Source organism: Halichoerus grypus, chromosome 13 (genome assembly GCF_964656455.1).
Source record: "Halichoerus grypus chromosome 13, mHalGry1.hap1.1, whole genome shotgun sequence".
Classification (NCBI taxonomy): domain Eukaryota; kingdom Metazoa; phylum Chordata; class Mammalia; order Carnivora; family Phocidae; genus Halichoerus; species Halichoerus grypus.
In genome coordinates, this window is record NC_135724.1 from 10,813,795 (window position 1) to 10,885,883 (window position 72,089).

At 34.7% G+C, this 72,089-nt stretch overlaps 1 non-coding gene across 1 annotated transcript; it reads left to right on the forward strand.

The window, feature by feature from the left end:
* Positions 1-29,027: 29,027 nt before the first annotated feature.
* LOC118528868 (U6 spliceosomal RNA) lies at positions 29,028-29,134 on the forward strand. Its single transcript, XR_004913833.1, has one exon. It is a non-coding gene; the product is annotated as a U6 spliceosomal RNA (small nuclear RNA).
* Positions 29,135-72,089: the final 42,955 nt, after the last annotated feature.

Here is a 72,089-nt window from a genome sequence, read left to right on the forward strand (position 1 = left end):
TGTAGGAATGCCGAGAAAGATACCTCTAAGCACAGAAGTTTCCTAAGACTGAGGGAACAGAAGACTGGACAAGAAAAAACAGATGAATTCTACACACCCCCATAACAGGTGTAGCACAATCTATTGTTAGAGAGAGCAAGTGCATGAAGAGATTCCTCCATGGCACAGACATTCAGGGATGGCTGACACAGAATGGAGCACTAACTCAGAAAAACTTTCCAGCACTCCAGCTGCTACTTTAAACACTTAACCCACCACTAGGGGTATTTGAACCTGTGACACTGGAAAGTAACCATAGCAATAAGAACCATAAATCATCACAGCAACTATAACAAGCCAGCACTATTCTAGACTATATTGGCTCAACCGCCCACTCTAATGGCCTGACGAAAGACCTGTGCACTTGCCAAGCTTCAACACTATTTACTGCAATAACTAGCATTCAGTGAAAATTTGTGAAGATACAACAGAGTGAAAAACTAAATCCCATTTCAGGAGATAAAGCAATCAACAAAACCAGGCTCAGAAATAATCAAGATGTTGCAACTATCAGACAAGTTTTTTTTAAATGACCCTCATTAAAATCTTAAAGAGTCTAGTGAAAAAGAGGTCAATATACATGCACAGATGGAGAATTTCATCAGAGAGGAGGAATATTGATCAAAATTAAAATCCTGGGAATTAAAAAAGTGTATCAGAGAAGCACAATTCCATTGACTGGTTCATCAGTAGACTTGAAGCAGCTGTGGGAAGAATCAATAAACTTGAAGATAAGTTAATGACATTAGTTGAAATTACCCAAACAAAATGCAAAGGGGAAAGAAAGAGTTACAGATGAAGAAAACACGAAAGACATGGAACATTATCATAATGGTCTAGCATATGGGTAGATAAAATGCCAGAATGAGGAGGGAGAAGCAATAATGTGGAGAAGAAAAATAATCTGAAGTAATACTGGCTAATGATTTCTCCCGAAACAATATGGAAAATACCTTGGGTACAAAATCAGAAACACAATTTAAAAAAAAAAAAAAAAAAAGGGAAAATAGTGATAAATTTTTCTTTATCAAGATTTTTAAAATGTGTCCTTTTTAAAACACTATTATGAAAATGAAAACCAAGCAAAGACTGGAGAAAACATTTGAAAATCACATATTTGATAAAGAACTTATGTCCGGAAAATACAAAGAATATTAATAACACAATAATAAGAAAAAAATGAGGAAAAGGTTTGAATAGACACTCCACCAAAGATGATATTCAGATGACAAATGAGCATGTAAAAACATACTCAACACGATTCATCATTAATGACATACAAATTTAACAACAAGAACTGGCTTCATATTTTGGGGGATAGGGCACTATGCAAAATGAAAATTCATGGCCATTTGTTTAAAAAAATTAGTAAAAATGTCAAGATTGCCACAGTTGAGCATTACACCAAATACAAAATCCTTCTAAGCATCCTGTCCTGTGTGATTGCCCAGGGAAGATGCACATGAACATTTCCCTGATTACTGTCGCATAGTTGTTAGGATATCCACAATTGAAAAGACCAAAGATTGGTTAGGAGGGGGAACAATTTGAATTCTCATACATTAATGTTGGTAATTTAAAATAGCAAACATTTTGGAAAACTTTTTGGCGTGTTTAACATGCATGTAACTATATCTTAAAAATTGTGGTTTTTTTTCCTGCATCTGCATGTGAAAGCCAATATGTTCGTATTTACACTGTTTGACACTCTAATATGTGTAGAAATAACTTTTAGTGGAAAACAACAACAAAAGACTCAACAGAGCAGCAGTTATCTCTGAGCACAGAGAAAGGGTAGATTGAGAAGTGGTACCAAAAGAACCTTCTAGGTTGATTGCAATATTCTCTACCTTAATACTGGTGTAGTTAAGATGTGAATTTAATCTGTCATAATTTCTCAGTTGAGATTTGTGCATTTTAATGTGTCCAAATTTTACCTTTCCTCAGTCTCTCAAAACATACAAGCAGAAGGAAACCAGCAAGAAAACAAAAAACTGCTATAAGCCAGGGACAAAGTTTTAAGCATGGTTGCTGAGAGCCAAGTTCTATTCATTGAAACTACTCTGAGAGGAAATGGCTTTGAGTTGTAAAATCATCTCAAATTCTGTCCCATACCCTCAGAGACAAAAAACAAACAACAAAAACACTTTAATTTTCAGACTGCAATCTTTTAGGTACATTTTGGTAACCATTGAGCTTGGCCAATATGATAACTGAATTTATGAAATAGATGTTGTGGCAAATAGTCATAGTCACACTGATGATATGATATTGCCCTAGGAATTACACACCGTGAAAATGTGAATGTCCCAATCGCTGAGCAATAAAAACCAAAATATTTGCCTGAGATACTGTTGCTAAATATGCTGAATTAATTGTACTTTGCACTTAGGAATTTAATAAAGGTATTGTAGCAGCCAACACAGGGTTGAAGCTTGGGACCAAATAATGTATGGCTTACCCCCCAAATCCCCTCCCTTAATTTTCAGTGACAGTGGGAAGAGAGAGCTTCGTAAGAACACTGTAATGTCGCCAACTCACACATCTGTCATGTTTTCAACAGCGGCGTTGGTTGTGCTGGTGCAGTTTCTCATGAATGCTAAAATTACATTTTTTCTGGCAGTACATCACTAACATCTCCCACACCTATTTTATTTCATTTTTTTCCCACACCTATTTTAAATCACAGATCATTAGCATAAACCCAATTATTTGAAAAACTCAGAGAAGAACTTGAATTAAGAGTACAGACGTAGAATTTAGAAACATTCCTAATTATTTTAGAAGCCTATGAATAGCACTCACTGAAAAAAATTAGGTGCATTTCCCCCAGAATTGCTGCAATAAGTTAGACTAAACTGTCCTAAGTCAGAGTTGTGTGTGCGTGTGTGCGTGTGTGTGTGTGTGTGTGTGTGTGTGTGTATTTACAAAAAGAGAGTATTGTGGTGGATACTAGAATAACACATTAAAGTAGCCATCATAACATCTATCAGATAGTTACAAAAAGTCATCGAAACATAGATCTTGTTGGGGAGGAAAAATAATTTTCCCTCTACCTTTCTGAGTTCTTGGATGAGACGACTGTAATAAAAGATTAACAAGAGAAAAATAAATATCATTAACATGTCTACTTCATGTATGCATGGGATACACCCAGGGGAAAATGAGTAACTCCCCAAGGTGGCTTAGAATTAGGGATTAAATATTATCTTAATAGGGGAAGAGAAGGGAGTATGTACACCTCTTGGGAAAGATCAATGGGCTGTTAGAAGAAGAGATCAGACGTGTGATAGTGTTAAAAGATAAACTGATGCATATTAAAAATTTTAAGAGTTTATGGGAGCCAAATTCAATCCCAACCAGCAGCCCAAACCTGACAAGGTGAGGAGCACTCCATAGACAAAAAAAGGGAAAGACTTACATAAAGAAAGTGCAGAAGCAAGGGAAACTTTTGACTGGCTACAGCTTCAAGCCTAGTTGGCTGTTTGTGATTGGTTTTCCTTAGCATTTTGATTTCATAACCTTGAGGCATTTCTAGGCTTCAGATGTAGGTTTGTTATGCAGGCCTCTTGCAGCATTAGATCCAAGTTCCATCTAAACGGCTCCCCTGTTTAATTAACTTAAATGTTTGTGACAAAGTTTGTCTGGGTGTGAAGTCAACTTCTACTCCCCTTTCCTGTGATAAGAGTCAATCTTCCCTGGTTGAGGAAGCTTTCTGGGGAGGAGATTTATGACAATTCAGTTCTTTTTGGTGGATCTGTCTTTAGGCAGATAAGGAGAAATCAGAGAAAGGCTCTCCCTGCTTTTACTTTTTTTCAAGTGTTTTCAGCTCAAAATAATCAATATGCCAAAGCAGCATATTTTGAGGTGGCACATTCTGTTACCCTACAGCCATTAGGAAAAGGTAATTTTTTTTTTCCTTGTGCAGTAGGGGATAATTTTATCACGTTTATGTTAATGTCTGATACTGCTTATCCATCTGACAATTTTCTATATGAAACATAGAGTTGGACTTAATTATAAATGGATAAATATTCACTAAGAGTATTTGATGCTCATTCTTAATTATGCCAAAAAACTTATTTTCTGTCAAAAATGAAACAAATTAGGTTTTTCACCCATATCCAACTCAGAGAAGATATATAGAGAACAGTGGGCTTTCATTCATTTAGTCATGCAATTAAGAACTTTGTGCCCTTGTTGTGTGCCTATTGGGCTAAAGACACATGAAGAAGGAAGAAAGGGGAAAGCTCCTGCCAGCCTGGAACTTAGAGTCTAGAAGGGGAAATAAATGATAAGCAAAGCAGAAAAAAAGTAATGCATAATTATATTTATGAAAAATGCTATGGATAAAAAATAGATGGTGCCATGAGACAATATAATGACGGGATGCAACCTCATTTTGGTGACAGGTAAGCGATGACATTCAGACTGAAATTTGACAGATGAGTTAGTGTGAGGTGTGCATCCAGGTGGGGGGTGAAGAGGAAGGGGCAGGCACACGGAAGTCCTAACAGAGGAGGTGGAGATTACTCTGGAGAAGAGAAAGAATGGAAAGGTTTGAGGAAATGAGAACGTTAGGTATACATTTTTATATGTTGAATAAATAAGTAGATTGTTAGGCAAGTTGGATATGGTGGTATATCAGAGATGAAACCATCAGAAAGCTGAGACACACTGCATTTCCACAATTTCCTTTGACCAAGAAAACAATGCATGAACTTAACAAAACTATGGCACGATGTCATTAAAAGCCAGTTTATTGGCCCTGGATGTCACAGAAGGACTGATTCTTTTGCCCTTTCAAATTCCCCTAAGGAAATTGCAGCACTGAAAATGGTAATGAAAGCATATTAACTTTCAATGCTAAAATAGTCTTGAATTAATTCATTAGTATGTTGACATTCAAAACAAACGGACTTACTTTGCTTTTCCAGTATATTCAATCTTCCAGTGGATTTAGCTAGCAGTTGTCATGCTCATTAAGCACACATTTGTATTGTTTTTGCAAATGCCATCTAAATATTTAGAATTATAGAGGAACTGACAGTGGAAAAAGCAAATGATTTTCCCCTGAAAGAGGAATCTACTGCTGCCAGGAATTTATCATTTTGACATTAGAATTGATGGATTGGATATAATTTCTGTCCAAAGCAATAGGCTGAGGTCAAGTATATTTTCCTAAGCCAAGGTACCACAGTGTCATAGTGAAATCCCTTGTGTTCTGGGCAAACAAGGTAATGATTTTCTAACTAAAACCTCATCCTTGGGAGATGCATTTTGATTCTTTATTTCCTTTAATTAGTTCAATTTCACTTAGGAGTGATGATATAAAATAGAAAAAAACAGAATATAGAATAAACATGGTTATAAGATATGCATGATGAAAATGTGTGTTTTATTGACATTCAGGAAAATATCAGAAATGATAAACCTCAACTTATACATGTAAAAGCATTGTATTTATGATGCCAAAATGAGGAAGAGACCCTATATTTTCTTACACTTTCTGTTCTTCATTGTTATTTCTCTTGTGTCTCCATCAATAAGTATTATGTACCACTTGCTGTTCAGTCAACATTACTTTGGGTACTTTTAAGAGGTGAAATGATCCCTGCATTCAAGACATTTATACTTTAGTTAGGTGAATTAGACTCAGGTAATAATAACGTAGAGTAGGAAGCAATTTGAAAATAACATAAGAATATATAATTTAACACTAGACAATTTACTATATTATCAAATACTAAGCGGTATAAAGGAAGATTTTTCTGAAGCATTACAGAAAAGAGTATGGTGCACAGAAAATTATCCTAAGTTACAATAAAACAATTAGTCAAGTGTAATATGTACTCACAAACACATGTGTGTGTGGCCTCTGAATTTTAGAAATGCATCTAATAGCTGTTTGGAATGGTAAACAGCTCAGGACTGGGTGTCAGGGGAAACATGTTAAAAGTCCTAGCTCTGCAGGGAGGGCTTGATGGGTGTGGAAATGTTAGGGAAAAGAGTGACAGTATGTTATAGCTTGATAGATATGAGGGATACTTGCAGATTCTGTGAATTAAAAAGACTTCAAAATTAGTTCTACAATGATCACTAAAGGTTTGGTACAGAAGGCAAATAACATGTGTTCACTACAAGATGGCAAGTGTTCAAGATTCCAAAAATCTAAGGCAAGGTGCAGAAGCCAATTAGCAGAAATTTAGAATCCAGGCTAGGAGAATGGTGTTAGGGCAATCGGTAGAAGTTCTGCATAGCAAATCATCAGAAGGCCAAATTCTGTAACTGTGGAGGTTGCACACTCTACTTGGCCTCCTCATGGAGGCAAATCTGTCTACTTACTCTCTAACATGGCCATTATAAAGGAAGTATGCATGCTGCACTATGATAAATGAGAATATGCTTCACAAGCTGACAAACCTGTGTGTAACTCAGCATCACCTATTACTAGCTTTGTAGTTGGGACACACCCCCTTAATATCTATAGATATGAGCCTGTTTGCTATAGGGCTATGATTATATCTACCTTATAAGTTTGCTTGTAAGATTAAGTAAGAAAATGGGGGCGCCTGGGGTGGTGCAGTTGGCTAGGCATCTGACTCGTGGTTTCAGCTCAGGTCATGATCTCAGGGTCATGATCTCGGGGTTGTGAGATCGGGTCAGGCTCTGTGCTCAGCAGGGAGTTTGCTCATGATTCTCTCCCTTTCCCTCATTCCCCCTGCCCCTGCTCTCAATCTCTCTCTCAAACAAATAAATAAAAAATATATTAAGTAAGAAAATGCAGTGTTAGGTAGTTGGGAATTAATAAATCTTTCCAGCTTCCCCCCTCTTTCATTGTTTTTTTGCCCAAGTCAAAAGATGTTCACATCTGTCCACTTCTAGGGTTTACCACCTTTTCCAATTTGCCGTCATCTCTGGCCTGGAAAACTGCGAAAACATTACATCTGGATTCTCTTGCATCTAGAATTTGACCCCTAAAATCCATTTACACAACAGCTAGAGAGCAACTATCAAAAAAGAAACCTCATCGCCTAACCTACCTGAAAGCTCCCCAATGACTCCACTTTGCTCAAAAAATAAAATCCAAGCTTCCCACAGTGGCTGAAAAGGCCCTTAAAAAACAAAAACTTTCCTTTGCCTTTGAGTTCATCTTTGGCCCCTCTGACCTTACTATTAACATGCCAAGTTCTGGTGTGAAGTAGGGACTTCATACTCATTCTTTCTTCTCATTGGAACCCTTTCTCCCCAAATCCTGCTTTCCTAACTTTTTTCTTCTTCCCCTTTTTCCTGTCCTCCCTTCCCTTCTTCCCTCCCCTCCCCCACTTTTTCTTCTCTTCCACCTCCTTCTCCTCCACCTTCTTCTCCATGTTCTTCTATTTTTTCTCCTAATCAGATGTAATTTCAAACATCATCTCACTCAGGTTCCTGACTACTCCAACCTATTGAACTGACATTATCCAGACATTCCCTATAACAATATCATTTAATTTTCTCCATTTTTATTTCCTTTTTTAAATTTGTTTATTTATTTGAGAGTGAAAGAATAAAAGAGAGAGAGCATGAGAGGGGGGAGGTCAGAGGGAGAAGCAGGCGCCAGGATCATGACCTGAGCTGAAGGAAGTCCTTTAACCAAGTGAGCCACCCAGGCGCCCTGATCTTTTTCCTTTCTCTTTCTTTCCTTCCTCCCTCCCTCTCTTCCTTCCTTCCTTCCTTCCTTCCTTCCTTCCTTCCTTCCTTCCTCTCTCTCTGCCCACCAGTAGAGTGTATTCCATAAGAGCGCAAAGAGAAAATATCCTGTAAATCTTGTTCACAACATTATCTCTAACACCAAGAAAAGTGTCAGAATCATAACAAGCATTCAATATCTGATGAATGAATGAAATTAAAAGAGTACACCACTAATATGTTGATTTTGCTTATAATTTGCACATACTTTGTCTAATGTTATATCCAGATGGTACCTTAGAGATCACGGACTCCCTCATTCTAAAAATGACAACATTGAAACTTACAAATAAAGAACCTAACCTAAGATACCCCAGAGTGAAGTGAAATTAGAATCTCAATCTACTGAGTCCCAATTCAATGCTATTTTCTATGTATTATAATATTGTTTTAGTCTTCTTTTCATTTGCTTATACCTATCAAAGAATTTGAGCTATGAAGCAAGTTTTTATTTAATTAATATAAGAAATAAAGATACAGGCAAATTATGTGGATTATATAGGTAAAGGATAATGAAAATCAGTATTGGACATATGGTGAAGACTCAATTAGGGGGAGGCCTGGGGTCAGTTAAGCGTTTGTCTTCAGCTCAGGTCATGCTCCCAGGGTCCTGAGATCGAGCCCCACATTGGGCTCCCTGCTCAGTGGGGAGCCTGCTTCTCCCTCTCCCTCTGCCTGCCACTCCCGCTGCTTGTTTGCGTTCTCTGTCAAATAAATAAATAAAATCTTAAAAAAAAAGACTCAATTAGATTTCTAGTTATTTCCATCAGGATGTCAGAAAGAGACTAAAAGAGAAAAGGAACAACCACAACTAAAGAGGAGAATGAAATCCTGAGAGAAGTTCTGTTTCTAGCCATTTATTGCAAACAAACATACAAAACCCTCAAAGCATTTCTAAGGAGGTTGACATGCCAAAACATCAAACATCCAACTCGTATTTGTCACTTTTATGGAAATATTTTTTTGTCTAGGGGCTCCTGTGTGGCTCATTGGGTTAAGTATCCAATTCTTGATTTAGGCTCAGGTCATGATCTCAGGGTCGTGAGATAGAGCCCTACAAGGGGCTTTGAGCTCAGTGGGGAGTCTGTTTGAGATTCTCGCCTTCCCCCTCCCCTTTTGTGCCCCCCCAAATAAATAAATCTTCTAAAAAAAGAAATACTTTTGTCTATAATTGACATTTTTTATTCATGTTTTCCTCTGTTTACATTTCCATTTTATCTTTGCTTTTAATTGCCTTAGGATTTCCAGCAAGGAAAATACCTTGTTTACATGTACAGTGATACATTCCAAAAAAAATATATATGTATATATTAATTTAATAAATAGGACAAACAGGTAATTAAATGGTTGTTTTTGATATTTCATGCCAAAAATAAGAAAATATTTTTTTCAACCGATTGACTTATTAGTTAGTACTCTCTCTTCTGCATTAGAAGTATAGCCTGCCTCTTTGTCTTCATTTGCATATGTATGCATCCTTTGTCTATTTTTATCTAGGAGGCTACCACTTTACAGATGTGCTTTGTTTCATTGCTATATAAGGGCCTTCTGCCTCCAGTGGAAAGCTCACAACATTTTAAAACCCTCCACAATCTGACCTGGTGTATCTTGACTTTTTTCTCATCCCAGTTTTCCTACTTGATGTATCATCCCCCAACTACACTCATTCTCACGAGGGTCACAACCCCTGACACTGATTTTCCTGCTATTTTTCTCCTTATCTGGTAAGTCTTATTTTATTTTCTGTGACAATAAAAATTTATACATCAAAAAATTTGAACACCAATGTTTCATCTTGCTTCTTTTTCCTTCCTTCCTTTCTCCTTTTTTCCTTTTCTCTCACTTTCCATTCAATACTTTAACAAGTATTGATGACCTACTATTTGCCGCCCAGTGATTTAGATGTTTGAAATATATCAATGAACAAAACTGATAAAGATCTCTGCTTTCATAGACATTTCTCTAAAGCTCTATTGAAGTTAAAATATTTAGTATGTTAGGGGCGCCTGGGTGGCTCAGTCATTAAGCGTCTGCCTTTGGCTTGTGTCATGATCCCAGGATCCTGGGATCGTGCCCCACATCGGTCTCTCTGCTCAGTGGGAGGCCTGCTTCTCCTTCTCCCACTCCCCCAGCTTGTGTTCCCTCTCTCGCTGTCTCTCTCTCTGTCAAATAAATAAATAAATAAATCTTAAAAAAACTATTAAAAAATATTTAGTATGTTAAAATATAATAAGCAGTAGTGAAAGAAAAAAAAATTAAAAACAGAAACAGCTCGAAGATCCCACAATGGAAAAGCAAAAGTAGTTGGGGATTTGAAGGGAGCCTAGCATGGTGAACCACAGGAAGAGTACAAGAATTAATAGGTGTCCAGGTTGGAAGAACTGTGTGAGCCATTGTAAGGATTTTTGCTTTAACCTTGAGAGCATAACAGTTGCAAGGTTTTAAATAAATGATGGACATGATCTAATTTAGTTTGAAAGAAGCATCTGAGATGTGATATTCAGAATAGACTGTTGGGTGTTAAATGTAAAATCAAAATGACCAGCGAGGAGACTTCTGGGGAATTTCAAGCAAAAAACTACTGGGACCGAGTCTGCCAGAGTAATTAATATAATAAATTGATATGATTATATAAGATATAGAGAACGTATCATATCTTTTCTACATAAACAGTCTATTTCTGTTTGTGTTTATTTTTATTTAATGTGTTGAAATTATCTTCTCACAACTTTTGCATTTGAAATACTATTTATTTACAAATATAGTTAGCATAAATTACCTTCTAAATAGACTTTGTATGTGGAAGCAATGTTCTCCACCTGCCCATTTTCTGCATAAATTACTAGCCATAAACTCATTTCCAATTATCAAGGACAAATTGTGGATCTTGTTTAAAACGAGAAAAAAAGGCACAATTTCCCTCTCAAAGATTAGTTTACCAAAATAATATTTACCTAAAAAACACAGAACTTGAATGGAATGAATAACCTGATCCTCATATTTTAAATAATATTGAATAAATTCCCCCTGTGTTTATGATATTTTTATTTTTAAGAGAAAAATCAGACTATTTGATATTTTTTAAGACTGTAGATTTATAAAAATGGACAAAGAATATATGCACAAACCTGACCAATGAATCTGACAGCTTCAATATAGCATTACATTCATGATCATTTGGGTATTACTGTTGCTTGTTTATTAGAAATGTCTTTTATAGTAAATGTGCCAGTCATCAGAATTTTGTTAAAATAATTGTTGAATTAGCATATAATGATCACAAGAGATGGATCACATAAAATGTCATGAACTATCTGAAAAGAATAAACAAAGGACCAGTACCATACCTCATCATTTGTAGTGTGACTGAAAAAATTTTATCACAAACAACAGCAAAGTGGTTTGCATAAATTCTTAAGTCATATGCATACACAAGGATTCATAATTAAATAAGAAATTTTATAGTTTTTTTGTAATTAATTTACTAAAGAAAGAAAAGTCCATTTATAATTCAGTTTTATTGTGATTTTATCACAATGTTGAGCTACTATTTATAATGCTTTCACACTTGGCAAGAAGGAGTTGATTGTGGGATTGTGTTGTTGCAAGTATATACCAGATTTGAATAATAAATTTACATATCTAAGGCACATAATATATTTAATATAAAATAATTTGGAATGGCTATAGTAGGCATAGATTTACTGCAAAGCATTTTTAATTAAAGAATTTAAATTTTTGCCAAGATGACTTCAGTGTTTGCAACCCAAGTATGTTTAATGTTTCCTCTATTAATGCTATTTAGAATATGCATTTTCCTTTGTTTCAGTGAGTTTTGTTTTTGTAAACAACTCAGCCTTATGGTACATAATTCAGCTTTTGAGGCAGTTGCCGTTTAGAATATTTCAGGTTTCCCATTGAGAAAATATACTAACAAAATCATATTTTTATTTACAGTGTATCCTGATAAATTATGAGTTATTTAAATGTATTTTAATTTTATAACAATATATATTTTTTATATTCTGGTGTGAAAATGGCTTTTTTCATATACTGCAATTATGAAAATGTTAATACATGAAATATAAACATATACATGCTATGTTATGTATCTTAACTACCTAGACTTGGTTCATTCTAGAAATATTAGCAAATAATGCAGACATTATTACTATGCCTTTGAAAATGTGTATAATTTGCATTCATTTCCTTTTTGGCCAAATATATGTGAAAAATCAATTCCTTTCTAACTCTGTCATATATTTTAAGTTAGCCTATCTACTTCAAAATTGTATTTAGAAGTACTTATCATAAAATCATATGTGTAGGGACCCCTGGGTGGCCAAGCAGTCAGACTCTTGATTTTGGCTCAGAACATGATCTCAGGGTTTTGAGATCAAGCCCCACATTGGACTCCAGGCTCAGTGGTGAGTCTGCTTCTCTCCCTCTCTCTCTCTCCCTCTGCCCCTCCCTCTGCACTCTCTAAGATAAAAAAAATCAACCTTTAAAACAAAATCATATGTCTATATTTATATATATCATGCTAGTTAGAGAATAAAAGGGAAAAAAAGACTTACATATATAGGAGAGGGAGAACAGTAAAATCTGTTTTCGAAAAATCTGAGCATTGTAATTACATAGAAGTTCGTAGTTAAGGGATAATGAGTATGTACTCTTAAAAGAATAAAGTATGTATAAAATTGTTTTTATAATAAATAAATAGGGCACATATATATGTGTGAATATATATTTCAATGATAGTTTTTTTTTAATATTTTATTTAGATAGAGAGAAAGAGTGTGTGTCCATGCAAACGGGGTAAGGGCAGAGGGAGAGGGAGAGAGAATCTCAAGCAGACCACGCCTAGCATGCCCAGCAGGACATGGGCTCAATCTCAAAACCCTAAGACCATGATCTGAGCCAGAATCAAGCGTTGGATGCTCAACTGACTGAGCCACCCAGGTGCCCCTTCAGTGATAGGTTTTAATGCATTTCACATAGGCATATGGTATCTTAGAATCTATCTTCTGTGCAGTAAGGCTAAACTTGTACTCAAATGTTGATAAATGTAATATAAACATACAACGAGCATTTGAGTGATAGACGACAAAGAAAATAATAAGGGATCAGATATGTTGGGGTAGAGGTAGAAACAGGAATATTGTTTTCACTGTTAGCAGCTATTTTCTTACTAAATGGCAAAACCATTCTTTCCTTTGTTCCTATATTTGACATAGAGAAGTGTCTTTCTATGAGACATTGCACATGTGCTTAAGGATGGAGCAGTGAACAAGCTGATGGGAGACTAGCTCTCACAAACCCTACAGTCTAACATGACATCAAATATAAATATAGGGGAAAAAGGAAATAGTGTAATGAGGATAGAAATAGGGGTTATTCCCCAAGGATACAAACGGGATATGGGGAACACTCTGGTTATTTTTAGCTCCTCAAATAATGAAATTCCAATTATATAACAATTATTTGAACATGCTAACTTAGTAAATGATTCAGAAGTAACAGATGAATCTAATGACCTACTTTGTCTGCTCCGTTAAATCTCAGTTCACACTTTCTAGCTTAAAGTGTCTTCTTTCTATATGTGCCTTTTCACACAAGCTTACATCAAATAGATATTTCCCAAAAGAAAAACATAATACTGTGTCATTTAACATAAATGATGTACTACATAATATCTGTAGATCTCGCACATCAACAGTTTTTAAGATTCAGGATAAATATAAATATATGTTATATATATATAAAGATTCAGAATATAGATACATACGCATAATATGTATATACAGTATACATAATATATACATAATATATAATGTAAATATGTAATGCATATATGTGCACATATATATTTATTTTCCTAAACCTTAAAAATTGCTATATAATATTAAGACTATTCTAATTGCACTGGATAATTGTTTTTCTAATTGTACTGTTTATATATGAAGGCAGAATAGCTTATTTCAATAAGAACATGTGTATATCTCATAGAGTGATGGTCAAGCAGAACTTTGTTTATTAAATGTTTTAATAATGTTTTAATGTTTTTGTTTTTTTAATAAAAAAAAGGAAATGCTTTCATCCAAGAATCTTATCTTTATAGTATTAAAAAATGATCTTAAAGGGCCAAAGGGTATTTTGCTTCATTTGGAAATGAATTTCAGTTAAGAAATAACATCATATTTATCACTATGACTAATGCTTTTCCTAATATTTTAGCTATCATAGAGGCATAGATTACAAGTCACTGGGCATATTGTATTCTTTCTAAAATATTTAATGTAAAGCCTTCTTTATTTATACATATATATTGAGGAATATTTAAATGCTTTATTATTGGCATTTATTTTTTATTTTTTTCATTAGTTTTTTTTTTTTTTATTGTTATGTTAATCCCCATACATTACATCATTAGTTTTAGATATAGTGTTCCATGATTCATTGTTTGTGCATAACACCCAGTGCTCCATGCAGAACGTGTCCTCCTCAATACCCATCACCAGGCTAACCCATCCTCCCAACCCCCTCCCCTCTAGAACCCTCAGTTTATTATTGGCATTTAAAAGTATAACATATCAGGAGCAAAAATTTTAAAAGGGAAATATGTGAATTACATACTATATTCCCATAAGTTCCATACAGTGTCCACTAGAGAGGACTCGCCAACGTACCAAACTTATTCTTGATAGTTTGTGTTCAAGATAGAGACTGTTCCAGGGCATAATTATATTTGTAGGTTTTTGTTGTTGTTGTGTATCTGTTTGTTTTGTTAAGGTATTTAGGAAATCGTAAAGTCCTCCTGACTAGGTAAAGCAAAACAATATTGACGTTAAATAAACAGACTTTTTTTTAACCTATTGAGTTAGACCCTTCACATCAATCTGTATTCATGCTCAGACTCTGTTGCCTTCTACACAGAGATGTAGATATTATGATGAAGTAGTAAGATCCATGCATTTCTTTACATTTACATTTTAAGATGTAAACCACAATGTCCTCATTTTATGTGCATCTACATTCACTACAAACCTTACTTGTAATATGTCAAAAGACTCCTGAGGAGTGTCCTTGAACTTCTCTAAACAGGGCCCAGTGGCATCCAGAATGGTATTGCCCACATTAAAATGTAAATGAGCCCGCAGTAACTGCAACCAAGATCATTTTATACAGGTGTTTAAATATAACAAGACCTTAAAATCGATCCTTCAGGGATATTGCATGTACCAAAGTTGCTGAATTGCATCTAGGCATAATGCTTCCTATATACGTGGTTTTATTGCTCTTGTGTGATACTCACTGAACTCTTCAAAAAATATTCTGCTAAATTAAACAAAAAGGCATCTTACCAAGGCCCAAATGAGTATCTATCTCAGCCCCCTTCAAAATGAGCAAACATAATTTTTAGTAATACTGATTTACTTGACATTTGATAATATTTATTGAACAATTATATTAGTCACAAAAAGAAACATGTTTTCTGCCTCAGAACAATTCATATTTATGAAAGAAAAGATTATATATTTGGCATATATTTTTTTCTGTGGCATATATTTTTTTCTGGCTAAGGGGAGAATTTTATCTTTTTTGTTATCTTACTGTTATTTTATTTATTTCTGAATCATATAATATGTGGTCAAATTGTATGAGCCTCATTGTCATATGTCACTACCAAGGTGAATTAAATTATCTCTTGGCAGTGTTATTTCTAGTGCATATTCATAATGCATGATGCATAAAGCATTTCCTAATCTTTTAAATCAGATCCTCTACAGGCACAATAAATGTAAATGCAGTCAACCTCAAATAAGATCTCATTTCCAATGAATATAAGAAAAATAACTTTTCCAAACTGGGTTACTTTATTATCAGTGAGAATGAATGAACCTTATTTTCCTTCTAAATAAAGCCTGGAAAAGGCAAATGAGGACAGAGGATGCCAAGTTAAAATAAAAGAGATTTATTCTCTATTATTTGATATATCACATTTAAAATGCTCATGCATTTCTGGGTCTTGTTACCTTATAAATGTCAAAGAAAGAAAAATAGAAACTGCCTTTGAGTTAGCAGCACCTCTATTAACTAGAGGTAAAAAATGAAAGCAAACAAACAAAACGCTCATTTTATTAAGCCAGTCATAATGTATATTTACAGACTTAATTAGCTTTTTGTTAATATATTTTTAAAGTTTCATTCAAAAATTGATGTTTTTAATTAAATATATACCTCTAAGAAACAATCTGAGGCTTATAAAAGATAGAAAATATTTATCAATAAATTCTTACCCTACCTTATCTATCATCTACCTGCCATCTACTTCTATTATTTATCTACCCATGTCTATCCAATTAACTATCTATCCATCCATTTATTTCCTTTGTTTCTGTAGTTTTCAGGAATTATTCTTTAAGAAGGGCTAGTTAAACTTATTGTTTCCTGATCCCTGGAATAATGAGATGCGTTCAGGAATAATACCACATTGACAGGAATATTTAAATACATTTTTTTAACTTATTCATCAGTATCATACTACTAGTCAATCCCTCCTTTTATTAAACCTCAGGCCAATTTCTTATCTTTTTTTTATCACAAATAGCCAAAGAGGCTTTTCAAATAAGGCAACCATTTAAGCTATAACCAACCAAATAATTTCCTCACCTTTCTTCTGTGTCTTCTCTATAAAAGTCTTACCCCTACCTCCTGTCTGTGGAGCACTCCTAACCACTTCTAGTTTGGTGCTGCCTGATTAGAACAGACATTTGTTCAAATAAACTCCTAACAAGATTAAAAAAAAAAAAAAAGAGTTCAAGGTCCTAAATCTAAACCTGAGCCAGTAGGCTTGAGGTATATCTGGGACAAATGGTACTTGCACAGACTCCTCTTTCATTCTCTACTTTATATTTGCTGGAATCTAGATGTTCAGAAATATTGTAGAAGGGTGTGCTCATCGGGAATAGAAATAAAGAAAAAAAAAAACTCTTAGTACAACTTGCCTGAACATATAATCATATAGTTTATTTTCCAAACATTTGACAGTAACAGCAACCCTATTAATAATTAAACCAGGACTCTTCTGAGTTAACCAGGGCCATGACTCCCTAAACATAACAAAGACTAAAAGATATATTGGTGAGTTCTCTGCTTTGAATCTGCTGGATGCTCAGCTTCCAATGTTTTTCCTGCGTCTATTCAACCTGGCTTCTGTCTCTTTCCCCTCCTCTCACTTCAGTTCTTTTTAGAGACTATCATTTTTACTAAATCCAAGTTCATTGTGCTTGGACCCTGACACTGTGCCTACTCATTCCTAATTCTCTCTTTTAGAACAGTGGATCCGATCCTATTTATCTCAAATCCACTCATTGGTTATTGCCTTCTGGCTACCGCCAGTTTGGGAGCTCAGTGAAGGAAGACACAGATTCTGCATTTTGTGTTTGTTATTGTATCCTTAGTGCATTTTACAGTGCTTGCTAAGTAGTATCTATTAAGGAAATGAATGATTGAATGCATGCATAAATATTAGTGCCTGGTAATTTTGTCACTTGCCATCCTAAATCTGTGCCTCCTCTGTTAGATCAAATCTCCTTGAACACCAGTATTTATATGAATCAATCAATTTATTTTCACTTTAAATATCTAAGATTTGCCCTCAGCTACCACTCTGTGATTATTCAATATATGACCTTATAATTCTCTACTCCATTTGATGTTTAGGACATTGTTCAACCTGACATAGAGGAAAATATTTTATGTCTGAGATCAGAGAAAATCTATGAGCTCCCATACAAATGGTGATAAGGATAACATTGTAACTCACCATGTAGACATTTTGTTTTTATTTGAATATCACTTGGTAGAACAATTTTCAGCATCTTGATATAACCTTTTCATATAGACTTTCTATTTTAATTCCATATGTTGTTACTCTGCCATTTTATCATTCTGTTCATGCATTTATTTTATGGCTTGTTTGCTTTTAAACAACTTTAAATTATCTGTGGAATATAGCAGGGCATATAAAATGGAAAGTGTCTCGTAATTTAAAAAAAAAGCATATAGTAAGTACACAATACATGCTAACTTCATTCCTTCCTTTCCCTTCCTATTCCTTTCACTAAAAATCTGTCCTCGGAAAATATTTCCAGCTTATTGCCTGCACCTCTCCATATGAACGTCACCTGAAATGCCTCATTTCTGTCCATATATTGGCCATATCCTTCCCTTGACTTTTTAGTTTGGTGAATTAAAAAGGTTCTAAGGAATTAGGATGAACTAAGGTAACTATATGAGCTTTCTTTGTACATGAATATAATTATAACAAAAGTTAATTAATGGTAGAAAATCAATGATAAAAATGCTTTCTTTTAAATTACCAGGCCAGAGCCGTAATGACTTGGAAGTTCGGGAAAATATTGGTTTGCTTTGTTGTGCATGCCCACTGGTGATGCTCTGGCTTCTGTTGATGAAGTCCATGGCCAGTAAAAATTAGGTCTGTTCTCTCAAACTGCTTGAAAGTCTATGTATGACGGATGCCTCGGTGGCTCAGTTGGTTAAGCATCTGACTCTTGATTTAGGCTCAGGTCATGATCTTGAAGTTGTGGGATCATTCTGCACTGGGTGGGAGTCTGCTTGAGATTCTTTCCCTCTCCCCCGGCTCATGTGCTCTCTCTCTCTCTCTCAAATGAATAAACAAATCTTAAAAAAAAAGTCTATGTATGGTACTTCAGTTGCTACAATGGCTGTCCTTCACCTCTCAGTGGTTTTAGTAATGTCCTCCTTCTCCCAGTCCCACTCAGAGCATCATATCATGTCACACCAAGGCAGCTCTATGGAAAACCTACAGGTTAGCAATCCAGAAAAAAATGTTCTGGATGATCCAGTGTGAGCTCACAGAAACCCCTGCATGCTTTTCCGGTTACATGGAATCTCATTAGAGACTGTAAGGATTGCTTTCTCTCTTTGACTAGAGAGCCTTACCTCAATTCTTTCTGGATGCACTGTTGCATGCAAGCATTTTCTGAGATGGACTGAAGTTTTACTAGGTGGAAACTAGAGAAATACAGAGCATGCATGCATACCTCAGCTTTTCTCACCAAATTATCTGTTCTTTTTTCACTACGTTCTTCATTATCTTCCCAGAAATATCTGCAGCAAGGAGAAGCCTGTACATATATGTCTAAATCTTGCCTTTTTTTTTTTTTTTACTTTTTATCATTCTGCAGGATAAAGTAAGTCCTAATTCTTTGTTTTAAATAAGTGCACTTATTTTATATATAATTTTAACTTTTATTATTCATCTATTATATAAAACTCTCAGTTTTTAGTACACCAGATTTCAAGATTTGTTTTATAAGACTTGAGGAAGACACAAAGAAATGGAAAAATGTTCCATGCTCATGGATTGGAAGAACAAATATTGTGAAGTAGTCAATCCTACCTAGAGCAATCTACACATTCAATGCAATCCCTATCAAAATACCATCAACTTTTTTCAAAGAAATGGAACAAATAATCCTAAAACTTGTATGGAACCAGAAAAGACCCTGAATAGCCAGAGGAATGTTGAAAAAGAAAAGCAAAGCTGGTGGCATCACAATTCCGGACTTCAAGCTCTATTACAAAGCTGTCATCATCAAGACAGTATGGTACTGGCACAAAAACAGACACATAGATCAATGGAACACAATAGAGAGCCCATAAATGGACCCTTAACTCTATGATCAACTAATCTTTGACAAAGCAGGAAAGAATGTCCAATGGAAAAAAGACAGTCTCTTCAACAAATGGTGTTGGGAAAATTGGACAGCCACATGCAGAAGAATGAAACTGGACCATTTCCTTACACCACACACAAAAATAGACTCCAAATGGTTGAAAGACCTCAGTGTGAGACAGGAGTCCATCAAAATCCTAAAGGAGAACACAGGCAGCAACTGCTTTGACCTCAGCAGCAGCAACTTCTTCCGAGAAACATCGCCAAAGGCAAGGGAAGCAAGGGCAAAAATGAACTATTGGGACTTCATCAACATAAAAAGCTTTTGCACAGCAAAAGAAACAGTCAACAAAACCAAAAGACAACTGACAGAATGGGAGAAGATATTTGCAAATGACATATCAGATAAAAGGTTAGCATCCAAAATCTATAAAGAACTTATTAAACTCAACACCCAAAGAACAAATGATCCAATCAAGAAATGGGCAGAAGACATGAACAGACATTTTTCCAAAGAAGACATCCAAATAGCCAACAGACACACGAAAAAGTGCTCAACATCGCTCAGCATCAGGGAAATCCAAATCAAAACCTCAATGAGATATCACTTCACACCAGTCAGAATGGCTAAAATTAACAAGTCAGGAAAGGACAGATGTTGGCGGGGATGCGGAGAAAGGGGAACCCTCCTACACTGTTGGTGGGAATGTGACCTGGTGCAGCCACTCTGGAAAACAGTATGGAGGTTCCTCAAAAAGTTGAAAAAAGAGCTACCATACAATCCAGCAATTGCACTACTGGGTATTTACCCTAAAGATACAAATGTAGGGTACCGAAGGGGTACATGCACCCCGATGTTTATAGCAGCAATGTCCACAATAGCCAAACTATGGAAAGAGCCAAGATGTCCATCGACAGATGAATGGATAAAGAAGATGTGGTATATAAACACAATGGAATATTATGCAGCCATCAAAAGGAATGAAATCCTGCCATTTGCAACGACGTGGATGGAACTGGAGGGTGTTATGCTGAGCAAAGTAAGTCAATCAGAGAAAGACATGTATCATATGACCTCACTGATATGAGGAATTCTTAATCTCAGGAAACAAACTGAGGGTTGCTGGAGTGGTGGGGGGGGGAGGGATGGGGTGGCTGGGTGATAGACATTGGGAAGGGTATGTGCTATGGCGAGCACTGTGAACTGTGTAAGACTGATGAATCACAGACATGTACCTCTGAAACAAATAATACATTATATGTTAAAAAAAAGAAGAAGAAGAAGAAGAAGATAGTAGGAAGGGAAGAATGAAGGGGGGAAAATCGGAGGGGGAGACGAACCATGAGAGACTACAGACTCTGAGAAACAAACTGAGGGTTCTAGAGGGGAGGGACTGGGGGATGGGTTAGCCTGGTGATGGGTATTAAAGAGGGCACTTACTGCATGGAGCACTGGGTGTTATACGCAAACAATGAATCATGGAACACTACATCAAAAACTAATGATGTCATATATGGTGATTAACATAATACAAAAATTAATTATTTTTTTACAAAAAAGATGAGGCACAGGGGAACATATCTGAAGTCACAGTATGCAAGGACTCAGCTGTTTACTAAGGCAGAAAACTATATATCTCACTCACATCTGACATTTTAATTTTATTGCCTGTTCAGGCTTATTTGAAGTAGCTTCTTGGGGAGGTCAGCATCATTTGGACCACAGCCTAAGAAATTATGCAAAGTTTAAAAATCATGGCATTTGTGAATCACGTGGGACTTGAAATTTAATTAACAGTATATATTACACTTTGGGAAAATAAAGATCAAAAGTTAGCAACTCAGCTGCCAAATTTGGGGCAGAACACTCTGTAAATCAAATGGTGCAATGACCAATTGGCTCAGGGCAAAATGACCACAACACTTGATGTTTCCTCCCAGACCATCCAGGCTGTGACTCTGTCTTGCCCATCCCTCCTACCCTACTCACCAGTCAAAGCCGTGTCTGGCAAGTCTGGCTCCCTCATGGATATTGGGCTTTAATGCACTTTTGGTTTTGGTTTTGCATCCACTGAGATTGCTGGGTGCTTTTTCATTCCCGCGGCAGGCAACGTCTTTCCCTTGGTCCTTGATCATCTCTCATACCATCCCACTTCCACCTCTCAAACTCACCTTTGCCCTTATTGTCTGTGTGAATATTTAGGAAGTCTCCCTAGCTCTCTGAAGGCTGCTCAAAGGAACCAGGATGGAAAAGCAAAGTGCCAACATGCTCTAGGTCTGGGCAACCTCATATCACCACCTCTCTTGAGAATTATCTTCTGTGTAATTAAAATTAAAATTTATATTTTAATTTCCTAAAAAAAAAAAGACAAAGTTTAACATGGAGTGAGATATACAGATATCAAGCGTACAGTATGGAGAACATTAATTTTTCTATCACCATAGAAAGCTCTAAATGCCATTTTCTACTAAAACCCCCATGGTGTTCCATGTATGGGTAATTGGTCCCTTGTCATTGCTGAATAGAATTCCATTACATGGGTATGCTGTAATTTGTTTCTTTGTTTTCCAGCTGATGGACATTTGATTGGCTTCCCGTTTGAACTTATTGTCAGCAAAGTTACTGTAACAATCCCATTACATGGTTTTGTGTGGACATGTGTTTTTCTTGCCTTGAATAGATACCTAGAATGAAGAATTACTGGGTCATACGGTATGCATATGTTTAAATTTGTAAAAAACAACACCACCAACAAAAAACCCAAAATCCTCCTAAATATGTTTTCTTTCCCCAAAGTCACTTTAGAGTTTTATAGAGCAGGTAGCAATGTGAGAGAATTCTAGGTGCTCAACGTTCTTTCCAAAACATCATAGTTGCAGTCCATTTAATCTTAGCCATTGGAGAGACATACACTGGTATTTCTTTGTGTTGCTGATAATGATTTCAAGCAACATTTGTGTGGGAGAGAAGGGTTTACTGATCATTTACCTCTCTTCTTTCGTAAAGTGTACAGGAATGTACCTATTTTTCATTGGATAGGACTTCTGTGTGTATTCTGGGTGTGAGAACTTTATGATATTCCAATTTTTCTCTCCCGTTTATGACTTACAAAGCATTTTTAATAATACTTTAGATGAGCAGATTTTTAATTTTGATGAAATCCAGTTTATCAGTATTTTTTCTTGCAATTAGTTTTGTTTGGGTTCCCTCTTAAGAACCTTTATCTCCCATTATTGCAAGACTTCTCATGTGTATTTTCTCCAGCAGTTTTAGGTTTCAGATTTTACATATAAGTCTATGAGTCATCCTGATTTAATTATGACAAGAATTAAGGTCGAGGTTTATTTATTTCCATTCATATATCCAGTTGTGCCAAGATAGTTTTTGAAGTCTTGTATTTCTTAATGAATTGCAATAGTTTATTAATTATAAATTAATCAATCTATATTATATATAATTTATTTCCAAATATATGTATTTATATATTATATATTTCTATATATGTATATACAATCTATTTCTTGAGACTATATTTTGTTCCTTTGATCTGTTTACTAATCCCTTCAAAAATATCACACCAAATTACTACTGACTCAGTTACTATAGATCAATAGTTAATCTTGAAATCCATATTTTAAGTTTTACAAGCTTATTCATCAAGATTTTTCTTGACTATCCTAGGTCCTTTGACTTTGGATTTCCATATAAATTTTACAATCAATTTATATACACACAGAAAAAGCTGCTGGGATTTTGACTGAGATAACTTTGAATTTGTAGAGTCTTTTGGGGAAAATTGGATATCTTAATACCAAGTCTTCCTGCTAAACACTTTGTATATCCATTTATTTCATTGGATATTTAAAAAAAAATTTATCTTAGCAATGATTTTTTTATTTTGCATAGAGTGATATTAAATTTTTAAATTAATTTTATTCCTAGACATTTGATATATAGTAATGCTTGTATTCAATTAATATTGCAGCATAACCAATGACCACAAATTTAGCAGCTTAAGAAAACTCCATTATTATCTCCCTGTTCTATAAACCAGAAATGCAGTACAGTGTGACTATATCTTTTTCCCCTTTGGTGGCTTTTCAGCTTTCTCTTTATATCTGGTTTTGTGAAATCTGAATATGACCTACCTAGGTGTGGTCTTCTTTGTGTTCATCCAGGAATTCTCTGAGCCTCAGTGGACGGAAGAGGAAAAGCCAGGAAAGTGTCATCTCACTCAGAATGTTTACCTCTTTCCAGAGTCATATCCCCTCTTTTTTGTCTGAATTTGGTTAATTTTAGCACTTTCAAACATTTACTTTTTCTATTTTGTCCAGAGTTTACAATTGCTATATTTAAGAGGTTTTGACCAAAAAATACTACCCAGCTATTATCATAACAGGAATTTCCAGCTTCCTTTTGATATTTAAGATGGTAGGAGTGAAAACAAATTACCTTGCAAAATATTTGAATTTCAAGGTTATCATCTTTTTTGTGTTAAATATCTATCTTGGAAAATAACAGATGAAAAATTAATGTTTTCTGTCAGACTGTGACTACGATAATTTGGTGATTTCCTGTGACATTCATTGTTTCTGATTGAATAGAGGGAAGTAAATCACCCACAAAATAGTCTGGAAAAAAGTGCATTCATTTATTTTCAAGGTTTCTTTTTATTACATAACAGACTTTGTGTATAGGGCAGAAATATCAGTGGATATTGAGTTAGAAAAGCAGTTAAATTATTGGTTTGGATACAATTCACAAATGCATTTGAATTGAAATTATTTTTATAGTATTGATATTAATTAAATGATACTATTGTATATTTTTATAATATATGTTGGTATTATTCATGTTTTCAACAAAGAATAACATTACCTTTTACAATTAATCTCAGGGGCGCCTGGGTGGCTCAGTCAGTTAAGTGTCTGCCTTCCGCTCAGGTCACGATCCCGGGGTCCTGGGGTCCTGGGATTGAGTCCTCGGTCAGTCTCCCTGCTCAGTGGGGCATCTGGTTCTCCCTCCTTGTGTTCTCTCTTGCACGCTCTGCTCTTTCTCTCAAATAAATGGATAAAAAATCTTTAAAAAATTTTTAAAAATCTCAAAAAAAAGAGAAAAGTTTTCTTTCCCTAGATATTACTTTGACTCTAATAGAGAGCAATCCATTTTTTTTAAAAGGGGGTCAATTTTGTACTTACATTCAGAACATTACCAGTGCTGTTGTCTCTAAACATTTTAAATCAATTTATAATATTCAGAATTTATTTTCATGTTTTCTCACCCTTCCTAAACTTTTACTACGTGCCTACCATGTACCAGTCATATTAATATGGGCTTAAAATATATGAGTGGCTTTCACTTGGAAAATTTACAACTCTGTCATGTAGAAAGAGATCATTTTAAATTTCACATCAGTTCATGATATAAAAGTGGCACCCCCAAAAATAATCTAAGGGGAAATTTTCAATAAAATATGCAAATATATCTGCTTTTTTTTTTTTTAAAGATTTTATTTATCTATTTGACAGAGAGAGAGAGAGCGAGAGCAGGAACACAAGCAGGGGGAGTGGGATAGGGAGAAGCAGGCCTCCCGCCGAGCAGGGAGCCCGATGCGGGGCTCGATCCCAGGACCCTGGGATCATGACCTGAGCCGAAGGCAGATGCTCAACGACTGAGCCACCCAGGCGCCCTCAAATATATCTGCTTTAAAAAAAAAAAACACAACTCTGAATGTTGGAGGAAGAGTTAAAAAATACTGGCAAAATAAAATTAGAAATGCATATAAAATATATTAAAAGTAGTAGAAACAAATTCAAAATTTTATTAGATTTTATTTTTGAGTATTTTAAGTTTCTGATTTTATAATTACTTTGAATTTTTTTATGAAGAAGCACATTTTCTTGATGTCCTTAGTACCTAATGATTGGCTTATTTAATTCCTTACCACTTTTACATTTTGGTTAACTGTGCATATAGATGGAGGCAGATGGTTTGGAGATGAAAGTATCAAATTAAGAACTAAAATCATTTTACGAAAGTCAATTCTAGGGTATAGATTAGGTTTGCATATATCACACATAACATGCACTCAAACCTATACACAAACACATGTATTTCCAAAAATGATTTTGCTCTCATGAAAAATGGCACGCTCCAAAATCAAATGCTAATCTTTCAGGAAAAGTATCATTCATTTTATTTTAATAATCAATTTTTAAAATGAGCTATCGTGGGCGCCTGGGTGGCTCAGTTGGTTAAGCAACTGCCTTCAGCTCAGGTCATGATCCTGGAGTCCCAGGATCGAGTCCCTCATCGGGCTCCCTGCTCGGCAGGGAGTCTGCTTCTCCTTCTGACCCTCCCCCCTCTCATGCTCTCTGTCTCTCATTCTCTCTCTCAAATAAATAAATAAAATCTTTAAAAAATAAAATAAAATAAAATAAAATGAGCTATCGTTTTCCCAAAAACAAATTATAAAACATTTTTCTCAACTAAAATAACATTTGAAACAAAATGAGAATATTTTTTTTTAATTTTTTTTATTGTTATGTTAATCCCCATACATTACATCATTAGTTTTAGATATAGTGCAAAATGAGAATATTTTTAACATTTCCCCAGCACTGATAAATTATCAGAAAGATACTGATTTAAAATACTATTACTAAAATGATGTTAATAAAATGGTTGTTATTCAATACTGTATTTTATTCAACTTGGAAAAAAAATCTTACCATCTTTTTTATCCTCACCCTACAAATATTGGAATCTGAAAAAGCATAATAGTTACATTTCCTTTATTTTATTTTTCCTTGTATATTTACGGTTTGTAATGGCTTTAATGCCCCTTGGATAGGGTTTTTTTCCAGTAGGTGATAATGTGGTTATTTTTTTCTGCCAGGAAATAATCAACCCTAGGTCATCATTATTTAAATAAGTAGATGATTATATAGCTAAAGGGAAAAATAGGATATATGAGGGAAATTTTACTTTTTTAATGATTGAAGGATATTTTCTTCAACTAATACAAGATGCTTTTTATTTGTCACCTCTTTATTGAAAGTACATTAGCCTAAGTTCACTGCTGAGTATATATCTAATGGAAGGAATAAATCTTTGAACACCACTGAGAGTACAAATTTGGCTATGGCCTGTGCAACATCTCAAGGTTAATGGATAGAAAAGTTATAAGTCAATACTAAACCTTCTATGTCCTTGAGTTATTAAAAAACATGGATTTTATAATAAAAACGGATTATATCTCTATTCTATTTACTGTTACAACTTTGTCAAAGTATTTCAAAATTTTGGTAATAAAATTATTTTTCCATATAGATTAGATAATATAAATTTTATAGTTGTTGGAGAATTGTTAATTATACAGAATCTAGTGTATTTCCTTGAAATAAAAGGTCAATAGGTGCTATCTCCCCCTTTTGTTTCTATTAGACTAATGGTCTCAATGTCTCCAGTACTAATACTGATGCCTAGTGCACATAATTTAAAAATGATGCTTATAATATAGGCATTTTGTGATGGTAAGGACTTTATGTTTCTAGATATCCTGATTGCCTTTGACTTTTTATTTATTTTTTTTATTTTATTATGTTATGTTAATCACCATACATTACATCATTAGTTTTTGATGTAGTGTTCCATGATTCATTGTTTGTGTGTAACACCCAGTGCTCCATTCAGTACGTGCCCTCCTTAATACCCATCACCAGGCTAACCCATCCCCCCCTTCCCTCTAGAACCCTCCGTTTGTTTCTCAGAGTCCGTAGTCTCTCATGGTTTGTCTCCCCCTCCGATTTTCCCCCCTTCATTTTTCCCTTCCTGCTATCTTCTTCTTTTTTTTTTTAACATATAATGTATTATTTGTTTGAGAGGTACAGATCTGTGATTCAACAATCTTACATAATTCACAGCTCTCACCATAGCACACACCCTCCCCAATGTCTATCACCCAGCCACCCCATTCCTCCCACCCCCCACCACTCCAGCAACCCTCAGATTGTTAGTCAATCAGAGAAAGACATGTATCATATGATCTCACTGATATGGGGAATTCTTAATGCCTTTGACTTTTTAATAATTTTTTGTTGGTGGGGGAAATGAAAAACATAGATTGACTTTACATAATGATTTAAACATGATTACAAAGATTTATAAGCTGTTATGTACTAAATGTTTGTGTCTCCCTAAAATTCACATGTTGAAATTCCAACCCTTAGTGTGATGGTATTTGGAGATAGGGCCTTTGGGAAGTAATTAGGTCATGCATATGGAGTCCTCATGAAATGGATTAGTGCCCTTTTAAGAGGAAACACAAGAGAGCTTGCTTCTTTTCTCTGCTGTCTACCATCTAAAGATACAGCCAGAAGAGGCCATATACAAACAAGAAAGTGAGCTCTCATCAGACACCAAATCTGTGGAAGTATTAGGAGGTGAAGCATTTGGAAGGTACTTAGGTCATGAGAGTGGAACCCTCATGAATGAGATTAGTGTCATTATACTAATGACCCCAAAGAGGCCCCTCATCCCCTCTACCATGTAAGGACACTGGGAGAGACCAACCATCTATGCACCAGAAAGCAAGCTCTTACAGGACATCAGATCTGATGGTGCCTTTATCTTGAACTTTCCAACCTTCGAAACTGTGAGAAATAAATATTTGATACTTAAGCCACCCAGTCTATAGTATTTTTGTTATGGCAGCCAGAACTAAGACAGAAACACTACCAAAAATTAGTAGCACAAGTATTCTTTAAGGAGAGATCCGTATTTGGGTTCCAAATTAAAGCACGCCTTGGACAGATTATGTGTACCAGTGCATTCAGAGAGGGAAGGTTTCCAATCACATTTTAGGATTTGGGGCTTCCACCCTTGAAATATCATGGCACAAACTTGGCAGCCTCAGCAAACAGACTTGGTGTCCAAGTACAATACTCATGTGAATATCTTGAAAGAGATTTCTCACTTTTGCTTTTCAGCTATCATCTAACCAGTGTCCCATAGATGCTAAAATTGGTCCATAATATTTAATTAAAATGAGCTTTGAATCTTATGCTCTAGGGTAAAAATAGTTACCCAAGTGACCCTGTGTTGAGCTGCAAAGGGAAAGCTGAGGTAATGAGTTTCCCACTTAACCTTCTTCCACAAGAAAAACTATTTTCATTTCTGTATACTCTGACTTTCTTCATAAGGTTATGCATAAAGAAAGGACTCTGATGCTACAAAAAAAAATGTTAAAAGCTACTGTTTTATAACATCGACTAAAAAAGTATATGAAAGTACATAGACCAAACAACTTAATATGTACTGAAATAATCAAAAAGAATCACTGTATCCTCATATTTTAAGGTACATCAATTGTTAATATACTATTTCAAAAGAAAATATTTTCAAATTTTTCATTCCCAAATTGTAAAATTATTTAAGTTTAGTAGAAGTTTCTATCATGACCAAACACTATTATTATTTAATTGAGCCATCTACAATTGCCACTTGTATAGATTAAAAATGATAGAATGTTGAGTGCTTGCTTCAGCAGCACATGTACTAAAATTGGAATGATACAGAGAAGATTATCAAGGCCCTTAGGCAAGGATGACATGAAAATTCGTGAAGCGTTCCATAGTTGTTGTTGTTTTTTTTAAGATTTTATTTATTTATTTGACAGAGAGAGACACAGCGAGAGAGTGAACACAAGCAGGGGGAGTGGGAGAGGGAGAAGCAGGCTTCCTGCTGGGCAGGGAGCCCGATGAGGGGCTTGATCCCAGGACGCTGGGATCATGACCTGAGCCGAAGGCAGATTCTTAATGACTAAGCCACCTCAAAGGCCGCTAGAGAAACTAAGCTGGATGTGGTAGGAGAGAGAGAACTTGCAGAAGCTTCCTGACACAGATGCAGGTCCTGAGCATATGTGGATTTTATTTTGTATGTGGGCACATACATACTTTGGAGAATTAAAAGTAAAAGATAGAGTTATGTGAAAGCATATCAATTTCATAGAGATGCTGTGTATTCATCATCACCTTAATTTATAAACCTGTCAGCCACATCAATGAGGCAATTAGCTAGAGACATATCACAGACTCATCTCTGATATAGAGGTCAGAGAAAATATTTTCTTCAAATTCTTTATCTTTAGGGGCTTCATGCACATTAAAACACCATGTCATTTTATCTCCTTTTTATGACATTGAGGCTCATCTCTATTAAGATTCTTTAATTGATTATTGTTTTTAATCCAATCATAAAGTGGTAGAAAATATAGGCATTGGAAAATTTATCCAAGGTCAATATTACAAACATGAAGAATTAATGGTAAAAATTCTTACGTTTTTAGTCTAAAAACAAACTTCCCAAAAGAAATTTTGCAAAATAAGAAAAGCACTCTTTGAGCAAGATGGTATTTTTTTACCCTAACTTTCCAAAATTTTAGTAATGCTAACTAAATCAAAAACAAGAATATTTTAGGGAAGATCTGAAGCCTCCTCAAGGCACTATTGTATTTTTGTCTTTTTTTTTTTTACAAGAAAACAAAAATCATTTTCACAAAACAAAAACTGTTCATTTAAGTTGATCTAAATAAATTTAAGTCAGATAATGCAGGGAAGTTATAGCTTTAGCTATAGTTTTAGCTTTCATTTGGATTACTGTATATAATTATGAAAAATCAAAGCCATTCCTTTTATTATGTATTATATGTTGCAACATTTCTTTCTTTGCTATATTTCACATTATTCATTTCTCCTACTTAGCTTTAAATATTAAGGCTTTATGACATTCTTATTATTCATTTTCTGGTCCTCTCCCTCCCCCCCATAGTCCCATTCCATATATTCAAATATTGGAATGTAAGATTTCTCTTCAGGTTTACCAGTGATTTAACAATAAACAAACAAACAAAACTTTTTAAGATGAATTTTTCAGTATGAAAACAATGGGAATAGTGAGCAAATAAAATAAATGTCAATTATATTTGGACTTTTTTGTAACTTGTATATTATATTTATTTTCCCCCTTTGGTGTGGGATATTCTTATGAATAAGTGAACATATGAATAAATGAACATTGCCATATCTATAATAATTGTTAAAAACTACCACAGATACATTCAACAGAAATTCCATGCTACCCCTCCTTACAGTAGAAAATCTAACGGTGTTCATAAAACTTGCTCTTATATCTTGCTTTTGACACTAATGGGAGTTTTTAGTAAAGACTTCAAGTCCAACTGATGCATGAGCCTAGTAGTTCCCCTTAATTGTGTTTGTAAATTCAATAGCTATTATAGAAAGAGACATTCTTGGCTGCACTTTACAAAAATTATTATACCTCCTAGACCATACTTTATTCATTCTTAACTTCTACGTGTTTTAAAACTGTCTTGTGTTAAGAGTAACTCAGAAATGTATACTTAACTCTCACAGACTTTGGAAGGCTTTTGTTCTGTCACATGTTCCTCTGATAGCTCAATACATTTTGTCTAAATCTAACAGAATGGTGTTGAGAGTCTACCATAAAAGAATGGGGAAAATTGTTTATAAATAAAAACACAGGAAGAGAAGGAGAACTGAATATTGTGTTCTGGAATATTTTTGAAATGAGTTCTTAACTGAAAGAAACAGGAAAGCATTTAAGTTACTGTTACAAACTTCTATCAATAATATTTATTATTGAATATGAGATATTGACCTTTGTCCAATATTGGGGAACATTTTAAGTCTTAGATTCTCTAAAAGTATTTTCACTCTGCATAAATATGTATCACTAGTCAAAATTGAAGTATGAATTAAAAAGAAAAGTCTTGGTGTTTTGGAGGAACCATAGTCACTTCTTGGAAACACATTTTTTTTTTTAAATTTAAATTCAATTAAGCCAACATATTAGTTTTTTATGTAACGTTCAATGATTCATTAGTTGCGTATAACACCCGGTGCTCATCACATCATGTGCACACACTTCCTCTTGTTATTGCCTCTGCTTGGCACTTCCTGCCTACCTCTATGAGAGCCACGTTGCCCTCATCTTGTCCACTCTGTGAACTGACCACTGAGGCTATCCTCTTGGTCTCATATGATGAACATTCAGAAATAACTGGTTATCTTTTATAAGGAAACCAGCTGTGGGAAATGTGGGGGAAATAGATCAACCTCAAGACTTTTCTGTTTCCCTAAACATGCCATACTTTGATTTCTCCATCATGACACAGGGAAATCTGCTAGGCAATTCTCTTCCAGAATTTAATCATAAGTGGTAATCTCAAAGCCGTATTTGCTGGCTTTGTTCTGAAACATTTCATGCTTTTCTATGACCTCCCACTTCAGGAATCATCTAGGAGGGAAATGGAAGACTTGAGAATATTGTCATCTGATCTCTTGCCCTTCCCCTCCACTTCGGACTGCCACTGTTGCATGGGTGGGACTTATCCATTAAGTCTATCCTTGTTACTCTCTTTCATATGACTTTTTATCAATTAGGGATGCTTTTGGCTATGTTTTTTGCCTGAATACTCTAGAAAACAAAATCTAAGGTAAACGTTTGTGTGATAATAATTTTCTGAGAAGGATTCAATCCCAAGGAAGCAGGAGTAAGGAGTCAGGGAAGAGAAATGGAGAGAGGAAATCTATTAGAGAATTCGTTGTGAAACTAAGTTCAGCATTAATACCAGCTATTAGAGAATTTGTTGTGAAACTAAGTGCAGCATTAATACCAGCTATTAGAGAATTTGTTGTGAAACTAAGTGCAGCATTAATAACAGCTAGACACCCATTCTTGCCAGATTTCTACAGAAACTCTATGAGTACGTATTTCATGGGAAGTGAGAAGAGTGTAATGGACTGCACATAAGGTGAGGCATGTTGAGTTTTGCTGATGCATTACACAAAAGATGAAGAGCAATCCTTATAAGTAGCATCCTTATAAGTAGCAACACACTTGGTAAAAATAGCAACCCAGCTCCACAACAGAGGATGGGTGTTATCCTTTAAAAGCCCACTCTGGCTAGAAAGAAAAGATGCATGAATCTGGACTGATGCATAACTTTTTTAGTCTGCCATTGGTATAAAGCAGATCTACCTGGATGCTCTGCGGATACTAGAATGTCAGCAGGAGATTAGATGCCCTCACCTTTTCCCTGAGAAGGAAGGAAAGATCAAACTCTTTCATGTAGTGGCTAGTTGTAATCTAAATCAAGTATTAGCAAGCTAGGCCGATGGTCAAATCCAGCCCCAGGACTGTTTTTCTGTGTCTCTGAGCAAAGACTTTTATATATTTAAAGATTGTGGAGGAAAAAAAAAAAAGAAAAATCTATGCTAAAGACCCATAAACTCTAAAATATTTTCAATATATAACTTTTTACAGAAAAAATTCACCAACACCTGTTCTAAAAACACTGTAAAAAGGGTGGCAAGCCAAGCTATAGACCCCATTACTACAACTAGTGCGGATTATGTAACTAATTTTCATCACATCTTTTTCCACCTTTAGCTGGTCTGGGTTTCTTACCTTGTTGGGTGATTCAGACCTACATCCCTGAGAGTCTGACACTGGTTTTCTAAACAAAAGAACCACTTTCCAGAGAAGGGAAGTTCTTCATCCATTGCCCTCCATGGTCATATATGAATTGGGAATTGGATGGTCAACCGCATGAAAATCATGTTCCATTTCTATTGCCTAATGGAGCAGATCTGGGAGCTTAGGGTCATTTTGGGGGTAGATACACATATATGTTTACTGTTCAGAATGAAATGTTTTGATCAACATTGTTTTCTCATTTATTGAGACTCCAGGTCAATTTAAAGGCTTAAAGGCTTAAAGCCAAATGTCTAGAAACAGTCTACAAGATTCTTTTCTTTTTTTTCTTTTCTTTTCTTTTCTTTTCTTTCTTATCTCTTAGCCACTGGCTTCTATGCTCTTTTACTCCTTTAGCCATTAGGTTAATAGCCTCTGCCCTGGACAATTCAAACAATTGCCTTCAATGGGGAAAAAGCATCATTAATATAGTTTTTCCCCATTTCCTTACCCCCTGTATCTGGAAGAGAATAATTAACAAGTAGCATGGAAGTAAATTGGGACTTTAATCCTATCAATATTTTCTCCTGATAAATATATATATATATATATATATATATATATATATATATATATTTTTTTTTTTTTTTTTTTTTTCCACTGCTTCCCCTTGGATGACTCAGAGTTTGGGATATAGAAAGTGGCTCTTGCTTGCTTTTCTCTGTAACTTCAAATTCCCTATATTTGGGTCTTTCCCTTGAGGATTCTATTAGGAAAGTCTTAGTTGCTCCTAGTAGAAATTCATGTGAAGGTGACCTAAGCAAGTAAAGGTTTCCTTTTCTCACTTAATAATCTGTAGGTTGGTCCTCACTGATGTTTTCCTCCAACTTTTGGTCTGCCTTATTATAAATATTGACTTTTTTGTTTTAATCATATTGTCTCATTATGAAAATTTCCACATACAACCACATTACAAAGAAGAAAACTGAAGTATTGTGAGATAGGACTTTCTTCTTACCTGGACACAACCAAAATTTTTCCCAGAAGTCCCCAGCAAACTATTCCTTACACATCACTAGATTGCTTTGGCTCACATACCCCTCGCCTCTCTCAAGGACCTGGGAAAATGAGTAGTTGTCATGACTGGCTAAGACCAATAGTGATTTGCTGACTGGGACAGAATTAGAGGCTACCCCAAACAAAACTGAGCTATTGTTAGTAAGAAACTAAGAGTAAGAGTCTGATATGTGGGATCCGCTTCAGTAAAAATTTCTTTTCTGAGTTCACCGGGATTACTTTTTGATATGTAAAGATAAGCTCTTAGAATTAGACAAAGCCTGTTTCTCTCCGGCAAAGCTCCCTGATAAAATTGTAATCACAGTATGAAATATGAAAGCATCAAAATCGACAGCTAAAAACTGAGCAAGAAATTTATTGTTATAGCCATTATTGCCCTTTCTCTGATATACTAAAACACATTGATTTAGTGGAGCCAAACAACATTATGAATTAAAGAAAATAAGAATATCTCATTTCATTTTTTCAAAATATTATACCAATTACTATGCCTTAAAGATGGCCAGGGGACAGGCAGTATAACTTGAAAATGAGAATTATATCTGAGGGTAATTAAGAGCTCAGTTAATAATCATTAGCACATCCGTTGAGTTGTTGTCCTAACAGAAGTGAAGGAAAATCATTTATTAATTATTATATTGTCACCTGGATACAGTTATGATCATTTCAAAAATAAATAAATAAGTAACAACAAAAAAACAAAAAATCCTCCCTGTGTATAAATAACATCCTGTGGACCTGAAAGTAATATTATATGCAGCAATTAAAATCTGACCTTGACTTCATATTATCAGAATTTGTTCAAAGTTTTTCTAGGCTACAATAATGCCAGATTTTAAGGGACTTGTTTAAGACATAGGCTCAGTTTGTGTTTAATATTTTAATGTAATTACATTTAAGAAAATAATACATTTTTGGAAGTTATATAACTGAATAATTATGCCATATTATTATGAGGGTAACTACATTTAATTTGACCGCTTTCAAAATATTTTCCAAATACCTTCTAGTTCTCTGAATGTTAAAAATTCTTGCAACGTGTCCTTTAACTTTTTTCTTCATGTATTTATATATGTCAGAAGCATGTAACTTATGTGTGCTAATTGGAAAGATTGAACTTGATGTGGTAGTGGAAGCAGATTTTTATCTCTACCCTTTAGGGCTTTTTGGCTTGGCCAGGAATTAAAATTGACATAAGATATGTGAAAGGAGAAAAGTGTACAAATTTACAGTAAGTCTTGTGTGATATGGAAGCTCTCATAAGGACTAAAGACTCAAGGAAATGAAACCTTCATGCTCTTATAGCAGGTTGAACAAAGAGAAGCAATTATGGAAAAGTATCTAACCTCTATGAGGAGGTTAAAGAGAAAGAAGAATTACTCTAACAAGTTCTGTTTGTATAGAATTCTACAGGTCTCTACTGATGATAAGAATGTCACTTTCCTTCTGGTCTAGGGAGGGTATCTTTCATATAGAAATTTCATCTTCTGCATTCAGGAATAAAAGGGAGGGCCAGAGCGGCCTTCTTGTATCTGCAGTTTCTCAACTGACTTTAACTCAAAATAATCAATATGCCAAAGTAGCACATTTTGGTGTAACATACTCTAACTCCTTCAATGTTTATGTTAATATAAGTTGTGGTTTAATTCATATGGGGTGACAGAGAATGGCATGAAATGGCTGGAGTATAAATCTTATATAATTTGCTCATGTGATAAATGTTAGCATTTTAACCAATAATTTTATCTAAATTATGTCAGAGTTTTATTCAGTAACTTATTTAGATAACCATTATTGTCTCCAGTTGAATCCATGAATTAATTCTGTTTACATAAAACTCTTAAATAATGTGTCCTTACCAATATTATTCATACCAGATATTTTTAACCTTATAAAAATCATGTTTTTAATAGTAAATAAGTATCATATTTATCACTAATGGTGATTTAATGTATTGGTAAGAACAATTTTTTTTTTCCATTTTGAGAAGGTAAAACTTGGCTCAAATGAAGGGAGAATAATTTAAAGGCCAATGGCCTATGATTTAAATTTTATTTTTCCATGAGATACAGGACAATTTGCTCATGGACTTTGAATATTTCTTGGGAAATAATACTAGCATAGTATATAATTCACACCAACTTAAAAGCTCAAATTCTTCAAAATTGAATAAAAGTACTTTTATCTGTGTTATTATGTTATTCTAGATAATATACAAAACCTTTTAGTATTATTATTATTATGTTCAATTAGCCAACATATAGTACATCATTAGTTTTTGATGTAGTGTTCAATGACTCATTAGTTGCATATCACACCCAGTGCTCATCAGCCGGTTACCCCAACCCCCACCCCCCTCCCTTCTGTAACCCTCAGTTTGTTTCCCAAGAGTCCAGAGTCTCTCATGGTTTGTCTCCCTCTCTGATTTCTTCCCATTCAGTTTTCCCTCCCTTCCCATGTGGTCCTCTGCACTATCCCTTATGTTCCACATATGAGTGAAACCATATGATAATTGTGTTTTTCTGCTTGACTTATTTCACTTAGCATAATCCCCTCCAGTTCCATGCATGTCAAAGCAAATGGTAGGTATTCATCCTTTCTGATGGCTGAGTATATTCCATTGTATATATGAGCCACATCTTCTTATACAAAACCTTAATTTTAGTAGAGATACTTTTTTTGTTTGTGCTTCAATTTTGAAATGACACTGCTGATGGGCGCCTGGGTGGCTCAGTAGGTTAAGCATCTGCCTTCGGCTCAGGTCATGATCCCAGGATCCTGGGATCGAGTCTCACGGTGGGCTCCCTGCTCAGTGGGGAGCCTGCTTCTCCCCGCCCCCCTGCTCATGCTAATAAAAAAAAGATTTTATTTATTTATTTATTTATTTATTTATTTATTTATTTATTTATTTGACAGGGAGAGAGAGAGAGAGAGCAGGAACACAAGCAGGAGGAGTGGGAGAGAGAGAAGCAAGCTTCCCGCCTAGCAGAGAGCCTGATGCAGGGCTCGATCCCAGAACCCTAGGACCATGACCTGAGCCGAAGGCAGATGCTTAATGACTACCTTAGACTGGGTGGCTTTAACAAAAGAAATTTATTTTCTCACAGTTCTGGAGGCTGGAAAGTTCAAAATCAATGTTCTGTCAGGGTTGCATCTTTATTTAATAGTTAAGTCTCCTGCTCTTGCTATCTCTCTCTCTCTGTCAAATGAATAAATAAAATCTTTAAAAAAAAACGGGGGGGGGGGTGCCTGGGTGGCTCAGTCATTGAGTGTCTGCCTTCGGTTCGGGTCATGATCCCAGGGTCCTGGGATCAAGCCCCGCATTGGGCTCCCTGCTCCACGGGAAGCCTGCTTCTCTCTCTCCCTCTGCTGCTCCCCCTGCTTGTGCTCTCTCTCTCTGACAAATAAATAAAAAAAAAATCTTTAAAAAAAAATAGAAATATGTAATAGTTAAGTCAACCTTATTTAATCCTATTAGTTAATTCAATTATGATTTAACCCTAGTAAGTGATCACATTTATTCCTCCAATGATGAGGAATTCTCAGTGAATTGATGGAATGAATGAGCTGATGACACTATATTCATTAGGAATGAACTAATTTACATGTAGAATAAACATACTTATCAATGGTTATAAAATGCATGTGTAGAGGACAAAGATGGAAAGCATTAGGTAAAAGAAATTTAGAAATAAAATTATAAGGAAAATTGTCTGGAAGCAGATAAATGACATCCTGATGACTCAAATAATTCAAATGATCATACTTGTAATCCTCAGTCTATTATTTCTTAGTGAACCTTGTCTACAGAAAAAAATTAAAACAAAATCTTCCATTTTCACAGGAAAATTAGTTCATGCAAGATATTTCTAGTATTGATTCCTTTATCTTGTAATCTAAGATTATTGAGGCCAAGTTTTCAAAGTCTCTCAGGGAATTGCAAGCCATAATAAAAGAGAAGTTAAAATTAGACTATTCAGAAAAAAATTACCATATTTTCTATTTCCCCTAATTAAAAATATATAAATCCAGACTTAATAATAGGAAACCAGGAACTATCTATTTAATGTTTCCCATCTATGTCAATGATCTGCTAGTGATCAAATGTCATCATCAAGCTGTGAATGGTGGAAATATAGAAAAAAGAAGGTTCATGTTAACATGTACTGACATTATTTTATAATTCAAATCTTATGAGAAAGTAATATATTCATTTTAAAAATAAGGAAATGTGTATCACATGGTATGTGAATTGTCCAAATTTATGGAGCTGGTAGATGAAGGAACTAATTTTGACTCCAAAATTCAAATTATTGTCCACTATTTTATTGTGCTGCAACCAAATGTTTATTACAAGTCATTTACGGCTATGTGTATGTGTGTAATTTTTACATATGCTTACAATTAACTTAAATTCTTCTAGGTCCCAAAAGTATTTGTAGTTTATAGATTATGTCCAACTGTAACTAACATTTAAGGAATTTAACAGAAAAGGAGGATATGTTCTTGGCAGGAAATAAATCCAATAGCTGCAAAATTACATTAAGTGTAACCCTGCATTTTTTCCACATCTATTCTTTGGCAACCAAAATCTGAATCAGTTAAACTAAATTATTTTCTCTGTTTATCACATTATTTTTACAGTATTGCTATCAGTACTGTTATCCCCATCAATAATAATGTTCATTACATAACTAAAATATGCAGGAACATTTACCAAATACTGGAATATAAAAAATATCATTTAAATATTCTCTGTTTCAGGGACACCTGGATGGCTCAGTCAGTTAAGTGTCTGATTCTTGGTTTCAGCTCAGGTCATGATCTCAGAGTTGTGAGATGGACCCCAAGTCGGGCTCTGCACTCAGCAAGGTGTCTGCCTGAGATTCTCTCCCTTGACCCTCCCCCACCCCCCGCTCGCACACACACACTCTCTCTCCCTCTCTAAAATAAATTAAAATAAATAAATAAGTAAGTAAATAAATAAATAAATAAATAAATAATAAATATTGTCTGCTTCAAAATGACTTCCCATTTAGTTGGGTTTTTAGATCACATACATAAAAATACAAGTTCCAGTACAAAGTGGCATTACTAGACTTTTCATGGGCTAGATGGGAAAATAATTACAACTACTATTAGAGAGAGTGGTAAACATAAATATTTGGGATAGAAGAGGAAGACTGGAAAAACTATGACTTCATCTGGATCTCATTGGAAAACTAGTCATGGAAAAAGTAGAGTTTGTCAACAAAGATATTCCTTATAAGGGAAATGAGGGAGAGAGAGAGAGAGAGCGTGCACATAAGTGAGAACCTTAATAGCCTTGCCATATTTATTTTGTGAAAAAAAGTTATTTTGTTGTTCTTTTATAAAAAATAGATTAGCAAGGCAAATACCTATAATATAATTTGCTTTATAATTGCAGTGTTGAACTTTGTCTGTGCCCTGAACTCCTAAAAAACAGAAAGGGATGACAAATTCACCTATCCTTCTAAGTTCCTGGAAACACTGCAAAGAGCCACCGTTCCCATATGACACAGTTAAAACTTGCCCATGGCCCCCTTGTTTCCTCTGACAAGGCAAGACACAATTCCTCCAAAATACCATCCTTTGTTTCATAAATGAGTCGTTGAGTTATTTGTCCTCCTCCTAGTCTGGATAAATGCCTGCTAATTTGACTTGACCAAACTTTAATTAAGCTTCTCTCTTCCCCATAAGTCTTTACAGTTGGGCAAGCTTACTGGTCCTGCCGAGGATCCAGTGACCACTGAGAAAATCATTTTCTGCTCAACTGTCTGATCATACCATCTGCTCTTCCAATATGCCCTATGTGCCTGACCTCTGAGACTTACAGATCTTATGGTTGGAGTATTCTCCCCAATGCAATAGTCTCTGCAAATAAAGTCTCTCCTACCTAACTGCAAGTTTTTATTTACTTTTTTTGACAGCAGAGAAGTTCTGCTGTAATGAGATATGCTGGGCTTAATTGAGGACTTCTGTAATTATTGTGGAAAAGAAGCAAAATAATTAGAGGTGATATATGTATCATTACATATAGATAACATTTTAGAATGCTTTTAAGTTAGAATATTTAAATTTGGAAGATATATATCTATGTATATAGATATCTATCTATCTATCTATCTATATCTCAAAAACATGTCTTTCTCAAGAGTAATATTGAGAAGGCAGGGGTGGTGGCAGTGGTTACGGATAAGAATCACTACTGACTTAGTACCCCTCCTAATCTTGGGGACATTATCCATGTGTGTGCATTTCAAGAACGAGCTATAATGTGAAAAAGTAATGATTGTAGGCTTTAATACATATCAGGGTTAATATATTTTAGAATATTGTGAAAATATCCCTTTCTTATCAGCTAAGTAAATCTTTTCCAAGACTCACAGCTTATTGCAAAATGATAAATTATTTTTAAGTAGATTGGGATTTAAAGTATTATATATTTTTAAAATCCAAGGTTTAGCTATGTTGCTTTCCTTCATTTCTTTATTCAAAATCAGGGAGGATAAAATGATAAATATTTTTATGAGTGGGCTTAGGTTTTCTGGTAGATCACAGTGTTCGGGGCCTCAAAAGGACATATTGGGAAACAAATTGCCGCAAAAGCCATCTGGCAAGAACCTCTGAAAATCCAGTTACTTTGCAAAGTCATTATTTTTGATCTCTATCCTGTGATAATTAATAGGGGTGCTCCCTCTAAAGGAAGTTTGTTTAATTGAAAGATTTTGGGAAAATTCATCACTGCCTGCTCTTTGTCCTTCAGTTGTAGTAAATGTTGAAAATTACCAAATTACTGAATTGCCAAAAATAAGCCATCAGCAGAAGGGCAAAAGTGCTATTGATGTGGGCAGTAACTTTGTAAAATGCGTGGGTACAATCTGTTTGTGTATGCATAGTCTGCTTATATGGAACAGGAAGCATTTAAAATCAGGAATTTAATTAAAGAGAATCTTTACTGAATGGTTCTGATATAATTCTAACTAGATGAATTTTTGTTTGATGGAATTTTAAATATTTGTCTTATTTTATGTGACTTGTATATTTGTTTTAATTTGAAAGGAAGATCTTTCATTTGTGAATTCAGTTATTTTGGATAGAAATTTTATAATTTAGTGGTGACTGTATCATCAAATTCTCAGTGGGAGATAAGATGTCCTGTGTTGTTATGCTACTTTATGAAGACAGAATGACTAGAATAAGATGAATAAGGACACATGTCTATGTATTGTGATACATACTAAGAAAATTCTCTTTAAAGTAATCCTTTAGCCAATATCCTATGACATGTACTCATTAATGCTCCTTGCTTAGATCATCCCAGGGTCTTTTCATCACTCAATCTTATTTCTGGAGGGAACTGAAAACTTTGAAAATAGAAAGGTAGGTTTTGAAAATTTTATTAAAAAAAAAGAAGCTTGAAAATAAATTATGAAGACACAAAATCAAAATTAATGTGTGAAGGAATTGAAATACCTTTACTATCTGCAGAGTTTTCAGGTTATGGTATTCTCAATACAGAAGTATTGAGCCTGATATAACCAATAATACAACATACATTATATTAATCTTTAATCTGTTTCTTCCCTTTTCAACTAATCAAGGATGTTGCTAGGAAAACTCTCTATTTAACCACACATCACAACACATCAGCCTACAAATATACTGATAATTCCCCCAATCTTAACCCCATTTCTTTATTAAACTATTGCCTCAACTCTCTGCTTATAAGTCACACAAAAAATATACATTTTAAGTATCCAAATATTTAAATGTACATATACATGGACAATCATGTTTGTAATCATTAAAAGTTAATTTTCTCATAAAATTTACAAAAAGAGGTTTTGTTTCCAACTCCTGTCTTGACTCACTTTATTTTTTTAAGATTTTATTTACTTAAATGAGAGAGAGACAAAGAGAGCATGAGCTGAGGGAGAGGCAAAGGGAGAAGTAGAGGAACAAGCAGACTGCCTACTGTGTATGTGTGGGGGGGGCGATGTAGGGCTCAATCCCAGGACCCTGAGATCATGACCTGAGCCAAAGTCAGATGCTTAACCTACTGAGACACCCAGGTGCCCCTTGACTCACTTTAATTAAGCTTTTTACTCTATCACTTTGCCAGAACTGGTTGTTTCAGTATCACCAGTGATCTCATTATCAAATCCAAATTCTCAAGCACAACCCAATTCCATTTGTCAGCAACATCTCTCTGCTCTCTCTTGAAAGTATATGTAGAATTGGTCTGCTTTTCACAATTTCCATTGCTGCTACCTAGGTCCACGTCATGTCATTATTATTTCTCTCGTGGGTAATTGTAATAGCTCTCTAACTGGTCTCCCTTCCTCTACCTGTACAGATAATTTGCTACACAGAAACATAATTTTTCCATGTAAATAAATAGCAGTAGCAACAAAACATTAGTTATCAGATTGAAGTAAAATATTTTGACTTGCTAGAATCAAATTTATAGCTTGGAATATTATACTAAAGGTTAATGAAATATAAAGTAAAGCAGAACAAAAAAAGGTATAAATCAGGAAGGAAAAATATCTCAGTACATAGATATAATACATGTAATTTATGGGTAAAAGGAGCTCCAGAAGGAGGAAAAGAAAAAGATGAACAAAAGACAAATACAAAGTAGAATTTTTATCTAAGGGAGATTGAGGTCTACAGGTTGAAAATTTTTACCACATTCCAGGTTGGAATGATAAGAAGAAACATATATCTTGACATACATTGGTAAAATAAATGTATTAAAAGAAAATTTTGTAATGCTTTTGACAACATAAACAAGTTACTCACAAATGTATAATGAAAATAATTTGATCTTGAGCTTCTTATCAGCAAAAGTGAAAACCAGAAAAAAAATGGAATGAAATGTATGAAGGACGAAGAGAGGACTATACCCAGGCAATGATCACATCATTCATGTATCAAAAGTAGGGAAAAATACTAGACGGTAGGCAAGAATATAGCCATGCATGTACTCCAACTAAGGAAATGAAAAGAGAGGACTACTATTCCAAATCACAAATATTTGAACAGAGACCTCAAACTACAGATGGGCAGAAGTCAACGATGAGTCATGCTTGTTTCTTTTTTTTTTTTTTAAGATTTTATTTATTTATTTGACAGAGAGAGACACAGCGAGAGAGGGAACACAAGCAGGGGAGTGGGAGAGGGAGAGGGAGAAGCAGGCTTCCCGCAGAGCAGGGAGCTCAATCGGGGCTTGATCCCAGGATCCTGGGATCATGACCTGAGCGGAAGGCAGATGCTTAATGACTGAGCCACCCAGGCACCCCAAGTCATGCTTGTTTCTTTAACTACTAGACAGATCAACTTATATCTGAAAGAATATTCAGAGACATGCTGAATATGTAATATAGGTGCTAAAGAAGGATTCTTAAAAATACAAAAAGAAAAGACAAGAAAAATTTGACAATAGTCTAGAAACAAAAGGACTAATTGCCTTAGGAAACCCAATAGTTGAGGGACAGATGTGAAAACAAAATATAATTTTTTTCTAATAAACTGATGTATGGAATGAAGGATATGGAAAAGGAAAACAAATTGAAAATACTCAAGAAGCTCATCTTGTAGAGGAGAAGAGAAAGAAAGACAAAGTGTTGAGAAATAGTTTCTTGGCATTATAAACAGCTGATCTTGTGTTTTCTTTCTTTTTAAGGAATATTAAAAGAATATGTTTAATTCTGGGCACCTAGGAAGAAAGCATGGACATTAATTAATTATATTGGTGAGCTAGAGTAAAATTCTTCCCTAATAAATGAATAAAAGCAATAAGTAAAAGTGAATAAAACTATAAAAATGTGGAAAGAAAACTATTAAACCATAAGGTAAAATGGTAAATAATAATTCATCCCAATAATGCAGTAAAGTTTTTATCATTATTTATTAAATAAATAAATTCAAGAGGAAACTGCCAGAATTTATTTGATAAAGTTGAGGTAACATTCCTAATTAAAACAAACAAACAAACAAACAAACAAACAATAAGTGATCTCTCATCCAACTAGGAATAGGAGACACTCGGTAAAGAATAGCTACAAAAACCTACAGCTAACATCATACCTAATGGTAAGAAACTAGAAACATTCCCACTGAAATTATATATATATTTTTTATTTTTAAAATATTTTATTTATTTATTTATTTATTTATTTATTTATTTATTTATTTTAGAGCGAGCGAGTGAGAGCATGAGATCAAGCAGGGGGGAGGGAGAAGGAGGACTCTGTACTGAGCAGGGAGACCAATGCGTAGCTTGATCTCAGGGCCCTAAGATCACCACCTGAGCCGAAACCAAGAGTTCAACCTACTGAGCCACCCAGGTGCCCCATCCCACTGAGATTATAAATAAGAGAGAGATGAATAGACATAGCAAAGGATTTTTCACATAATAAAACTATTCTGTATAATACTATACTGGTGAATACATGTCATTCTACATTTCTCACACCCATGGAATATGCAATACCTAGAGTGAACCCTAATATAAACTTTGAATTTCAGATGATGATGATGTGTCAATGTAGTTTCATCCATTTTAACAAATGGTTATGTTTGGTGTGGGATGTTGAAAGTTGGGGTGTCTGAGTATGTATTGGGGCAGGGAGTTTATGGGAACTGTACTCTCTGCTCAATTTTGTTGTGGACCTAAAACTACTATAAAAATAAAGTCTGTTTAAAGAGTAAGATGATAGCAGAAAACTGTTCATCCAACACAGAGACAATATAAAAATATCCCATTGCAATTTCGTTAATTCTAAATAGCAAACCCTTCAAACCATTAAAGTTAGGTCAGAAGTTACAGATGTGGGTCCCATTCTCATCATTTGATTATTAGTCTAAGGAACCTAATGACTGCAATAAAAATAAAATAATTTGTTTAAAGATTGAAAACAAGGAACAAAAAAAGTACATTTATTTTTTTGGCAAACATGCAAGAAAACTAGAATTTATATCTTGGAGATAAGCTTAATAATAAAAAAGATATGGAGAAAAATACAAATCACATTTAACATCTTAAAAGATTATCTACACAACTGGAAAGTCATATCTTGTTCTCAGATGAGAAGAGATTTTATTAATTTTCAATTCTTTCAAAATGTATATATAAATGTAATGGTTAAGTTTAGTTAGAATCCAATTACTATTAACTGTTTTCTTCTACATGTAGATAAAATTACCATAAAATTCACAAGATAAAAAGGCAGAGAATAAGAAAAAAAGAACAAAGAGTAGTCAAAAGAATTTAATTTCCCTAAAATATACCATAAATCTTCTGAAATACCATAATTTCCCTGAGTTCATGCATAAAGTATTATGTTTTGGTATTGATTTAGACAAATAGACCAGTGCAACACAGGAGACAATTCAAATAGATCCAAGAATATATGAGAGTGTAATATGCAGCAATAACATGTACATTAATGCAGTGGAAAATAAATATGACATTTCATAAGCTGAGTGGAACCCAATCTCCTCTTGGGGAAACTAATAGACTCATTGTAATGACCTCTGTGTGCCACAGTTCCTCAGAAAATGTCACATATTCCAGAGCTACATTCCTCCAATTTACTACCCTCCAGAAATTAACTACCCTTTTCTTTTCCTATTAGTTTCTTTGTAAGAAATTTGATGAAGTAGTGTGTCAGATACGTAATACCTGTGCAGTAGTGAACTGTGCAGTGTGTGTATATTTATATACATTTATTTCTGCTTATGCACACATGTATTGATGTCAGTTGATTTGAAGACATTTCGGTGGGATGGAAAGGCTACCGCTTGGGAGAGGTCAATGTGTGAGCGACTGTCTAATCTGACCTTATGTAAGACTTTCATTATCTCATGTCCCCCAGAATGTACAATGACATATTGGCGTAATAACCTTTGATATACCTGAAATCATGTGAAAGGGACAACATCCATAAAGCAGAAATCATAGGGAGAGTTAAACATTCACTATCTTCTGAAATGACATGGCGCTCTGTCATTATTGACAAAGAAAAATAAATAAATCCCCTTTATGACTGGTTTAAAACAAGTGACATCTTACTTGTTTTTTATTTCAACAAACTTTCTTTTTGAATGTGCCTGAATAGCTATATCCCTGAAGAATTAAATAATGGATCAAGATACCGCCGCCTCCAAGATTGTGTGTTCGCTTAAAGCTGTGAGTGAAATCTTTATAGAACAAAAGTGTTTTGAGTATCACTGCTGGGGGGATGGAAAGGGCACTGGGAAGGGCACTGGGTTGAGTGTCATGATTTCGAGGTTCTGGTGATTTCTAAATACCAGCTTTTGCATTTGCATAATGCAATAAAAGCTACCTTTCTATCAGCGTTGTTATAAAAATGAAATAAATTAGTATTCTATAATTCATTGATCTAGGAAACTGTCAGTTTTAAAGAAGACTATCACTTACATATTACTTAAAAGGAAAACATATCCAATTAAACTATAAGAGAAAACTTTGCATTTTTATAATATATATGAAAAATTCTTTTAGACCAAACAAATGTAGTAAACCCTCCAGTAAGACATATATTGTTTTTCTCTGTTTTTGTGGTTTTTTGAATGTCTTGTAACTTTTCATTGTATGTAAACCATGATATACTATTTTAAGACAATTTAAACAACAAATGCTTTCAGCATATATAATTTAAAAAGGCACAGTCAGTTGATTTGCTGATAATATGAACAGCAGTGACCAGATTTGGGCATGCAACAGAATGACTACTATGCCCATGACAGCCATGTGGGCAAGAAATAGTGTTAGATACCAAAGATTTTAGAGTTTCAGAGAGAACAAAATTCGTCCAATGATACACAGAATGTGAATCTAAGAGATTACCAAAAAGTTAGTTCTAGGTGTAATGTGGGCCTACAACTTTGAGCACAGACTTTGAGTATTGCACTGTGACAATATCGATCTCAAATATTTATTATAAGAATTGTGATATACTTTTATAATATTTATTGAGAGTCAGTTCCATGTGTTGTCTTATTTAATCCCCCCTAAACCCTGCATGATATGAGTTCCTTCATTTATTTTACAAATGAGAAAACTGAGCCCCGGGATCATTATATAACTAAGATCATATAGACATTAAGTAACAGAAATAGCACAGATGTTTCTATTTCACCATTTTCCTTAAAATTATATGGTTGACCCTTGAACAGCACAAGGTTACAGGTGCCTGCCCCCTGCACAGTCGAAAATCCACGTATTAACTTTTGACTTCCTAAAAACTTAACTACTAATAGCCTGTTGTTGACCAGAAGCCTTTCTGTTTGATAACATAAAGAGCTGATTAACGCATATTTTGTTTGTTATATGTATTACATACTATAATCTTACAATAAGGCAAGCTAGAGAAAAGAAAATGTTATTAAGCATAAGGAAGAGAAAATACATTTAGAGTACTGTATTATTTATCGAAAAAAATCTGCATATAAGTGGACTTGCATAGTTTAAACTCATGTTGCTTCAGTCGACTATATATTAATTTATCCAAAATCTATTATTGTTGGAAAAATTTTGTGCTTCAGTACAAAACTATGCATCAACTAGAGGACAGTTCTGCAGTTTGTCTGACTCTGATTATTTGGGAGTTATTCTAAAACTTGGGAATTATAGAAAACTTTAAGCAATGCAAATAGTTCTTGTTTATAGAAATGCAAATTGTGTCCTGCCCGTAGAGGTTCAAGTGACTTCTCTCCCCCAGTGTTGAAGAAACTAATTTGCTTCCATTTGCACATTCTTTTCAGTATTCCTTATCTATAAATATGTCTTTTCTTTAGATTCTCCTTTGATTTGACCCGGTTATAGCATCCATCTGGTAGCCTTGAGTTAAACAAAATCTTCAACACATGTTTATTTATATCAATCATTCTTTTTTTTTTTTTGAAAATTGTCTTTTAGTCAGTAAAGACATAAATAGTCAGTAAAATGTTATACTACTTTCATTTATTTATTGAACAAATAACTACACTGACTTAAACCTATATCTGTCTTTCACCCACCTCAAAAATGATAATGATGACACCTTGCCCGAGGGTGGATGTGGGTTAGGAACACAGAGTATGAATATAATTTCCCACCAACTTTGTGACCCTGAAAACAAATGAAATCTCTGTGAAACTAACGGCTAAGTTTTGCCGTTTTTAATCTTTACACTCTGAATGTTAAACGTGTGCATTCTCAAAAGGTCAACTATTTCATTCCATCACACCTTGACCAGGCTTACTTCCTTGTAAATCCACATAATTATTTATATCTTTATAATTAGTAGCAAAATTAAGCTCAGTTCCTTGAAATTTATTAACCCTATTTTTTTAAATAATAAAAATTATCATTAGATTATCATTACCACATTTAGACAGTCTCCATGCTTCCAATGATAACCTTGTGAAATAGTATCTAACACAGAGAGATTTAAAATTTAGTCTTTGTAGAAAGGTTTGAATTTCAATTATCTTTTTTTTTAACTGAAAAGGAGTGTTAAGTTTTAGCACATCGTTGACTAAGACCTTTCTCTTTGACTTGTCCCTGTGATTTCAAGTTCACTGAATCAACATCACTTAGGTATCTACTAAATTCAGTCTAAAACCGAGGCCAGAAAGAGGTTGGAGTAAGAAACCTGATTTTTTAACACTAAAACCTAAGTAATTATATTTACAACAGAAGTATTTCATTGAAATAAACCCAGAGAATCTCGGAGCTATAACGTAATTAGTGGTCAAGCAAATTGCTATAGCTAAACAAATAGCTGCTTCTAGAATTACCATAATATTACTAGCATAAATGTATATATCAACAAAAAAAAATTGGGCACACATCGGTTTCTCTATCCTTCTATATTTCTATTCCTTCTGTATTTCAATATTAACTTTCTTCAATGCAAGGGAAATTTGGGATTGGTTACAAGCAATCCTAAGCAAATTACTGAAGAAGGAAAAATTTATCTTTAATATTCCATACTCTCCCTTTCTTTTTCTTCTTGTCCCTTCTGACCAGTCTCCTGATCCGCTTCCAGTGCCTCAATTTATTGAGGTTGATTAGTCATTGAAAGAAAAGCAAGTAAATATGGCCTTTTATTGCTGAATTCTGTGCAGACATATCCATAAAAGGCAATTCCCTCTGATTTATCACGCTGAGACCACTGTGTGTTTAGTAATGTCATATTAATTTATATTATGTTTTACATTATCAGACCATGTTGAAAACAAGAGTATCTATTTTTACAATATTTCTAGAACTTGACAATGTCAATATCTTTATAAGATTTTGATCTTATCCTCTTGTCTAGGTGTTATATTTAATAGATTTTATAATGAATTATGTCTCTTATTCCTGGACTCCTATAATGAGTTTTCATGATTCAAGAAAAGAGGAAAGAATAATCTTGGACTGAACTCTAATTGTCTATAAAAAATATTTGCCTGGTCCTATGTATCTGTGGCAAAAAAACATATTTATGTAAAAAATATGTTGAGCCACCCCCAAAATAACATCTCTATCCGCTTCCCATATATAATCAAATTCATCTTAAATTTTTTTATGTAAATTGATAAATACAAGGTACTACTTATCTTAAGGAGAAAGAAATCTTGGTTAAACAGTAATTCTCTAAATCCCTGAATTTCTAAAGAACACAATTCCAGATAAAAGATAGACAAAGTATTTTCTAAGGAGAGCCATTATTAATAAACATAAGTAGCACAAAAATGTATTGTTGGTCATCAGTGTTACATGACCAGAGGACCCAAAATGATTTATCACTATAATACCTGTGTCAATGAGACATGCTGTTTGAATGCCTGAATATCCTTCCCTTTTCTCTTACAAGCCAACTTCAGAACTTTTCATATGCATATATTTTTCCCCTTTTTAGAACTTCTCACAGGCACAAAAACTATTGTCTTTCCTCATCTCATTAATTGGAAAAGTCATGTCCAAACATATCAGAAACTACGTGTTAATTTCTCTTAGAAAAGGTATAGGTAAAGCAACATTTTATGAGGTCACTTATTATCTCCTAAAATGCTACATCCATCATGTTGAAAAGGGTACTTTAGCCCTTGTAGTTCTCTTGTTCTAAAATTAGATGTTTTATTTCATTTACTAAATTATCACATCAGTCAAGAGATGAAGTTAAGTTACTGAGTAACAGGCTGTCGGAGGATGGATTTTTTTAGGGCTACTTATCACTTTCTTGACATTGCAATAAGAACACTTACATAAGAATAGGACAAAGGTGTCATCCTGAATGCTTGGAGCTAATCCACTATGGGAAGTAAACACGCAATAAATAAATAAATAAATAAAAGGGCAAGAGCCATTTTCCTGGTGTATTTTACCAATAACTTCAAGGATAAAAGAATTCCTGAACAACTTTTGATATTATAATTAAGGGGCACTGAGGTTCCAGAAACAAAGAAATATCCCATGATAAGGGAGAGGCAGTCCTTAGAACAGACAAAGGATAGCACAAGGCTTCTGAGTTTTCAGTGACTCCCTTACAGCCTGGCAATGCAACAGTTCATTTATCAGGAACGTATTATGGGAGGCTGTTTTAAAATATCCAGATGATAGATATTCCCTTTCTGTTTTTAGAATTAATGGCTTACTGTAATGGTGGAAATTACAGCCCTTGCTTCAAAAACTTCTGGGAAAATGAGCCATCACAAGCCTTTAAACCCATTTGTCTATTTCTTATGCCTTTTTTTTGTTCCTCAAAATTAATTTTAGTAAAGTTTTAAGCAGTTTTAAATGTTAGAAATCATGTTTTTTAAACATAATACCTGTGTAAGAGTAAAGATACATGTTTTTAGTAATTAAGATATGCTCACATTCAATAGCCAAGTTGACTAAATCTAGAATAGGTGACTAGAGATTTCATGCATGTGGGAAAAAAAAAATTCCATCATAATAATAATAATACTTACATTGGAAGTATGACAGCATATGCTTTATATTTTAGGGGACATAAAATTATTAATTATATAATGCTGCTATATGAACATATACATATTTATTCATCATCATTAAAATACTAAATTGTCTACTACTTCACTGAATGAACTTCACTTTGCTGTAATGTGCAAGCTTTTTTTTTATGATAGAAAATGATTAACTCATTGGCAACAACACTTAGTAACATTTACCAAACATTAAATAGTAAGCAGTAATAAATGACACCTAATATTCACAGAAAATATTCTGTGTAAGAATTGCAAAACTTAATTTAACTCAAATTAGATTGATGGCTTATTTACACAGGGGAATATTGATATGTAAAAAGAGGTATTGATGCCACATATGTGCAATTCAATATAAACACTAAGATTTATTTATAAGTACAACTATAATATTTTGAGAAGTATTTTTTTTTCTTTTGCACATAAAATAGTGAAGCACAAGGGTGCCTGAGTGGCTCAGTCAGTTGAACGTCCCACTCTTGATTTCGGCTCATGTCATGATCTCAGGGTCCTGAGATCAAGCCCTACAAAGGGCTCTGCATTCAGCAGGGTGTCTGCTTGAGATTCTCTCCTTCTCCCTGTCTCTCTTCCTCTCCCCCTCTCTCCACTTGTGCTCTCTCAAATAAATAAATAATTTTTTAAAAGATTTTATTTATTTATTTGACAGAGAGAGTGAGCACAAGCAGGGGGAGCAGCAGAGGGAGAGGGAGAAGCAGGCTCCCTGCTCAGCAGGGAGCCCAATACGGGACTCGATCCCAGGACCCTGGAATCATGACCCCAGCTGAAGGCAGGCACTTAACTGACTGAGCCACCCAGGCACCCAATAAATAGTTTTAAAAAAATAAATAAATAAAATACTGAAGCACATTAAACTATTTAGCAATAAAATGAACCAAAGAACTATAGGCAATACAATGGCTTCGTTTAGCAATTAAGTGATTAATTGTTGATTAAGTATTAGAAACAGTAACGGCTATTAGTCTAGTAGAAAAATAAATTATTTTGACCTGTGATTTACTGAAAATGGTTCTTAGAAAAGAGTTTACTTCAGCTTAGTTTTACAACACATAATAAACTTGAATAGACATAAATATTCTTAGTTAAATATAACACTTAAGTATCAACAACCATTCAAACTTGACAAATGTATCATGCAATAAAAGGATCATGACACCCATAAGGTGCTAAGTTATAACCAAACATTCTTGGACACAGATAGTAATACAAATTTTGAGGGGAAGGGAAATTTTGTATGTGATTCATCCTGCAATTTTTTCAAAATCACTAATAGACAATGACACGATTGATGGCACCTGTTTTCCTAATTATCATTTATTCCTTAATAAAATCTATAATAAGAAATGCATTTTATACAACTCCAGGAAGTAACTCAGCTCATTTATTTCTGGTTATAAAGTAACTACTTTTATCCCAGATAAGTTTCTACCTGAACTTTTCTCAGAACTCCCACCAATTATGAGCTTGTTTCATTTGTTTGGTAAAATGGGTCTCACAGCGGGGGGAATAATCGGTATCCTGCTGAGGTTGCTGTTTTCTCGCTGGATCTCTGACATTACGTAGCACGGATGCCTTTGTGTCTGGCGTCTCGCTCTTCCCCTTGTGTTGGGGGACACATCCACGGCGTGGAGGGCAGCAGCAGTCTATTTTCGTTACTGTATGATATTTCACTGTGTGAATAGATCATGATGTATCGATGCTACTGATGATCAGTTAGCTTTCTTTCAATTATTTTATTGTTGTTTTTGTTCTAAATAGTGCCGTTACGAACATCCTATTGGCAAACAGGCGTGCATTCTGCTGGGAACATACCCAGGAGGGGAATTGCTGCCCATACCTGAAGGGTGCGATCTGCATTAGTAAATAATGCCCGATTGTTTCCAAAGCGATGGAAACAATATACACTCCAACAGACAAGTGGAAGACTTCCATATGTTCCACTTACAGCACTAGTTCTCATCAGACTTTATCTTTGTATCCATTCTGGTGCAGTGGTATCTAATCACAGTTTTAATTCACATTTCCCTGGACGGTAATAAAATCGAGCACCTTTTTATGTGTTTAATGAACATTTCATATTCCCTTCAGTGAAGTAAATGTTCAAATGTTCTGAGGGTATGTTACTTTATTTTCCTTATTGATTTATAGGTATTCTCTTTGTATTCTGGATCTGAGTCCCTTGTCTATTTTACCTATTGCAAAAATAGATTCTTCTCTCAGCTTTGCTCTTTCATTTTCCTAATAGTCTTTTGACGAACAAAAGTTTCTGAGTTGAATGTAGTATAATTAATCAATATTTCCTCTATAATTACGACTTTTTTTTTTTTTTTTTGCCCAACTCATGCATATATTCTTCAGAAATACCCTATTTCTTTTTTCCTATCTCTTTCCTTTCTGCCTCTGCATCTTGGGGGTTTCTTATAGGTTAGTACTGTTATCTGCATTCCTTGGATTTCAGCTTTAGAGTTTTAACTTTATAGACCTTTTATAGTTTCTCAAGTGTTGATTTTTGAGGGAAGAAGCAGACAGCTTTGCAAATTTGCCAACTTGGCAGAAATAAATACCTATCGGTCAACTATTGCATATCACATACCAAGGATAAATGATGAAGATATACCATCATTTCAAGAAATACCTTCATATCAATAGACTTATGAAGAAAGACATATAAACAGAAAAAGATAAAGATGAAATGCAAAAAAGCTATGTATATGTGAGTAGAAATTTAGAATAGCATCATTTAGCCAAGCCTTACTGAGGTTAGAGTGTTTGAAAAAGACTGCTGGAAAATGAGATTCCTCTTGACTTTAGAACTGATGATTTTTCTTGATATTAGTCTTCAAGCTGAAGAAACATTGGTGGGGAAACAGGTGGAGAGTTCATCTGAGTTGTCACATACAAAACTATGGGAAAAAAAACTGAGCTCTAAAACATCAAATAGTAGGCTTGATTCTTTAAATTTCTATTAAAAATAAATGAGTTTTTGACAGATATAATTAGCATAATTCTACTAAGATGCAATGCCCTATTGAATTAGGGCAAATAAGAATCACTTAAGTTCTAAATTATTATTTATCCATGTAATATTCACTAGATAACTATACCTGAGGTAATTGTACATATTTTTGAAATTCTTATTCAGTTTGACTTTCTCTGCAACATACACCCACTCATTGTACATGTTTGTGTTTATGTTGTTTCTCTTTCATTAATTAAGTGGTAGCCATTATAAATTTCCACTCATGTTTAATTGACAATACAACAATATATAAAAGGAGAAGGAGGGAAGAAAGTTCTTTGTCCTGACTATAAGAATTCATGGATACTCAAGTAAGGGCCATGATTTGGGGAATCTTGTCAGTTGTCAGGGTCTATTATATCTCTAAAGTAAAAGCTACCAATCGGTAACCTAATTACCCATAACGGTTCCTTCTGGAGTAATTAGTCAGAAATATTCTCTCACTTATAGTAAAAGTGATGCAAGAAAGACAAGCATACTCTGAGTCTGCTTATTATCCCAGCTAGTTGTTCTCTCCGCTTTTTTCCCGAATATCCCTTAATAAAATGAATGTAAATTCCAATCAAATCATGAAATCATGAAATTTCAAAGAGCCAGATATGTTCTAATATATATCTCATCCTCTCACAAGCAAATTTAAATATAATAATCTTTCTGTTTTCAATCTTAAGGAATTCAACAGAAGGGAACAATTTAATGGTAGCTCAGTGACTGAGGTGCGGGGCTGAAAGATGTTAGTTTAGAAGGACAAAAACTGTTAGAAATATGGTTGTGAACTTCTCCACTTTAGAAACAAAAATCGGATGTGAAAAGACATCAAAACATATATGAACACACCAGGGGTTGATTGTGTTCTCTACAATCTTGCGAAACACATCAAAGAAAATCTAACAAGCAACTTCAAAAGCCTGTTAGTCTCACTGCAAGCTGCAGTTCAGGGAGAAACGGCCAGTTAAAGGCCTTATTGAGGAAAATGACAGTATCCACAGAGAACACGAGGAGATTGACCTACAAACAATTTCTTGAGAAAATATCACCAAAAGATAATACAAATTTCACTTAGAAATCGAAATAACACCAAAGTGTACTATGGATATAGGAGGGATAAGATAGAAACCAGGACTATAAACAGAGAAAAACTCAGTCTATGGAAATTGTGTTCATAAAATATATGAGAGACTTAATACATATGTAACAAAGAGACAAGCTCATGATTAAAAATATTTAACTTGAACTGAAACAGAAATAAGATAAAATAAGTCCAAGTTGAATCGCTTTAATTAAAAAGATTTGCTGAATATATATGAGTGTGTATATATCCATATCTATATATCCTAATTCCTGGAACCTGTATGTGTGTGAGTGTGTATATATATATATATATACACTGTTTTTTTTCTCTGTTTTTTTTTCCTCTGATTTAAAAACTAAAAACCTATAGGCACCGTGTCGTATAGTAAATTCCCTGAACCTCTCTTACATAACAAACTCTGTACATTTAAACATCACCCTCCCATTGCCTACAGTTAATAATACTGTATCATATACTTAAAATTTGCTAAGAGGGAAGAACTTATGTTAGGTGTTCTTACTACAAAAAACAAGCAAACATCTAATAATAAAAGGGGAGCTGGAAGAAAGTTGGGGAGCTGATGGGTATATTTATGGCTTTGATGGTGATGGTTTCATGGGTATATATTTATCCCCAAATTCATCAAGTACCATATATATGTACCATATATATGTACAGCTTTGAATATGTCAATCATATCTCAATAGAGTAGTTAAAAAAAAGAAAACTAGGGGCGCCTGGGTGGCTCAGTCAGTTGAGCATCTGACTCTTGATTTAGGCTCAAGTCATCATCTTAGGGTCCTGGGATAGAGCCCCTGTGTCGGGCTCCACACTCAACAAGGAGTTTGCTTGGGTTTCTCTCCCTCTCCCTCTGCTTCCCCCCCACAATAAATAAATAAGTCCTTAAAAAAAAGAAAATAAATAAGCTAAACCAGAAACCTAAAAACATACCAGGATTTAATGGAAGCCAGTACCTAATAGTACTCTATTATTTTTTGTAATTATTTTTTAACAATAAAAACAGGTATATATGGTACTCTGATTATAAAGTCTTGCTCATTGTAAAAGAAAATGAAAAAACAGGAAGGATATAGTGGAAAGCATAAATTGTACCAGATATTCAATTGTCTTGAAATCACTACTACTAACATAGTAGTGTTAAGCAAAACACATATACATGATAAGGGGGTTTTTTCAATGCTACTGATGTGCCTTATCCTTTGTTGAGAACATGATGGATTGGATACCATAGTGCCCTGGTCAGGTATCTCTTTCAGGATCCTGGAACTTTTCTCTAAGCAGTCAGAAGTATTGCCTTATAATGAGTACATCCCCAGAGATTGCTTTCCTTTTGAGGGAGCTGTTCCATTCAAGTATTTTTACCCACCCTCCAAGCAAGGGCTTCCCACATTCATTAGCTTTTTTTTTTTTTTTAAAGATTTTATTTATTTATTTGACAGAGACAGACACAGTGAGAGAGGGAACACAGGCAGTGGGAGTGAGAGAGGGAGAAGCAGGCTTCCTGCAGAGCATGGAGCCCGACGCGGGGCTCGATCCCAGGACCCTGGGATCATGACCTGAGCTGAAGGCAGACGCTGAACGACTGAGCCACCCAGGCGCCCCATTCATTAGCTTTTTGATGTGTGTGCAGATGTTGGGATTTATCAGACGTTGGGATTTAGCTGAAGGGCCTTCCGAGAGATAAGCTTCACATTGGATCAGCTGAGGCCTCTGTTGTGATTATACCACAACCCAATTGTTTCCTTCTGGCCCATTCTTCTTCTTTGACATTCCAATACCATCTGAAATGTTGTTAATATCATGTGCAAGAAAACTGCAGGTATAAAAATCTTTGATCATTTACCTAATGGCTTGTGAACTTGTATGAGCTGAACAGTAACCCCAAATATAGGTCCACATCCTAATCCCTGGAACCTGTAAACATTGCCTGATATGGCAAAAGAGTGACTATTATGTTATATGATGAAAAATGTGATTAAGTTAAGGCTCATTCAGGTATATCATAAATGTGTCACATGCACCTTTGTAAGACAGAGGTGGAAGGGGATTAGACCAAACTAGAGCAGAAGACACACCCACAGAGGAGAGGGTGATTATAAATCAGAGGCAGAGATTGGCGGGATGTGGCCACAAATCAAGGAATGCCAAGGAATGCTGGGCAGCCACTAGAAACCAGAACTGGCAAGGAATGGATTCTCCCACCAGGAGCTCTGAAGGGAGCATGTCCTTGCCAACAACTTGCTTCTGGACTTCTGGTCTCCAGAACTATGAGGGAAGAAATTCCTGCTCTTTTATGCTACCAAGGTTGTGTAATTTGTCACGGCATAGCTAAGAAACTAATACAGAGCTCAGCTTCTTTCCCTCTCCATCTTCCTCTCCACCTAATCTTGAGCTGTCAAAAACAATGGGCTTGTCAAAGGTGGTTCTCTGGTAAATGGAGGTTTCTTGAAGCTGTTTTCAGTTTAATACCAGATAATCTCAGACACATCTTCTGCACATTGTTCTACCTTAATGGCTAGTTATGTAACGACACATTCATTATGCTATTTTTATTTTAATATTAATTTCAAAAATAATTTTATCACTTGTAAATTTTGGGGAGTTCATCTCCACTGCTTATATTAGTTGGAGGCAACAGAGATTAGCAATTCAGCTAAGTGCTCATGGGGTAGCTAGGTCACCCACTAGCCATGTAACTTTGAGTAAATTAACCTCCCAAAGCCTCAGTTTATTTATTTATAAGATGGGGTTAATAAATGTGATATTTAAATTAGTTAATATATTCATAAATTAGAAGCGTTCCTGGCATATGCTATATATTTGCTAATCAATATTTAATTAAGAGCATGAGTTTATCATGACTTATTTGGTTTAAATCTTTACACATGAAAGTGATAGGCAGAGCAATAGTATCCCAAAGATGCTCACGACCTAATCCTCAGAACAGGTGGATATGTTCTCTTACATGGTAAACACTTTGCAGATGTGAGTAATTAAGAATCTTGAAATGGGATGATTATACTGGATTATGCAGGTGGGCCCAGTATAATCTCCCTTTTAAGGGGTGGGGGGGGGTAGCCTAAATTTTTCATGTGGCTCCAATGTAATCAGTAGGCCTTTATAAAGGGAGGAGTGCTGCGGGAGAGTCAGATGGGAGAACACGGGATGACCGAAGTTACGGTTGGTGTGAGGTTGTTGCTGGTTTCAACGCTGGAGTAAGAGGCCGTTCGATGAGGAGTACAGGTAGCCTCATAGAAACTGGAGAAAGCAAGAAAAGCGACTCTTTCCCTAGGGCCCCCAGAATGGCAGTCAGCCCTGCAGATACCACAATTTTAGCCCAACGAGACTCATTTGTTTTTCTGAGTTCCAGAACTAAAAGATAAAAATTTGTGTTGTTTTAAACCCCTAAATTTGTCGTAATTTGTTACAGTAGTAGGGGGAAACTGAGATTATAGAATGTTTAAATAAGTGTTTCCACTCCAATATCTTTTTTTTTTTTTTTTAATGGAAGAGGATAATAGTGTGTGCCTTGTGAAGTTTTCCGTACATTTTCTTATGTTCCTTCTAAGGTACCTCTCTGAACTCTGATATTGCTGGATACTATGTAGCATTCACCTCTTATTTCAGAAGTCTGCCCTAGCTGCTTTGTGTCCTTCTCTTGGTGTCTCCTCACAGTTTTTCCAGGTGGTCTAAACAACTAGCCCCTAAGAATGACAAAGCTTTGCCCTTCCTTGCAGTAACAGGAAGCTATGGTATGTAGTATAGGTTATGAAAGCCTGGAAACTGGCTTGAATGTGCCCTCCCAAAAGGGGTTGCCTCTTTGCCTCTCATAATCTATAACCACTGTGAAAGGTAGAGTCAGGAGGCCATTAAGGAGGTAGGCCTTCTGCACGTCCTCACCAGGTGGAACCATGAACTCTTGAACTGAGCCAAACCACAAACACTCCAAGGATTCTGCCCAAACACCTGCAACTTGCTGTAGTAAAGTATAGAAATTTTGCTTGGTGATAGCCTTAGCAACCAATTACGTTTAGCCAATCATGATTCTTGGTAAACAACTGATGTAAGGTTTTTACTTTCTCTTTTTCCCAATTAAAAAAAACCCTAAATTTTCCTGTTGATGGGACACAATTTGGTTGCCACCTGGATCTGTGCTCCCTGGATTGCAATTCTAAGACTCCGAACAAAAGCTTTTGTTTTATTTTTTTCAGTTCTGCTTTTTTTTTTTTCCTCAGTCAACACTGCATGTTGAAAGCCTCTTTCAGATCAGAAGTTTTATTCCTGTCTCTTAAGTTACAGACTCCATGTATTTTTTTTTCCTTTATTCTGGATGATTACAATCACTTAAAATAGATTTGTAGCAATGCTACTGTACCTTCAATGAAGGGTTGATTTTATATTTTTATTGGTGTCAATTTGTTTCCTTTTTGTTTAGACTTGATAAGTACAGGATGCTAAGTTAAACTGAATTTCAGGCAAACAATGATGTTTTGGTATACAATATTTGGGACTTACATTGAACTGGTTTTTTAATTTATTTAAATTTAACTTGGAATCCTGCATTTTTGTTAAATCTGGCAACTACATTTTGGTTACCACCTTCTGATTTCAGGCTTTGTTCTGGAATTTAGCTTTGTACAATGAAAATCTACATTAAACCACTTTGTCAATTGAGAGAACAGTCTTTTTCCAAATTACTACTTACAGAAATTTAAACTCATAAAAATATCATCCTTTGTGACCACTACATTCCAGCCATTAACTGTGATAGTATAAATAGTCACAGTAGTAGCAATAGCCTTCGTAACAGAAAACTATTAGCATTTCTGATTTTAAAACACTAGTAATTGGGGGGGGGAACCACTAGTTTAGAAATTGCAAGTAATTCAAATTCTTGTCTTTGAAGATTTGCTTTTAATGATTTAATTGACATATTAGTTTCAGATGTATGACATGATTTAATACTCCTATATATTGTGAAATGATCCCCACAATAAGTAGTTAACCTCCATCACCATATTAGTTATAAACTTTTTCCTTTGAGGACTGTTAGGATCTCAATAACTTTCAAATATACAATACAGTATTAACTATAGTTATGTTGTACTCTCCATCCCAGGACTGATTTTTATAACAGGAACTTTGTTCTTTTCGACCCCCTTCACTCATTTCTCCATCCATCCACCCACGGACACTTAGGTTGCTTCCATATCTTTCCTACTATAAATATTGTTACAGTGAACATGGTGGGGGGGGGGGAGGTAGCTTTTCAAGTTAGCATATTTTCCCCTTTAGATAAACATCCAAAAATGGAATTGTAGGATAGTATGGTGTTTCTATTAATTTGCTTGAGGAACTTCCATGCTGTTTTCCCTAGTGGCTGCGCCAGTTTATTTCTGTGTACAAGTGTTTTTCTCCACATCCTTGTCTATATTTGTTCCTTCTTTAGTAGCCATTCTAACAGGTGTGAGGTAATAGCTCTTTGTAGTTTTGATTTGCATTTCCCTGATTCGTGATGTCAAACACCTTTTCATGTGCGTCTTTGCTAATATGCCTTTAGCAAATGTCTGTTCAGATCTTCTGGCCATTTTTAAAATCAGATTTTTTTTTTTTTTTTTGCTTCTGAGTTTTGTGAGTTCTTTATATATTTTGGATATTAATCTTTTATCAGATATATGATTTGCAAATATTTTCTCCCATGTGGTAGGTTGCCTTTTCATTTGGTTGATGTTTTCCTTTGCTATGTAGATGGATGGTTTGATGTAGTCCCACTTGTTTTAGTTTAGTTCTGTTTTTGTTGCTTTTGCTTTGAGTGTCAAATTCAAATATAGTTTTCAAGGATGTTGAAATTAGAAAAAGTATAAAATTAATTAAAAATATCTACTTAAGGGTGTCCATTGGAACAGTTCGCTAGGTTTTACTCCTATATAACCAAAATGAAACAGATAAATTGTATGCTGACTTGTAAAGGAGAAACTAATCATTTATTATTAAATGAATCCTCATATATTCTCATTTTAATCAGTCTTCAAATCAGTCATCAAAATTATCAATATTCTGATTGACTTTTTAAAACTGTCACACCTTATAAAGTCCACTTAGGTCAATTAAATATCAGTGATATCCAGTAAATTTGGAATTAACATTTTTTGTGTACAAAAATATCCAACAGCTTCAAAAATGTGAAAAACTTTACCTCAGAAAAGACTTCCTGAATGAAGTTCCATTAAAAAAAAAAAAAAATGCTGAGAAACTCTAACTGTATTGAAGATATAACATCATTATATGTAGGTTAACTCCTAATTCTCCTGGTAATGCTGCGTCTAATCATGCTTTATTCTCTAGGCATATCTGTTGACTTTACCAAGCACCTAGGACTCTAGGCAATAATAAATTTTTAAATATAGCTTATTACTTCACAAAAGAGAAACTAAATTTAGGTTCATATTTATTAGCTTTAACTATGAGAGCTATGTGTCAAAGTTCATGGCCTACGTATGAGTTCACCTCTAATATGTGGCCAGTTCAATCCTTTTGAACCTCTTCATATTGTCCATTAATAATTGAGTCATTCTGTCATTCAAATGAGACCAGATAGAATGATGATCCACTTAAACACCTTTATACTATAAAATTTCCAACAACTGAGAAACTCCTTTCTCCAATACAGATTTTTATGGGAGCTTTGAACAAATATTTGCTCCCATTTATTTGACATACTTAAGTTCAAATTTAACTCTTCCTGAACAGCTACTTCTCACTTCAAACTATAAAAAATAAATAAGCCTCTGGCAGCCTAGGGAAGTTCTCCATACTGACTATAGCTGAATGAGAACTCAGACTCTTAATCCAGGTATCAACACACTTCAGAATTGCTCCAGTTTATATCTCTGTCTATAAATATTTCAAGCGACAGCTATACTAATACAAGGCTTAGCTTTTAAATAAAAAAAAAAATTACTATGGTGATATTCTGTATGTTTTTCTGATAGTACATCTGAGTCTAGTTTTTCCATTTTGCAGTTTCTCAAGGTGTCTATGATCTTCCAAATCAACACAGGGGAAAGTTTTATACAGCTTGCTGTGAAGACCTGTATCTAGCATCCTGCCTCTCTTAATGGCCAATTGTATGTAATACTGGGGCCATATGTCTAGTGATAAACCGAATTTAATCATGTATTGTTTTATTCAGCAGCTAATTCTTCTCAGGGCTTCAGTGATCCATTAATCTTTTCGTATTAAGATAGTAATATGGGGCTGTGTAATCAGATGATATTCTCTGTATTTTCGATACAGATGCAATGCATTTATTGCTGAAGGCAGCTTTAGCAAACTCTGCTATATTTTGCATGTTAATCAAGTTAGCAAGAAGCCGTTGCTGTTAACCTTTATGCACCCAGCAATGAATCTAAGTATATTTATTACTGCCAATTGTGTTTTTAAATTCCTCCTTTCATTACTAGAATACTATAAGCATGTGTGCCCACAGCTTTGTATGGAATTCTTCACTTTGTATTATCCAAGGTGTGTCTTTTCCGTTAAAAAAAAAAAAAAAAAAAGTCCCATTTCCAACTTTGGTAAAACATAGGAAAACCTGCTTAGACAAAACACTAGGCAAATAATCCTTAAAAAAAAAAAAGTGTAAAAAATGACTACCTTTTCCCTTTTGGAATCATTTGCTTGTTAACTAAAATGCCTTTTTGGATGAGAAGGAATGGTCTCTCAGTATGTCAGAGACCAGTCTCCATATTACATATTCTACCTTTGTCCCAAAGATAAACTGGCTGTAATAATCTTTAGGTGCTGCTATATACCATATTTCAAATTTGCATGGGTTGAGCCCTTACCTTATATGGTAGAGTGAGTAGAGAAAGGTAGGGAACAAAGACTAGGGCAATAAAAATGACCATAGGTTTTTGGAATTGGCCTATCTGGTTTTGAATACCAGATATTTGTGTTTTTGAGCAAGCTCCTAGCCTCTTGGTTTTGAGATTTCTTTTTCCACATCATGGGGATAACTGCACTACTCCAGAAGGCAGATTGTGAGAATTAATAAAAATCTGCAAATGAAGTAAACAAAGTTTCCTATCTCTCTGTACACTCTCCACCTCCTCCAACGATGCTTCCATTGGGAGGTAATGGAACATTAAATTAAACCCTGTCACAAACTGTCTAATGTGATGGACTGCTTCGGAGTTGGGTGATTTAGGGCAGCAACAATGTAAGAGATGGCAGTTCTTTTCCTTCACTGCTTTGTTATCTTCAGTTTGTGTCTGTTTTTATACACGGTATGAGTGAAAACAAATGACCAAAGTGTTAACTACTGGGGGACCTAGAAAAAGCTGAATGAATGCTGATAATTACTAGAAAGAGTTAAGAGTGAAGAAAAAGTGGCGTGTATGAGAATTATCTTTTCTAGGAACTGATTATGCTAACAATCTATGAGATGAAGCCTTTTTTTTTTCTGATTCTTTTTATCAAAGTATGGAATTTTTCAAAATTTTTCTGAGTGTATAATAACTAGTGAAATTTGTTTTTGACAATGTCTTCCTCATAATATAATTTAGAGTATTAAAAATCTGGATTAAAATACAACTTTTTTTAAAGATTTTATTTTAGAGATAGTGCACAAGGCAGGGGAGGGGCAGAAGAGGAGGGAGAGGGAAAGAGAATCTCAAGTAGACTCCCTGCTGAGTGAGGAACCCAACACTGGGCTCATCTCACAGCCTGAGATCAGGACATGAGCTGAAACCAAGAGTCTGACACTCAACCGACTGGGCCACCCTGGCACCCCTATCCAACTAAACGTTTGAAAATCCTAAGTATATAAAGACTTCTGGATCAATTTTTTATGTAAATATTATATTGAGGTAAACATTTAGCAAAATAACATATTTAAATATTTGGTCTTATTTTTAGCAGATTATTTGAATAAGTTGTGAAGTTATTAAAATATCAACTTTAATGAGAAATTAACTTATAAAACATAAAAATATTTTCCTGGGTAAATACCACTGATAAGTTAACATTGTATCACCTATTTATACCTCAAATTTCCTACAGGAGTATGAAAACTGTACACTTTAAATTTGAATTTGTAAACCACTCCATATTTTGTCTAGATTTTTTTTTTTTCTACTATAGGGGGAAAATGACTAAGTACCTGCATTCTGACCAAGTTTTTAACTGGAAAACTTTAATAAAATCTCATTAGAATAAAGATTTACTATAATGTTTTCAAAGACCTAGAATATAAAATACCTTTTCTACTTGGATAAATACATTATTTTGGGTGATCTGAATATCAGTTTTGATTATCCCTTACAAACTGAGTAATAGAAAAAAAAATGTGCGAATGATAAAACTTTTATTAAATGACAACCTTTATATTCTGAAATATTTCAACTTAAAAGATAGCAACACAAAGTATCTATACTGAATAGCCCATATTCTATTTATATATATATAATATATATTTTATAGGTTATAGAAAGCCATCCTCAATTCAATGTATCATGCATTTGTTGAGTTTGTGTAACAGGGCAGGCACTTGTTAGGTGTGGATGATACAGGGATGAATAAGACACAAATCCAAACTCTGTCTATAACTACTTTTTCAGTGTTTGGTCTTGCTTGATAAAGTTGCAGGTGTGAATAAAAATGACTAAACTATTCTGATCTGTTTTTTTAGGTCTTTTGGATTGGGAATAAAGAACAAAACCATCTTCATGAGACAACCATTATCATGAAGGACTACAGTGTAAATGGTAAGTCAATCATTGCTCTCTACTTCCCTGCTGGATGGAGGTAAGAGAATTACTTATTCATTAATGCAATTAATATTTGAGAGTCTTATAAACAAAATGATTGCATTCTTAGAATGAGTTTATACCTCAAGTAACATGATGAAATTGTTTAAGCATGAAATGGATTTGACAGCAGAAAGCCTTGTTTCCTTTTTAAACAAGCAATGAAATCTGTCCTATGTAGTAAAACCCTTTAGAATGCTGTAATCATTATCCAAATACAGACTAAAAATTACTCAGTGAAGTGTTTTTAGATTTCTCTTGTTTTAACATGAATACTACAGAATCCAGCCCAATTTATACTCCTTATCTTTGGACACAAAAGTCCCTGTTTTATATGTGCAGTGACATCTGATGCTGACTACCTGGAGCTAGGCTAAACCTCACAGGATGGGGATAGAGTCTTCCACAAGATGGCTCACACTTCACACACTATCCACAAAATTGAGGGTTCCCAGAAGTCACCCTCCTTTCTGACTAACAGACTACAATTCAGAGGTTCCCACTGGCATTTCAGGTTGGATAATTCAATACAACAATTTATGGAGCTCAGGAAAGCTGTACTTAATATTATAGTTTTGTCAAAGTAAAAAGGCTACAAATTGGAACCAGTCAAAAGGAAAGCTGGATAATATAAGGTCTAAGAATGTCCCAGACGTGGTACTTGCTTTGTCCTCTCCCCATGGGTTTAGGCTATGTCACCTTCCCAGAATGTTAATCACATTGATGTGTAACAATACGCACAAAGTATTGTCAACCAGAATGGATCACTATAGCTTCAGGTGCCCAGAACTTTTATTAGAAAGTCAGAATTAATTGAATTGATTGTGAGGTTGAACTCCATCTCTTCTTCCCTCCTTCAGAGATTGTGCCGACATCATGTGACTCAAAGTACCAACGCTCTAATCACATGGTTGGCTTTTCTGGCCTGGCCAGCTACCATAATGAGTGATTTCCTCTTTGAGATCCCCATTATGAGTCACCTCACTATCAGAAACTCTTAGGTCCCACCATGAATAACAAAGACACTAGTATCATGGGGGAAATGCCAAGGTTGCAGAAGCTGCTTCCCAGAAATGGGAGATAAAGGATGCTAAAATATCATGAAATAGTATCACTTTTAGCAGTTCCATCTAAAAACCCAAACAGCCTCCGTCACTCCAAGAAATCTCGAACTGTTCTAAGCATCTCCCACCCTCCCTATTTCCCCATTTCTTTCTGATTCTCTACCCCTGACTTCCCTGCCTACAGAACACTTTGAAAATTCTTTGATCTGTCCATTAATAGAAACCGTAAAATATGCTTCTTCTACAACTTTAGCTTCTAGATGTTATTAATACAAGGGAGATACTTGTCCTGCCTTTAAGCTAATTTGATGTTTTTTATTTGATACTTTTATTTACTGTCTAGGGGTCATGCATTTTTTTGTCTTATTCACCTTCTAATACTTCATGAATATATTTGACATGTATCTAGAATAGTGTTTGGCATACGTGGTCCTTAAGTGTGCATATCTTCAGTGGCCTAATATCAAAACCTCAAGGACCAAATATGTTTTAATTTCAATGATTGGGGGCATTTGCCAAGACTCATCACAATACAGGGTCTCTAAACATAGGAAAAGAATTCAGATACTAAATAGCCAAAATGATAAATGTCTAATCCACAACTGTTACTATAAACATTAATACATACACCCATCTTTCCATATATGTGGCTCCAGATATAAATAGCTTCACTTAATTCAACTTTTCCTTAAACTATTGAATATTCTCCAGCTTTGCCCTCAGGCAGCCCAAAGTTTTATCACTTTCTGTATCTAGCTGCAAGCTGAGTGGAATCCATTCCTCCTCATGTATGTCTCTATAACCCATGCATTAAATGATAGTTAACCAATACCAACAAATCCATATATATATTATATAAAACATATATATGTTATATAAAATATATATGTTGCAAGGAAAGGAATACAGAAAATTTCAACCATGTGGGAAAAAAAAATCAAGTTGTAACTTATTTCTGAAACTGGTCATGAGGGTTTGCTAGCTTTTATGTTCTGTCTTTTTGCATTTACTCAGCATCTAAACTGGTCAATGTCTTTTAACCAATGAGTCTTGGACATTTCGCTTTTAAATAAGGTTTCAACATTGGGGATGATTGTACAAGTAGGCATGTTGGTGAATCGTCTAGATTCTATTCCTTCTTTGATTAGTATAATATTTGAATTTCCCTTGTCATGGTCAAACACCATAATGACACTGAAATTTTTTGTTGTTTGTGATTGATCCATTGAAAAGAGAAACTAAAAATTGTCATGTGGCCTCTGATAAAAAGATATCTCTCACCACCATTGAAATGGTAGGGTTTCTGAAACTAACATCACCACCCAGTATTGGATCAAACAGAAAAACAAAACAAAGAAAACAAAACAAAAAAACAGCCAAAAAAGTCATTTTAAAAAGAAGCCAGTGTTACCAATGTATTTGAGAAGCGAACCTGATATGTAGCTGGCATCTATAGGTCCTTGTATGAGTAGCTCTTGATAAAAAAATCTGCCTCTATAAATTGTCACTTCTTTATGGTACAACAAAGTTTTTGATACACTAATATTAGCATTCATTCTTTGATTTATGTGACTAAAACCACTTTTTTTTAGAAAATAACTGGTCCTAACTTCTTGAGTCTGAAACTTCAATCCATTACCTAACTACTGAAACTATATGGATAACTTCATCTCAATCTGGATTCAATTCTTTCTCAATCCCAAATATTCTGTAAATCATTGCCAGTTTAAATTAGCAAATCCCTGTAACTCTTCTAGAGTTCTTACAAAGTTTCCCAGGATACTTTGTTACCTAAATCTAATCTGAGTCTATAAGACTGTAAACTATGCCTTTGCTGTAGGGACAGCAGCTAGTTTTCCCTTACATGGAACCCATTTGGGTGGTAAATTACAGCATATCCAATCAAGACAAGAAATGAGTTGTCACTCAAGGAAGAAGGGACTTCTCTAGTTGCCAAGAATACATTATTACAGTGTTGGAAATAACACTACAAATCCTTAATCTCTTTTGTAATTCTCAGATTCTCTTACCTGATAAATATCCAAATCTTCACATAGGAGACCTGATGAAACTGCAAATCACACTTCCTTTCCTTTGGAAATAAACTAGCACTGGTATTTGCATAAAGTATTCTTGCTCTGCATATGTTATAAAAATACTTTTAAAACAAATCTAGGAATGTTCTATGGTTTAGACTATTTATGTTAAGAATTGAGAGATTTCAGTTTGTTCTTTATGGTTATTCAACTACCTCATTCTATAGCCATGTAATTTTTGATGGCTTTCAAATTTTTGCCTTTGATGGAGAATTTATTCTAGATGGCCCCAGGAAATGTGGTTAACCATCCAGCTGTTGCATACATGTGTGCAATATTCCAATATTTGATTATTAACTGGTTTATACTTCTCTAGCCCCAAACACATCAAGGATCCACTTCTTTGAACTTCTAACAATCTTCTTTTTTTTTTTTTTTTTTTTATTTTTTTTTTTAAAGATTTTATTTATTTATTTGAGAGAGAGAGAGAATGAGTACATGAGAGGGGGGAGGGTCAGAGGGAGAAGCAGACTCCCTGCTGAGCAGGGAGCCCGATGCGGGACTCGATCCAGGGACTCCAGGATCATGACCTGAGCCGAAGGCAGTCGCTTAACCAACTGAGCCACCCAGGCGCCCGAACTTCTAACAATCTTCTAACCAGTCAGGTAGTCCTAAATAAACTGATCTAGAGAATAAAAGTATTGAGACTGGGTACCTCACAAGATTTACCAGAAGATTAAGGGAATTGGACTAAGGAAATAGGCAGGAAAAGGGAATGCTAGTGCCAAAAATTATGCCTAAAATACTTTACCAAAAAATGGGTTATTCTCTTGTCTCTGTTGATAATCATTTGATGTCTCCAAAAGTGCTAACACCACGCAACACATTATCACTTTGTTGAACTGGGATGAATTCCCAATAATATTTAACTTTCTGGTTTGAAATATTTCTGTATCTCCCCCTGTTCTGCCTATGATATTAATAGCCTTAACATAAGAGCAAAAAAGAAAAACAAAGTGCCTTTTACAATGTGTTGGGGAAAACTAGTTTCAAAGATAGAACCCAATGCTCAATTTTACTAAATGATAAAATATTACAGAAAATAGGTTTCCTATCTTAATCTGAAGTAGAAAACAATCATTTGAATGTAAATTGTTACAATCTCTATAGATTACATCTTCTATCACATATTTAGGGAGCACTTAAAGGGCCAGCTGATTTGATGTTTAAATACTTCTTAAACTGCCTAGAGGAAAGTTCTAATACTACTTAATAATATGGCATGCTTTTCAATATTTCACTAGGATCACCTAAAACTCCAGAGAAATCATGTTTTTTTTTATGGGTTCTATAAATGGTGTCATTTTTAAGAGCACAATTTCAAAAGGCATACATGAGAATATAGTGGTATGACAAAATCTGTCTGGGATATTCAAACAGACACCTAAATCTCCAAGGGGCTGGGTAGAGGTCAACATTTATACAATATTTATAATAAAAAGCCCAAGAAACATCTTGCCACTATTACATTTCATGTACATCACTACATTATCCACCACGAAGCTGACACTTTTACTAGCTGAAATATTACTGCTTCAAAATCAAACTAGAAATCAAAAGCTTTTTCTGCTTAGAATAGAATACCCTGCAAAGACCATCCAGTGTATTTCAAGTTGCATGCTGCTTTGTTCTGCTAGAAATACTTCAGTATTCAGGTGACATAAGCTAATTCTCTGAAATCAATGATAATTAGCTAGCTGTTGCTAAATTATACACAACACAGACAAATCATCTTATCATAAAGGGGAGAACGTTTGATTAGCATTTTAATAGAGTAGGGTATAAATGGTGGGTGTGTGGTTAAGTCAGTAGAGTAAAAACTGTATTTGTTTAGAAGTTGGAGATGTGAATTTAAACTTTAAGTGTTCATCTTACCCTTGTGATCTAGGCCACGTGTGTACATTAGTTTCTCAACTATAAAGTGCAGATTAGACCTATTCAACTCTGAAGTATTATGCAAATGTAATTTGTTGAGGAAGCTATACTAAAACGAGGATGGAAATTCTGGGTTCGAATTTCATGTTATGAATAGAAGAAATAATATACATCTCCTAGGATACCATATAGCGCATAAGAGGTATGGGCTTAATGTTTTTGTCATAGACAATGACAAAGTCCTAATCTCACAGAAATTTGGTTTTATTAACTGTTGCAGATAATTATGCATCACTCCCAACTTTGCTATAAAGATAAAAAAAAAATTCAAATCTCAAATTCTAAATTATAAGGACTCCTGAAAGGTGAGACATTATTGATCTTAAAGTCAAGAAATTGTGTAGGCAGGCCCAACAGCCTGTCTTCCCACATAAACATCAAATAAATCAAGCTAAATTTTCAGAATCTGTCAGGCTCTGGAAAATAGACTACAGCAACCAAGTGAATGGTTTTCAGGGGCTGGGATGATAATAGGGAATGAGTGCTTATTGAGCATGGGTTTTTTTTTTTTGGTAGGGGGTGGTAAATAATATGAACTGGAAACTGGTAGTGATTACACAGAATAGTAAGTATACTTCAATCCACTGACTTGTATATTTTAAAATTGTTATGAGAAATCTCATGCATCCAGTTATGAATAATAGGACAATATGAAACTAATGTAAGTAACCCAACACATTAAATTATGACAAACTCCAAATTTAAATGGTCTTTCTGGTAAATTCTATCAAATGTTTAAGGAAAAATACCAAAATCAGTTTATTTTTCCAGAAAATAGGACAGTAGGGAAACAATCGAACTTGTGTTAATATGTCAGCTTAACCCTGATGCCAGTATTTGATATTGAAGGTTATCTGCATAGGCTATTCCCAAACATGTCTCTTTTGGGGTATGGATTATTTTGAGTTAAAGGCAATGGGAAACTAGCAGAAACAGGGAAAACTCTTTATTTTTCCCCCTTGCTGCCTAAAAATAAAGTCTGAGATTCCCCTTTTGTTAAACCAAAAAAAAAAAAAGTGTCTACTTTTTTCTACAAGGAAATTTCACTTGTGAAGTCCATTGTATCAGAGCTGCTCAAACAACTGAGAGACTCTGCGTGCACAGCAAGGCTATGCTTATTTACCATATGTTCTCTCCGCTCTCCTCCTAACTCCTCCGCCTGTCTAGAAGTCCCCAACCCCTTTTATTTAGCCTAACATGGTACGTAAGCCTCAACCATCTGGCTGGCCCCTTGGGCCACGTTTGTCTTTGAACTCGCTCACATAGGCCTGTAAACCTGCCGTTGTTGTTGTTGTTGTTAATCTGTGTTTTATCCATTTGGTGCATGGGCCCCAGCACTGAACCCAGAAGGTAAGAGGGATATTGCTACGTTCCCTTACAATATTACAAAAGTACAGACTAATATCCCTTGTGAGCCTCTAAAAATCCTTAAAATATTATCCAAGGAAATACAACAATATATACCAAGAATAATGTCTTGAACAAGTAGGCTTATCTCAAGAATAGCTTAATATTTAAAAATTATTTGATGGAGATCACCACGCTAATAGAGTACAGGAGGAAAACCACGTAACTTAAATAATTGCTGAGAAAAGCACATGAGAATATTAAGCATGAAACCAGTGTCCTGAAAAGATAGCCCAAGTCTGTGATGTAGGCAACTCTTGGTATTTGATCTCAGCTTCTAGCTGGGAATGTGTATCTGGGGGCTCAGAAAGGCAGAGAAATGCTGGTGGGGAGCCACTCACCTCCAAAATGGATGGGAGACAGCATAAACAGAAGGAAAGCTACTAAGATGTGAATTGCAGCTACATATCTCTATCTTTTCATACCTGTCAGAAGCAGACTGATACCTTACATAAAACAGACAAAATGAAGGACCTAATCAACATTTAAGAGACACTATAAAAGATAGTGTCCAAATGTAAACATCAGA